Here is a 72,089-nt window from a genome sequence, read left to right on the forward strand (position 1 = left end):
TGGGTCACGTTCCGGATAAAGTCACAGAAGAATAGTTAAAAATAAAATAAAAATAAACAAGTTTAAAGATAGTTTCATAGCAACCAAACGTTCCTTTCTCGTAACCATGGTAACTGCATCGTCAATTTCAACACCTGACATTTTAAAGCTTAACTTGGAATTTATTATGGCAACGTTAAATATAAAATAGCGTTTTATTTGTAAATTAAATTTATTAATTTTTTAATTTATTAATTCGCAGACGACGTTGAATTAGATACTACGCAAGCGCAGTATTTTATTATTAAATTTTTTAAACATCTAACAGAAATGTAAAATAGTACTACACACGCGCAGTACGCATGCGCAGTATTTTAATAATTTTTTTTTAAACATCCAACGGAAATTGTCGAGTTGGGGAGCGGTTCGAGGATAAAAAATTTAAAATAAAACTCGACTCGTCGAACATTCGCAGACGATGTTGAATAAAATACTGCGCATGCGCGTTAATATCGTAAAGGCTGGAAGTATTTTAATATTTCGCTTTCATTCTTTTATGAATATGGAGATTTTCTGAATACGAAGCCATATTTCGAGGAGAAAGTTTTTTTTTTTTTTTTATTACTTTGTAAAACTCTGTTACGAGGGTATTTAATTTATAGAGTGACGGCATTAGAGCGAGCGCCGTGAGATAGATACGGACTCAATTTTAAACATTCCCTAAATCACGTCGCAAATTAAAAGCAGACGATCGATTTTCGCGAAGAAATCAAGAGAAGAGCAGGCGATAAGTGACGAAACTATTCAATGCGTTGCCGTAACGACCGGTTAAAAACGAAAGCGGAAGTTAAGATGTTCGTAGTTACGGCGAATTCGTTATGGGCGTCTGAGCAATAAATAATAATTAGAAAAAGAAAAGAAAAATACGAAATCGGTTTGCAGTCGACGCTAACGGGGGTTGCGTATTGCGATGGAGTTCACATGACCCGTAAATGTGCATAAGTACAGACGATGGCTTTCACCTGCGTTCTTATGCTAATACTCCGCAGATGACCGCACATTACGGAGTTCTGTAGAAGACAATTCCCCGGAGAACGTGTCTCAGTACGCTTTCTCACAAACGCCAATTTGCGCATCGTCTGCTTGAACGGGGCGATAATTCGCCAGCGTGCTTGGGGAACGAACGATATCCCCTCCGCTTCAACTCTCATTTCTTTTGCTTGGTTTTCATCTTTTTCCCCTCTTACCTTCTGTCTCTGATGTGTTGCTGGTGTCATTTGCCTCCCACGGTGTTCACGTGGAGAGTGGTGGGCAGATCGAGATTCTCGATCTGCCCACCACTCAGGGTTCTTTTTTTTTGTCTCGAACAGGACAATTTGGCCCGATTAATGATGATGCTTGTAAGGGGCGTAACTATACATCTGGGGATCCCTCGTTCCTTCCCCATGAGAGTGACCACAGTCCTTCAAATGATCTTCAATAACTGCATAATACCACCCGACGGGACATTCTGGAGTAGCAGACCTAGAGGAAAATAATCTCTCTCTCTCTCTCTCTCTCTCTCTCTCTCTCTCTCTCTCTCTCTCTGTCTTCTCTTTCTCTTTGCACCATAAAAACCAAAAATCAAATCAAATCTTCTTTTCCCGCACTTTTTTCTGTGTTCATTCTCTCTCTCTCTTTTCTATGTTCGTGCTCTCTTTCTGTGTTTCTCCTCTTTCTTTCTTTCATTCCTATATCTGCTTTTCCCCTCTCTTTTTTCCCCTCACTCTCCCTATCATTCTCTCGCTCTCTTTCATTCCTATTTCTCCCACTCTCTCTCTCCGCTATTTGTTTTTCCATTTTTCTTTCTTTCTCTCACTGTTTTTCTTTCTTTTCCTTTTCATTTTTTAACTTCTTTCCCTTGTTTCTTCTCTTTCTCTTCCTCTTTCTTCTTTCCCTCTTGTTTTCTTTCTTCCTTCTCTCCTTCCGTTCTTGTCTCTTTTTTTATCATCTTATCCCTCTTTCTTTTTATCTCTTTCTTTCTTTCTGTTGTCTTTTTCTTTTTTTTCTTTCCATTTCTCTTCTTCCCTCTCTTTCTTCGCTTTCTCTTGTCGTTTTCTTTTTTTCTCTTCTCTTTCTTTCTTTCTTTTGTCGCTTTCTTTTTTTCTCTTCGCTTTCTCTTTCTTTCTACTCTTTCTCTTTCTTCTCTTTCTATTTCCCTTGATCTCTCTCTTTATTCTCTTTCTATTTTTATTCACATTTCTTTAACTACTGTCTTTCTTTTTTCGTTTTCTGTTTCTCTTCATATCTCTTTATCTTCTGTGTCTCTTTCTTCTCTTCCTCTTGTCGCTTTCTTTCTACTCTTTTTCTTCTCACTTTCTTTCTTCTCTCTCTTTTCATCTCTCCTCACTCTTTCTCTCTCTGTCTTTCTTCCCTTTCTCTCTCTCTTCTCTTTCTATTTCTCTCTCTCTCTCTCTCTCTCTCTCTCTCTCTCTCTCTCTCTCTCTCTCTCTCCCTCTCTTCTCTTTCTATTTTTATTCATATCTCTTTAACTTCTGTCTTTCTTTTTTCGTTTTCTGTTTCTCTTCATGTCTCTTTTTCTTCCCTTTCTCTTCTCTCTCTCTCTCTCTCTCTCTCTCTCTCTCTTTCTTTCTTCTCTTTCTATTTTTATTCACATCTCTTTAACTACTGTCTTTCTTTTTTCGTTTTCTGTTTCTCTTCATGTCTCTTTTTTCTTCCCTTTCTCTTCTCTCTCTCTCTCTCCGACATGAAACATTTAGGCCAACCATCAACCTTAAACAACAGAGCGCATGCGTAATATTAAAATACTAAAATAACATTTCCACATAAACAATGATAAAATTCGAAATTTTAGACTGACCCCAGACTCTTTCTACTCCCCACTTACGAAAGATTTTTATTATCTCAATCACCGCTTCCGATAGTTATAATCAATTAATAGTTTAAAATCATTTAAAATAATTTAAAATTATCGTTTAAAAATAATATTTAATTTTAATTACATTTCCATCGCTACAGACGTACTACAAAGAACGATTGAAACGGCTTTTGGTCAGTTTGATCACTTTACATTTTAATTACGCATCTGATGAAGACCCTTACGTGAACAATCGAAACGTTGACATTAATACTGAACAGAGAAGGATGGAATTCGCTGCGGTCACGCGCCTTGTAGTTTTTAACGAGTCAGAAACAGCGACGTATTGCTTAGAGCGGTGAATTCGGTCACACAATCGACTTTGTATAGAAAAGACGGTCAATTTTCTTACATAAGCTAAGGAATCTCACGTTTGGTATTCATGCACCGCATCAGCGAGTACGCTCGATCGGAGGAAAGAGCGAGAGAGAGAGAGAGAGAGAGAGAGGGAGAGGGAGAGAGAGAGAGAGAGGGCGCTCGCGCAGGCCCCGAGAAAGCACCTAGAACATGAAATGAATGAGTAGAAAATCGATAGTACCTCGGTTGCCCTTAGCAACGCAGACGTCACCTGCGTCCAAGTCCACACTCGATTGTCGGCGATGCAGATGCGGTCGCTAGTGTACGCAGCAAAATTTCCAACGCCACCTTAGCGTTCCTGAGTTCGCCACTCGGTTCGTTTGGCTGTCGGGAGGTTGCTTACTATCCTGGAGGGTTTGGGTATGTTTGCCACGAGACCCGAGCCACATGCCGGCCTAGCCATCGTGGCCTTCCGCCTTCACTAGTCCAGCGAACGCCACAAGCATCCGCAGGAGATCTTTCCACATTGCAAACGAGGTATTTTCGTTTTTTCTTTTTCTATCGTGCATTCTCACTAGAGTAGGGTGGGACGAAACTGTGGGAATCTTTGTACTGTTTATGAAAGACTCGTGATGAAGAGAGAGATAAAAGAGGTACGCTCATCCACCGCGCTACCACGTCTCCTATAATCGGGCGCCGTATTACTGTCGCTTTCAGGTTTCCCCCATTGACAGTTACGCACCAAATTGAGTCCGTTATTGTCAAAAGGACAATGCCGATCAATATATTTGTTGTGCCAATTACGTCTGCCCCCCTTCGTGATGTACACTTCGGGTGGTGAAAAATCGTTACTCCGTAAATCCTGAGAGTTCTCAGACGCCATCGTAAAGGTAAAAGTGCGGGCAATTACCGCGGTTTGTTTTTCATCTGTTGAATTCGCGTCTTTGGCAACGGGCAGACGACCAGCGGCTTGACGTAACAATAAAGAAGCACGCTCTCGGCAAACGATGATTCTGCCAGCAGATAACAGAAACAAACCATAAAGATGATTTCACCATGACAACGGGCGATGAAACAGACATAAAAGTCCATTTGTTGCTCTCGGATCGAGCTTTATTTCGTATGCCAAAGAGGTGCGAGACTCGTTACATATTTAAGCGATTACCCGCGGCGACACACTCTTAACGGGAGCGGGGTGGCCGGGGATGAGGGTAGGGTGGTCTTAATGACAACGTCTCGTAAACTGAGGTTAATTCTCCGAGCGGGTGATGCGTTAGAATATGATGAAAAGAGAGACTGGAGGTCTCGTAATTGCTTAACCTCTTCTTTATGCGACCTCCTCGAATAATGCGAGGAATTTTGTCCATCCCTCCCGACCCCTTGTTAAAGAAAATAAGAATCTTAAGAAAAAATTCTTCAAAAAATAGAACTGTTTTAGTGAAAAAGAAAGTTTTAAGAAGAAATCTTAGGAGAAAAAGATTTATTCTTAAAATTTTATGAAAATAGATACAATTCTTCAAGAAATGTTTTTTCTTTATTTTTTTAAAGGCTTGGTTACTGTTTTACGAAGAATTTTCATTTTTTTACTGATTTTTCGAATTTTTGGGCGATTTTTTCTTTTTTTTTTTCTTATTTCAGATTTTTTTTTTCGATTTTCGAGATAAACAGTATTTTTTTAAGACTTTTCTACTTTCTAAAGACATTTTTCTATTTTTCTCGATTTTTTCTATTTCCTGAATATTTTTCTATTTTTTTAAAGTTCTTTTTCTATTATTGACGTTTTTTCTATTTTCTAGAGATTGCCAAAGAGGTGAGTTATTTTCCTATTTTTGGGGATTTTTTCTAGGTATTTAAATTTTTTTCGTTTTCATTTTTCTACTTTTAGAATATTTTTTCTACTTTCTGTTTTTCTTTTTCTTTTTTCTGTTATCCTTCATGAAAATATCTTATATATTTTCTGAAGATTTTTTTACTTTCTGAAGAAAATTTTCTGCTTTTCGGCACTTTTTTTCTATATTTTTGCTGATTTTTCTAATTTTTCAGATTTTTTTCTATTTCCTGATGATCTTTACTATTTTTGATTTTTTTTCTAATTTCAAGAAATTTTTTATTTTTTAATTTTCGAGATATATTTTCTACCCCATCGATATTTATTAAGATTTTTTTTCTATTTAAATTCCTTTCGTGTTTCTTTTCTACTTTCCGAAAATATTTTTCTCCTTTTTGCCAATTTTTTCTTTTTTCTGAATATTTTTCTATTTTTTTAAAGTTCCATTTTTCACGTTTTTCCTATTTCCTAGAGATTATTTTTATATTTTGGAGGATTTTTCTAGTTATTTAAATTTTTTCCGTTTTTATTTTTTCTGCTTTCCAAAGATTTTTTCTACTTTCTTAAGTTTTGCTTTATGAAAATGTTTTTTATATTTTCTGAAGATTTTTCTACTTCCTCAAAAAAAATTCTACTTTTCGGTGATTTTTTCTACTTTTTTGGCGATTTTTTCTATTTATTGTAGATTTTTCTATTTTTCACGTTTTTTCTAACCCACTTGCTCAGTGTGACAGCCAATCTCCAATACTCATGATGGCAAGTCCAGTTTGATGTGTCAAGCAGTGTCGTCTCGGAACTATGGAGGCAGTTTCAGGAGACAGGAACCATTACAAGAAGAGCGGTCCAAAGTCGCCCGAGGGCTACATCAACCAGAACAGATCTGGCTCTAATAGCAAGACAGAACCCTACAATGTCCTGCCCTGTCCTCAAGACGCCCTTGGGCCTCGAATTGCACGCGGACAACCAACTCCTGGGTCACTGGAGAGGTCTGTGCTGGTGGAAGGATGGGATTTGTTGCCACAGGATCTTAGAGACACCCTTATATCGAGGTTCACCGCTGTTAGGGCTGTTTAGCCCTTGGAGGGGAGCATAGGCCATACTGATGTCATGTGACAATGTTTTCGAGCATCTTGTATCGACTTCTGTAATGAGTCCTTTTTGGTAATTCTTATACAACCCCCATAAATGTCCCTTACACCTGTCCAAAGTGTCTCTGTCTCCTCATTTCATCGTTATTCTATGGCACCCTACATGTTCTCTTAATTTTGTTGAGCAGTGCAGACCAGAACTCCAAAAAAAAGGTCTGCACGTGCACAGTTCGGGGGTGCATCCCCCCCGTATTCGCGTCATCACCTCATACATGACTTAACCCCTTTCTACTACACTATCGATGAACAAATACCGAACTTCGCTCCCATTTTTGGAAAGTTGCCATCAGAGATGATGGCTATCTAAGAAGAAATGATCCATGGATTTAAGAAAACTCTCCCCGATTCTTAGAAGTGAAGAACACTTTGAGTCCAGAGATGCGCTTCTGGCATGTAAAGCACGAGTTCCGTGACATAGTGAGCCAGTAATTGAGCGACGTATCTCTCCATCTGCATATCACGAAAGCCCCTTGACATTTAAGTGGAGTGAGAGAAAGATGGTGGAGTGTCCATTAGGGAAAATTCAGGACACGTTCAAAAAGAGCAAAACAAAACAAGGGCGGCGTTTAAATTTTATCCATTTTTATTAAGAACGAGTTTTTATGCCTTTCTGAAGTCTTTGTGTGTTTATTAGAAATTCGTTTTTGAACATGAATCCAGCTATTAAACATCCCTTATGTTGGCATCTGTTTTTGGTAAATGAAATGAATGAACTGTCCTGTTTTAAAACGCTGGCTCTCGGCCATAATCACATTCATTTACGCCTTTTATGTCGTCGTAGCGTTGACTTAAACAATAGGATAGAAACTGGGTTAATGAGAAATATTTTTATTATTCGAAAGGAGCTCCAAGTTACGCGGAACGTTACAAAAAAAAAATCCCACTTTTCAAACTTTATAAACTCGTTCCAAAAGAATGCGATTTTACCCATGAATAAATCGACTGATTCCATGTCTGCATTGTTGCGCGTCTGTGTTGTTCTGATATCACGTTATCGATTGTTTTGTTGTTTAAAAACTTGACTCCGATTGTTTAAAAGGTCGTCTGTTGGATTATTTGAAAACTCGACTGTTTGAGTTTTCAAATTCAACAATCAGAGTCCACTTTCTAAACAAGATTCTTTGACTGTTTAAAAACTGGACTCTTTGATTGTTTAAACACTAGATTTGAGTGTTTAAAAACTTAACTGTCTCATTGCTTAAACATTCTTAAACTGTTTGATCGTTTGAAAACTCGACTATTTAATTGTTTGGTTAAAAACTAAACTGTTTAAAAAGTGGACTCTGATTATTTAAACTCTGGTTCTTTAAAAACTTAAACTCATTGATTGCTTAAAGACTCGATTCGATTGTTTGATTCTTTAAAAATTCGACTGTTTATTTAAAAACTCCACTGTTTTCATTGTTTTGTTAAAAACTTGACTTTTTTATTGTTTGTTTAAAATCTCGACTGTTTGATTGTTTAAACACTCGGTTTGTTAGAAAAGTAAACTTTTTAAAAAGTGGGCTCTTTGATTATTCAAAATCTTAACTCTGGTTTTTTAAAAACTTAATCTCATTGGTTTCTTAAAGACTCGACTCTTCGATTGTTTAAAAATTCCACTATTTGATTGTTTAAAAACTTAAACTGTTTGATTGATAAAACTTCACTGTTTAAATCTCGACTTTTTGATTGTTTAAACACTCAGCGGTTTGATTGTTTGAAAACTCGACTACTTGATTGTTTAAAAACTGGACTCTTTGATCGTTTAAACACGTACTTTAATTTTTTTTTTAATTTGAATTTGATTGTTTAAAAACTTATCTCTTTGATTGCTTAAACAATCGACTGATTGATTGTGTAGAAACTGGATTGTTTGTTTTAAAACTAAATTGTTTGATTGTTTGATTAAAAACTAAACTGTTTGTTTAAAAAGTGGAGTCTTTGATTATTTAAACTCTTAACTTGAGTTGTTAAGAAACTTAAATTCATTGATTGCTTCAAGACTCGTCTCTTTGGTAAAAAAAACTCGACTGTTTGATTGTTTAAATAATAGGCGGTTTGATTATTTGAAAACTCGACTACTTGAAACACTTACTTTAATTTTCTTCTAAATTTGAATTTGATTGTTCAAAAACTTATCTGTTTGATTGCTTAAACATTCGATTGTTTGATTGTCCAGAAACTCGATTGTTTGTTTCTAAATTCGACTGTTTGATTATTGGTTAAAAAACTAAACTGTTTGTTTAAAAAGTGGGCTCTTTGATTATTTAAAATCTTAACTCGAGTTAAGATTGATTGCTTAAAGATTCGACTCTTTGATTGTTCAAAAACTCGACTTTTTTGATTGTTCGGTTAAAAACTCGACTGTTTGATTGTTTTAAAACTTTACCTGTTTGATTGACTAAAACTCGACTGTTTGTTTAAAATCTCTACTGTTTATTTAAACACTCGACGGTTTGATTATTTGAAAACTCGACTAAAAAACTGAACTGTTTGATTGTCTAAAAACTCGACTGCTTGTTTAAAAACTCGGCTTTTCTGATTGTTTGGTTGAAAACTCGATTGTTTGATTGCTAAACCTTGATGATAGATTGCCGAAACTGGACAATTTGTTTAATATCTCGAACTGTTTGATTGTTTAAAAACTCGACTCTTTAGATAGTTTAAAAAATCTAGACTGTTTGGTTAAAAACTAAACTGATTTATTCTTTAAACACTCGACTCTGCTTAAAAATTTGAGCGTTGATTTTTTAGTTAAAAACTCGACTGCCTGAAAACTGGACTCTTTTGATTGTTCAAAAACTGGACTCTTTTTATTGTTCAAAAACTGGACTCTCTTGTTGTTCAAAAACTCTACTTTTTTAATTGCTCAAAAACTGGACTCTCTTGATTGCTCAAAAACTGGATTCTTTTGATTGTTCAAAAACTGGACTCTCTTCATTATTCAAAAACTGGACTCTCTTCATTGTTCAAAAACTGGACTCTCTTCATTGTTCAAAAACTACTTTTTTTTATTGTTCAAAAACTGGACGCTTTTGATTGTTCAAAAAATCTAATTTTTTGATTGTTCAAAAAATCTAATTTTTTGATTGTTCAAAAACTGGACTCTTTTGATTGTTCAAAAACTCAACTTTTCAACCAACGACTGTTTCATTGCGTAAAAAAAATCCAGTGATTATTTAAAACAACGAACCAGCAGAAATATATGAAGATAAAGAGAGAAAGGATAAATAGAAAGATAAATTTAATCGTACTACTGATGCAATTAAAGCGGATCTTCGATCGTCGTACGTGAAACAGATTTTGGGAGATAGCTACCATGGTTACAGAGCTACAACGACTCCAAACAAGTTCATTTTTCGTGTTCCATAAACAGACAAAAACATTGCAGGCGGAAGAGAAAGAAAAAGGGGTCGCTAACCTGTGCTAAGTAAAGAGAAAGAGAGCTCGCAAATGCTTCTGGCAATCTTCTGATTCTAGAAGCAACCCGGTTGTTTTTCAAGTGCTCTCTACAAAATGTACTTCCACGATGGTCGACTCACAGAACACACGGGAAAAACAATTTTTTACCAGAAGGAGAGGGCTTTGCTTCTCCTACATCATAAATCCAACATCTTAAGAAACTAGGTCGTGTGGAGTAGACAAAATATCCACGTTCGCGCAGAAATAAAAGAACGAAGGCGGATGACATCGAGAAAATTGTTGTGATCGAGTATTCTAAGATGGGGGTACTGCAATTCATTGAAGTGGTTCAGTCAAAGGTAGCGAAATGCAGAGAGAGAGATTGGAACACAAAGATGTACCTGAAGTGATAGAAAACTTACCATCCAGAAGGCATTTACGATATTGCGATCACTTCCTACTTCTCTCATAACTTCCGGTTTATTTCCATACTTCAGATTTAGTGAAAATAGGATACTTGAAAGCCTGTATACTAATTAATGATACAAATCCGGGCGTATTCTGGACCATTATTCATTTGCTTACCAATTCATCCCAAAAAAATATAGTTGGGTTGAAATTGGCACTGTGTGCTGGCCAGTGCAAAGTTCTGACATTATTCTCTTACAATCCTTGCTTTGTGACTTTGTTGTCGCATTGGAAGGTGCAAGGTCCGGCTCCATAAAATTGGCATAATGTTGCGGACATACAGGTACAATTTAGCATGCAACTTTGATGGTTTCATGTACTGCAATGGATCTAGTGAATACCACGATAACAACCCCTCTCAACTGGCACTTCACATAACGTACACAGGTTGTAAGCGCTGTTCAGGCGTTCTCCACACCTGAACATACTGGAAAAGATTCACTATCCTAGGATCCACTTTACTTCTTTTTAACATAAATCTTCCTCCACTGTCATATGGAGTTGTTTTGGTATCGCACTAATTGAAATATATAGATCTGTAATTTGATGTAACATGCAATAAGTCGCCTTGATATGGTGCCTTTCTTAAGTTCAGGTTCAACAATTTCTCCTCCACTTTCCGCTCAGTTATCACAAAATCATTTAGCTCCCTGTATAGTGTATATAGTGTATAGTGTGTTCGTGTCTAACGGCACCAGGGGTTCCCCCCATCTCCGCGTTGCTTTCATTGTGGGTGTAACAGTTCACTGTAAAGGCCAGAGATTTAAAAGTGTATGAATATTGTATGAGTGTAGTGTTGTGTATCGTTGTTCTTCTGGCCATTTAGCCGCAGGATCCTGCTGGAGCCCAATGTAGTAGTAGTAGCAGTGGCATGTGATGCAAGAAAGCAAGTGTATAAGCTTATACAGCATCAGCCAAAAAAAAAAAAAAAAAAAAATCACACCATACCCTCCAAATGCCTGTCCAGTTCCTCCTTAAATTTATTCAACCTATCAACTTCCACGACAGATGGAAATTTGTTCCAGCAATTAACCACCCGCTGGCTAAAGGCAAATTTCCGCACATCTATTCTCCATCTGTCTTTTCTTAATTTGAATTTATGCCCCGATTACCACCCTCTGTCTTAGGTTCGTAATCTGAACAAGTGGAAGGATCCCATCAGAATTCAGCGTGCTCAACCCATTCAAGGCCTTATACACCTCAATCAGATCACTGCAATTTGCAGAACTTAAGCCTTTCTTGGTAAGAGGAGGTGCCTAGTCTCCAGCCACTGCAATTTGCAGAACTTAAGCCTCTCTTGGTAAGAGGATCCCTTCATTGCCCTCACCAATCTTGTTGCCCTTCTCTGTACACGCTCAAGTAAATCTATATCTTCCTAAAGTGAGGCCTCCAGACCTGTACGCAGTACTCAAGGCGTGGCCTGACCATTGCCTTATACAGAGGGACAATAACCTCCTTCTCCCTGCTAGCAAAATTCCTGTATATCATTGACAAAACCCCATGACCTGCCCAGGTAGCCTGTCTGCATTGCTCAGTAAACGTCATATCTGACTGCACAATTGCTCCCAGGTCTTTTTCATTTTCTACCAACCTAAGTGTAGTACCACACAGTTGGTACGTTTCTCTGGGGTTACTTCTACCCATATGCAGTACTTTGCATTTGTCAATGTTAAACTTCAGTTGCCACTTCTTAGCCCATCTGCCCAAATTATCTAGATCCTGTTGCGGTAGCACACTGCCATTACTGTCATTAACAACCCTGCCAACCTTTGTATCATCTGCAAACTTCGACATTAAGCCTGATATACCTTCATCAATATCATTGATGAAGGTATATCAGGTATACAAAACAACAGTGGACCCAACACCGAACCCTGTGGGACTCCACTAATAACATTAGTCCAAGAAGAGCAGCACCCATCTCCTCCCATCAACCATCCTTTTATCCATTGTAGCAACTTACCCTTAATACCATTCTGCTCCAATTTGTACAATAGTCTTCCATGCGCAACAGTGTCAAAAGATTTCCTGAAATCCAAATATATGATATCAAAATTATTTTTTGCATCCAGTTCATTTGGAAGACTATCATAATATCATAATATCCACATCATAATATCCTATCAAATTTGTCAGACAAGACTTTCCTTAACAAACCCATGCTGTGTCTGAATTATTGCTGCAGTCTTGTCTAGATGATCCTGCAATGCATCTTTAACCAGCGACTCCATTATTTTACCCGGAACAGAAGTTCAAATAACTGGTCTGTTTGCAAATGAATCCCCCTTTGTGAATTGAGGATACATTTGCACATCTCCAGTCCGTGGGGACCTCCCCTGAGTCCAAGGATGTTCTCATAATTATGGCTAAGGGTTTGCTTAGTTGCTTTGCCGCCTCCTTTAATATAACTGGATAGATCCCATCCACCCCGGGTGCTTTTCTTATGTTTAACTTCAACAATTTCTCCTCCACTTTGCTTTCAGTTATTACAAAATCATTAAGTACCAATAATCACTCATGTGTGAATGTAGATGCAAAATACTCATTCAGTTTGTTTGCTATCTGAGCAGGATCATCAACAGTCGAACCATCGATGTCAAGTGGACCAATCAGATTCATCCCCTTCCTTTTAGAGTTTATATAAGTAAAGAAATCCTTGCTGTTTTTCTTAGCATCTTTTGCCAAGGATTTCTCGTAATCTGCCTTCGCCTGCCTAACCTCTTTTGTGACCTGATTACAGACAAGCTTTTATCTGCCATAGTCTTCTGATTCGCTTGATAATTTATATGCATCCCATGCATTTTTCTTCTCTGTCACGAGTCTCATTAGTTCATTTGATAACCATTTAGGCCTAAACCTTGAACAATATTTCTTAATAGATTTGAAACTTTTAGTAGCATCCACGATTAATTCCTTGAATGCTTCCCACTTAGAATTTACTGTTGGTAGCAGCGTCAGTTGATCCCACTGTACAGAACTGTCGGAGACCACTGTAGTCACCTTTACGGAAGCAAAAACCCTTTCCTTTACCCCTGATGGTAATTAAATCTTTAAGTAAATCCCACATCAGTACACTGTGATCACTGCCACCTAGTGGTTCCTTTATCTGCAAATTCTTAATACACGAATGATCACTGCTGATAACCAGATCAAGAGTATTACTCTCTCTGGTTGCCTCTATGTTGTCACACTATGCCTCGTGGAGAAAGACCAAGTACACTAGTATTGAAATATTTACTCTGGCTGGTCCTGCCACCTAATTCCCTGAAATTTCAGTGGTTAGGACCTAAAAAAAAAATATATATATATATATATAATAAAATAAAATTTTCCCTCAGTGGGGGTTAAGAAAATTGAGCAGAAACGCCAAATGAGTTTAGTGTGAACTCATTTGGATCCTATTCGATTTTGAATAGGATCTTTGTTATTAGGATGTTTCGGAGGTCGTCATAAAGCTGGCAATCATACATTGGGTGTTGCCAGCTCTCCAGACCACCGCAAACACAGATATGGTCCTCTTCAATTCCCAAAAGGAAAAGATTGGCATTGATGGAATCATGTCCGGTGAGAAGGTATGCCGCATGGAGTCCAGGTGAGAACCATATTGGGAAACCTTAGGGTAGACCCTGCCGACGTCAGGTATAATCTTTCTGGTTATCTCTCCTGTATGGGAGTTTGTTCATCTCTCTTGCCACACCTGCAGCAGGTGAGCGTAGAGCCTCTTCTTTTCAGCGGTGCGGTTATTTGCTGGGTCAGTTGTTTGTCCGAGACAAGTCCTTGAGGTGCCCTTTGCCAGATGGTAAAGTAATCCGTTGCCCACAATCTCCAGGTCAAGGGGGAGAACTCCAGTCAGGACCTGTAAAGTGTGGGTGCTCACCGTGCTGCAGGCACGAGAAATAAACAGTAGAATCGATTTTGGGTTGAGTCGATGATACGTCGGTTGACTGCGGTAGTAGCCTTGTGATGATAGGTATGAATATGGCTTTGTAGAAGATATGTAGCGTACGCCGACCAAGGCCCCAGTCCCTTCGAGCCACCCTAGCAACGAGGGCAGTATATTTCCTAATCTTGGTTCGGATGTTTTGTAGGTGGTCTTTGAAAGATAGGTTGTGGTCTAGGATGACCCCTAGATACTTGAGTCGTTTAGAGAATTTTATTGTCGTCTGGTTTATCTTAATTTGAGGAGGCCGTCGTAGGTCCAAGTTCCCTTTCAGAAAGGCTGAGTTTGTTTTTTCTGGTGATATTCTCAGGTGATTCTGTTTTGCCCAGTTCTGCAGTAGCTCCAAGGCCAGGTTCGCAGATTCTTCCAGTTTTGCCCTTGACTTCGCCGAGACGAAGAGAATGAGGTCATCGGCAAATGCTTGAGCATCCACTTCTCCGAGGTCTGAGACGATGTTCCATAGGAATGGTTCCAGGACCGAACCCTGAGGGCAGCCCCAGTGGATGCTTCTAGAGAGGGTCTGATAGGGCGCATTCACTACTATGAATCTCTTGGATAGGTAGTTCTGTAAGGTCTGATAGAGTTTCTGGGAAGATTTGCCGCTCCAAGTCTGGCCAGGACGCTCGGCCACCAAAGTGTGTCGAACTCCCCAACGAAGTCCACAGAGATCACCAAGAAGTATTTTCTGTTGCAGTTCTCCACTTTCCCCAGGAGGTGCTGGTGAGCATCTATGGCAGAATGACCCTGTCGAAAGCCGAACTGGTTGGGCGTTGTTAGTCCTGCAGTATTGTAGTGATGTGGAGACAAGCAATGTAATAGGCGCTCGAAGAGCTTGCTGACCACGGAGAGCAAGGCTATAGGCCTGTAATAGTCTGGTAGGATAGGCGACTTGGAAGGATTTTTTAGGAAAGTTTGACATTGGCAACTTTCCAAGATGTTGGGAAGGCTCCTGCCTGGAGGCATTTGTTGTAAAGATTTAGCATCAGGTCAGGGGCATGTTCCACTGTCTTTTTAAGAATTTCTGGTTCTAGCAGGTCTGGTCTGGCCCTGGGCATTGGTTTCCTATGATAGTTGATGCTGCTGCAGTTAGCTCCTCCCTAGTGAAAGGCATTTCCATTGCTTGGTTATTGTAGGTCGCATTATCTTGGCACATTTTCTTCTGATTGTCAGTCTGCAGTTCAGCTGGTGGTCGAAAGACCACATCAAGAATATTGTTTATGGTGCTTTCCCAGTTTGTAGTCATGGCACCTTGTGTAGTTCTAGTAGTAGTGACAACCTCCCCCGAGGGAGCTTGTTTGTGGTGATCTTGTAGACCACCACCCAGGGATCGTTATTGCCAGTTGTTGTGACCAATCGCTGCCAAGTCTCCTGTTTGCAATGACGTATCTGCGCAATGTAGTCATTTCTCGCTTCTCTCTACTGCTGCCGTAAGGCCTCCACTTCTGCAGCTGGCCAAGATCTTCTGGCCCTTTGAAAAGCCTTGCGTCGGATCTGTGTTTCCTTTCTAAGGTGCTGCAGGTCCCGGTTCCACCATGGCACTGCACCTGGGGCTGGGTGTTTCCTAGGTATTGCAGCTTCACAGGCCTGAGTGATGAGGGCTGTTGTCTTCCACTGAAGGAGTTCCGGATTGCTAGTGCTCTGTAGTTCGGCATTATGTTCCTGTAAGGCAACTGAGATTTCAGTCTGGAAGGTGTCCCAATTTGCTTTCTGAATAGCGTACCTGTGCTGTATTTGTCTTGGTACTGGGTTCCTAGTTAGTGAGCAGGTAAACTGGAAGGTTATGGCACTGTGGTCGGAGGTGGTCCAGGCATCTTGGACCGACCGCCCAGTAATATTGCTGGCTATGTTTCTGGAGGCCATGGTGACATCTATAGTTGACTCCCACAACATATTGCAGAAGGTCGGCAGGTTGTGTGGGAGGTTTAATACAGTTAGTGGTGCGTTTGCCAGGAACTCCTCTAGTTTTTGACCGTTTAGCTCCCTGTTAGAATTTGACAATTTTGCACAATATATTTGCCATTTCCCTGACAATAGAGTTACCAACAGTAACTGACAATAGAGTTACCAACAGTAACTGACAATAGAGTTACCAACAGTTCAACCAGCGCCGAGAGCTAATGGGGCCCCCATTTTAATTCCTTCAAGGGCATCTACCCTACTCTTCAAACTCTCATAAATGCCCACCAGAACGCTGAGTTTGCGCTTAATATTTTCTTCGACTATTACGCGGATACGAGTCGCATTGGCAGTGTATTAACTGGAATCTATAGATGTAATTTGGGGTAACCTTACAAGTTGCGTTGACTCTTTCTAACGAGTTACCTTAGTATTGTACTAATTGAAGTCTATATATCTGTAATCTGGGGTATCCTTTACAGTGAGGTGTCATTATGTTGCACTATTTGAAATGTATCGATCTGTAATTTTGAGTTTTTAAAATTACAAATTGATTATTGCAAAAAGATAATAAAATAAAAATTAAATTAAAATTAATCTTCGAAGCGTAGGATCAATCTTTTTTCTTTCTTTTAATCCACTTGCGTTAAACGTATCGAAAAATAACAAAGAAGAAATGTGACTTTGTTAAGTGAATGTGGATGGAACAGCAGAGAGGCAACTTTGTTCAAACGACAGACCGCTGTGCTGTTGACCCCTTCTTGATAACACGGCGAAGTAATTTGGAGCTAATTAAGAAAGACGAATTCACTAATGGCCTGTTAGAGAACAGATTACTGTCTGCTTCTTTCTTTTTTTCCTAAGGAGAGGATGTCTCGGAAGCGCTATCGTTGGAGTGAGAGCCACTGTCGGTTGACATTAGTCCAGGGATTCGGGCTTTGATGTCTGTCACCACGAACAAAGCAACTGGGAATTGCTGTTGGTAGATAACAATCCCCGCCGACCTAACGTTTTATGTGACTTTCTAAGGCAGTAATGACTTCTGGGCGCTTTTCGGGGCCATAGTACCAGTTATTCTATTTTCCGAATATAAGAAGACAAAGTTCTTTTTATTTTTGTATATAAATATATGTAGATAAAAAAAAAAAAGATGTTGAAAACTAGGCAAGCAACCAGTTTTCTCCCTTTAAAATAACCCTCAAGTCACACTTCTATTCAATTTCAGCAAAATTCGTCATAGCACTTGGCATCATAAATACCAAACGATAAAAATATGCTTTTAAAATTTCGCATCACAAATAGCCAAACGATTACACAATGCTAAACATCGCATCACAAATACCAAACGATAAAAATATGCTTTTAAAATTTCGCATCACAAATAGCCAAACGATTACACAATGCTAAACATCGCATCACAAATACCAAACGATAAAAATATGCTTTTAAAATTTCGCATCACAAATAGCCAAACGATTACACAATGCTAAACATCGCATCACAAATACCAAACGATAAAAATATGCTTTTAAAATTTCGCATCACAAATAGCCAAACGATTACACAATGCTAAACATCGCATCACAAATAGCCAAACGATAACACAATGCTAAAATCCAAGAAATCAACCAATTTTTTCCTTGTAAAATAATAAAAATGAACTCATCCTTGAGCTGAACTCCTCATAGCTCGCGCTGGTGACATCACAAATAGCCAAACGAAAAAGATGGTTCAGATAAAGCAACCAACCAACCAATTCCTCCTTTCAAAATAACCCAAAAAATTAACTCTCGCGCTAAATGGCCGTTTCAACTAATTTCGTCACAGCTCATGCTGGTGACATCTCAAATAGCCAATCGATAAAAAGATGCAAAAAAAAAAAAAAAAAAAAAAAAACAAGAAACCAATCAGTTTTCTCTCTAATATAACGCAACAATTAACTCTCACACTTCCGGTAACTTTCCGCATATTTCATGTTGGCTCGCGCAGGTGACATCACAAATAGCCAAAAGATAAAACAATGCTAAAAACCAACCAATGTTCTCCTTTTAAAATAACAAAAATGAACTCACTCTTCTGGACAGTTTCAGCTGATTTCGTTATAGTTTGCCCTGGTGACATCACGAATAGCCAAACGATAAAAAGACGCTAAAAAAGTAAACAATTTTCTTCCTTTAAAATTAAAGCAACAATCAACTCACACTTCCGGTCAGTTTCTGATTGCGTTGCAGCTCGTGCTGGTGCCATCACAAGTAGCCAAACGATAAAAAGATGCTAAAAAAGTAAACAACCAACCAATTTTCTTCTTTTAAAAATAAAGCAACAATTAATTCACACTTCTGGTCAGTTTCTGATTGCGTCACAGCTCGTGCTGGTGACATCACAAGTAGCCAAACGATAAAAAGACGCTAAAAAAGTAAACAATTTTCTTCCTTTAAAATTAAAGCAACAGTTAACTCACACTTTTGGTCAATTTCTGATTGCGTCACAGCTCGTGCTGGTGACATCACAAGTAGCCAAAAGATAAAAAGATGCTAAGAAAGTAAACAACCAACCAATTTTCTTCTTTTAAAAAATAAAGCAACAATTAATTCACACTTCTGGTCAGTTTCTGATTCCGTCACAGCTCGTGCTGGTGACGTCACAAATAGCTGAACTTTTTATGTCCATTTCGAGCGTTTCTTTCTTTCAATCATTTCTGTGTTGCTCTCTTCCGGTTGTAATAACTGCGAGGAATTATTTTCTTGCTACGATCTGTTGGATTTATTGGTGGGCGGTTCGATCATTAAATAACCCCTAATAGCGTACCTCGCAGAGTCAATAATGACCTTGAAGACTGGAAAGAGTAATAGAAAAATGACAGAAATTATATCAAATAAGAAATAAATCACTGGAAAAGAGACAAAGAAAATGGCACCTATTAAGACGGGAAGTTACTGATGACGTTTTTAAATCGTAAACTTCGGCGGAACGAAGTTTTCTGACAGCGTTCGGTTAACTTGAATTACGTCGTTTTTTTTTTTTTTTTAATCCTGGACTGTTTTAATGACACTTCGCTGTTCATCAACTAAAAAAAACCCAACATATTTCAGTAATTGGACAGAACAATTATTAATAAATGATAAAAAAAAATTGAATTTTCTGTCATATACACTTCGTGTAAAATTTATCAGATACCGATCGCTCAGTCAGAAACGGTGCCAGGTTTATGTACAAATCTATATGAAGCAGGAAGTCAAATTCCAAGGGCTGGGATGTGCAATTCAGGAGACCTAGCGGTATGGTAGTTTCCAGACCTAGCGGTATGGTAGTTTCTCCACTAGTGACCACAACCAGTTATCTTCGTATTGCACTAATCGAAATTTATAGATCTCTAAGGTGGATAACTCTCACAAAAGCTGTCTTGGTACAGCACTAATCAAAATCTGCAGATCTTTAATGTGGGTTACCTTCACAAAGAGGTTCCTTAGTATTGCACTAATTGAAATGTATAGATTTATATGTTGATAACTTCAGAAGGAATTTTCCTGGTGCGGCACTAATCGAAATCTGTAGATCTGTAATGTTGGTTACCTTCACAACGAGTTGCCTTGGTATTGCACTAATCGAAGTCTATAGATCCGTAATGAGGCTAACTTCGGAAGCAGTTGTCTTCGTACTAGCACACTAATCGAAGTCTATAGATCTCTAATGTGGATAATTTTCAAGAGTTGTCTTGGTATTGAACTATTTAACGTAATACGTATATAACAACAGTTATCCTTAATAATATTGAAATTAGCAATACAGTGTAAGATTTAATATAGAAAACAATACACTACAAAGTAAGATTTTTTATAAAGCATTGAAAAATTTACAAAATTTTCCGGATCCGATGATTATGTGAAGAATTTTTATGGACCTTTTTCACAACGTGGCTGAGTTAGTCGGTCTCAGGCGAGGGCTGCATGGTTTTTTATCCTGGAAACTTTGCTTTTTTTAAAAAAAACAGAAAATCGACCACAGAACACACGCAATAGTTGCTAATGCTCATAAAACACTACTACTACTACTACTACTACTGCCCACTCCAGAAAAATAGATGCAACCCCAAGATCATGATGGAAGCACCATCGTGTTTGACTGTAGACACTAAACAATGTGGCACCATTTTTTCTTCAGTTGGTCGTCTAATATGAACTCTAAGTGGATCCAAAAATTTCAAATTTGGATTCATCCATCCACAGTACATTTACTATTCTTCAATTGTTTAATGTTGATGGCTCTTATTCCAATCCATCCGTTTCTTTTGATTTTCCGGTTTTAATAATGACATGACCATCAAATCCAGCTTATTTAACACGAAGTTTTAGAGTGGATGGAGACACGGGAGTTTTTCTGTTCCACTCTAAAAGAAGCTGGTCCTATTAATAAAAACTTAAGAAAATAAAACATGATCCCACATTTTTACACGAGAGTACATTTTCAGCCATTGGAAAACGTTGAACAGAACTAGAATCACAAATCCAAATTCAGACTCGACTGTGCAAAAATATATTCATTTAACGTGGATATCACGTGAAACATACAGCCTAATGTTACCATGCGATTACCACATCTTCTTCTCCCTGCAAGACGCACTCAAAGGCTGTCGCTTTCAATCAGACGATGGACTGAAGCAGACTGATTTTACCAACAATCAGCCGAACTTTTTCTACCTTTTGCTTCGTAATAACATAAAGCGATCGATTTTTCTACTACGTAGTGTCTGTTTACTTTTAATTTCAGAAGATCTGCTTCATCTGCCATCCGTTATATTTTAATGGAAAATAACTCAATGGAATAATTACCCAATAATACGAAATATTCCAGACATCTCACTCTAAATTCTTAATGTCTTCTGCTGCGACTCTTGTTTGTTTACATTGAGGACAGAAATAAATATAGGGTGGCTACATATTCATACAAACAGTCAAGAGTAATTATCGTACAGCCGATTAGTAATTATATCACTGTTTACTTCTGTAACAGTGGGCATACAGAAACCAACTCACACAGGTGTCTGGAGGGATGTATACATTCGCCTGTACTCATGCTACTTAAACGCGAGGAGAAACTGATTATGGCGTTTAATATTCGAGTCCGAAATTAATTAAGCCGCTCGGGTAACTACAGTTTGCTAATGTGGGCTGCTCTGTGTCTATTAATGATCTTCTAACTGCTCTCCATCTTCCTCTTTGATGATCAGATTAAAGTGGAGCAGATGAGAAAGATGGAGATTGGCAATTACCTCGAAAAAAAAAACGTATTTAGAAAGTAACGGCTTTACCATAAGGTTTTGATTGGTTAATTACACATGGGGGATAGTCGATGCAAACTAGTAGAGATTTTTTGAAGCTGATATCAACGTTTAACGATCGATGTACACTACAATTCAGTATTAACGATTTGGTGAGAGTTTCTCCAATTTTTCTACAGTCTTTCACGTTTTTTTTTCTCATTCCAAAAGATAGGGTAGAGCAGTTTGAGCAGGTCTCCCCGCAGCCCTGATCTGGATTATTTATTTTATTAAATATTCTTTTAGCGACCGAGTACGCAGGTATATCAAGGACTGGAGATAGCTATTAACCAATATTCCAGAAAGGTGCAGAAGACTCCTGAATGTGGTAAAACATTGTAGAAGATTCCTGAACGTTGTAGATGAGTCTAGAAAGTGGAAGTATTGTTTTAATATAGAAGATTGTAGATGATTCTAGAGTGTTTTGCAATAATATAGATTGAGGAGTAAGGGCTGTAGCTTTATAAAATCGAACAGCCATCAATCAGAAAGAGTGTTTGGTGTACGTTTTGTGTGTTTCGTGACAAAAATGCAAGAAAATATTGGCCAAAAACTAGATGTTTCATTTAAAGGAGTACAAACCACCATTCGAAGATTCAAGGACTTGGCCAGTTTTAAGAACAAACCACGATCAGAATGATCGCGCATAACAACAGAAGCACAAGAAAAAGACCACAACGTTTCTAGAGAACCTGAAATCCGTGCTGAGTTCCACTGGAACAGAGAAACTCCAAGTCTACATCCACTCTAAGACTTCGTCTTAAACAAGCAGGACTTCGTGGTCGTATAGCGATCTGAAAACCCTTAATAAAACTGGAAAATCGAAAGAAACAATTAGCTTGGGCTAAGACCCATCAACATTGGACAGTTGAAGAGTTGAAAAACGTACTGTGGACGGATGAATCCAAATTTTTAATTTTTGGATTCGAGCGTCAATTTCTTCAATCAACTGAAGGTGCCACAATGTTTGGTGTCTATAGCCAAGCACTTTGGTGATTCCATCATGACTGGGGTTGCTTCTGTTTTTGTGGTTGTGGGTGACATTGCCAGAATTGAAGGAATTTTAGGAAAATGAGGCAACATCTAGACTTGGACTTTGTGGATTAAATTTTATATTACAACAAGCTCTTTCTGCGCACTATTTAGATATTAATATTCGTTTAATAGAGACGCAATTTATGTTTCTTTCTTTGTTTTATCCTTTCCAGACTGGGAGTATAAATTTTCATTCAAATTCCCTCATCATTTATCGGTCCATGGTCTGATTACCAAACACCCTAATAATATAGTAATTTGCATATTTGTCCGTGCACAGAGGTAGTAATAAATATTTAATCTTTCTCCCCGAAACCATTGAAATTCTCCAAGGAACAGAAAATAATTAACATTTCAATTTACCACAAGAAAACACTGCTGTTTCCGATATATTGAGACAGGTGGTCCATTAGACATGATGGATGAGGGTATTTCAATTCGATTTAAGCCCTCGGGACGCATTAGAACCGTACAAGGACAAAATAGAACAATCATTTGCATATATTTATTGGAACACTGGTCCTTCCATGAATACCAAACAAAAACTGCCTCTTTATTCTCTCTCTCTTTCATCGAAAAACCCGTTAACAACACGCTAATTACATCCAATCTCTTTTGAGGGCAAAACTACAAAAGTCTTAGTCAAAATTCGAGTTTGAGGTAACTGCAGATAGAGGGCGCTGCTGTGATTGCTCATCAATTCATTCATGAACGAATATGAAATATTAAAGCGAGCATTAGTTCTCTTTAAAACGAATACGGTTATCTTTGGTGGTTTGCCGATCGACCGGCCACTAGAGGTCGCTGTTTCACGGGTGCTGTAATTATGTTGTCGATGGAGTTTAATCCTGGGTGGAGAATAGAACTGTCAATTTATTTTCGAAGTCACATATTCAGCGGATACGTTTTTTTTCCCCTCCCCTCTTTTCCAGGAATACCCGGTTGCTATGGTAACCAGTTATGGCTCTTCTGTTGAAAAGGGGAACCATCTTCCCAGTTACAGCGAAAGATTCGTTGTCACAGACATCCCACATGTACGGATGTGTTACTATGGTAACGGGTTTTGACTTTTTGAAGTTGTAAGTGGAAAAGAGAGAAAGAAAAAAAAAATGGTGCAAAACCAAAGGGACCAATAAATTCTTTGCATGAAACTTTGCACTAAAGAAAGATTATTTTTGTACTGTGGCTGTTTTTTTTTTTGGTTTTTTTTTTTTGCAATTTTTAAATGAAATTAGTTAATTTGTACGTTTTTTAGGGTGGTTTCAAGTATGATGCAGCTGGAGAAAGCAGCTGACTAGTGTGACTTCTCAGTCTGTATTAGCAAAGAATAATATTGGATGTGATCAGAGCTGGCATAAACCAGCTAATGGTCTTTTGGTAACCAGAGAAATGGATATCTTAAGGGCAGGAGTCTTGAATGTGCATAAACCAGCTCTGAACACATCGAAAATCATTAGTTGCAACAATACAGAATGATTGCAACAATACAAATACTTGTATTGTTACAACCATCTTCTTCTTCCAATCACATAGTTCCCTGAGGAGCTGTAGTGGCAACAAATTCCTCCAACTGCATCGATCATGTGCTATACGACCAGCATTGCAAAATGTCACGCCCAACTGATCCCATCCTTCCACCTAGTTGCAGATCTTCCTTTAACAGCAGTTTTTTGCAACCATACTATTCAACAAATGGCTACAATCAAATGAGTAATTAGGATATTGGCCTGAACTCCTCCATCGGTACAGTAAGCAGTGGGGGTGTGTATTCTATTTATCACTAACATTTATTTGGTAGAGTAAGTAGCGGGCGTGAGCATAAATTACATCGTTCATGATTTCGGTTCTAGCTGTTCGAAATTTAGTAGGTTTACACATAAAACATCTTTCGTGCGTACGCAATTTTATTTTATTCCTTTTTCAGTTTTATATTTAATAAAGGGGATCGCGAGCGAAATAAGTTTGCGCGCCACTTGATTCTCCAGGGCCCTGGCCTTTGTTCAAAATTTCGGTGCGGATATTTAAAATGACTAATTTTCAGTAGCCCCGTGGCGTGACCTCACTGCATGATGCGATATCGTCACGCTAACAGTAAGCCTTCCAGTTTCACACTTTAAAAAAAAAAATGAAAAAGTGAAACAGAACTTTTTTTTTCTAATTAGTCTATATATATATATGTCCAAACGTTGCATAAAACTTCCGGCAATCTACATTTTATGGGCCACGTGGGACTATCTCGTGAGGAAATGGACTATGTACATTTCTTTTATAGTCGTAAAAAGCTTAGCACGTGCATATTCTCTTGGAGCAGACGATGTTATAAGTCATTTCTTTTCTCTTTTTTTCGTCTGCTGCGAAATAACAATGGACGTCACGCGAAGTGAAGATTTCGACAATTGTTGGATTAACAATGCAGCCAGTGAAATGTTTAAAAAAAAAAAAAAAAAGAAGCAGACGAGATTTAAAGCAACAGACGAAAAAAAAAAGATAATTTCAACGTTTCAATAGTTTCTTTAGGGTTAGAAGCCTAATCAAAAGATATAAATTGACTCCTTTTAATTTTCGTTTTTAGATTTTTTTTTGGGGGGGAGGGAGGGAGAAGGGGTTGGTGAAAGTAATAAAATATGCATGTAATTACGACGCTTATTTTGCGGACAATAGATTATTTCGTCATAAAAGCGTCCTTTTTTATATTAAATGCACAAGAACGCCACCCTGTCTTTTGGTCATTTATCCAGCACGCCGCGTATAATTGGCTAAAGCGAATTCAATACATTCTTGTGCGTGCAGGTTTGTTATGAAAACCGCGGATAATACCATGTAGGCAATATCCATGTAGTGATTGACGTTGCCCATGGCAACCAACAAAACATAAATGATAAATATCGGATCCCGTTGGGCGGGAAGAACACTCGCTTGGTGCGATGAACCTCTTATTATAGATTCTTTCGCCACTTCCTGCGTGGCCCTTTTTTTTTTTTTTTTCTTTTTTTACGCGTAATAAGCGAAGAAAAATCGATCGTTTGGTTTGCTTTGAAATTATGTTAATTTCCTTGACCCCCTTTTCTTACGTCGTTTGGTAAAAGAAAATTACGTGGCTTCAGATAAATCACATATTTGAAGGGCACTTTCCCGCTGAGATGTGGCCCGCGCCGGTGCCCCTGACATTCATACAATATAATCCCACTTGGAAAGATATATGAGTTTAAAAGTATTCATGCGCAGTTGTCGGTTAATAAGTACAAGTGACAGCTGATTTCGAGGTTAATTCCTGTAAACAATGGATGTGAGACAAAAGAGCAACGCTTTGAGGTTTGCCTGGTAGATTTCTCTTTTGGCACCCTGCCAAGTATTGAGCTGGTCTTTTGGTAATAACCAACATGGGATGCAGCTGCATACAAGCGAAAATTGAACAGTCACTTTTTATGACATTATATTGCCAGCATTAATATGTCTGACCTTGTCTAATGTCTGCTGGGTCGTCCAGACATCTGTGAAGAGTTATCGAAGTTCCTATTGGTTTACTGAGGATTTGTTTTCCTACCATCCATCCAACCAAATACCATCGTATGTGTGATACTGTCTATAAGATTGTTAATACACTGCTCTACAAAATTAACAGACCTCGTAGAAAACGTGGTGGTAACTCATGCATATTGGGATGAAGCTGGACATAATTCAAGATGGTCGAATTCAAGATGCTCGAAAATATGGTCACATGACATCAATACGGATCCCCTCCAACGGCTAAACAGGCTTGACAGCACTGAACCATGCTCGATAGATGTCTATAAGGTTGTGTGGCAACAAATCCCATTCTTCCACCAGCGCAGATCTTGGCTCACCAAGTGACCGAGTATTGGATGTCGGTGTGCAATGCCACGCCCAAGGACGTCCCACATTTGTGATCGTGTATTTAAGTCTAACTGTAAACTATCGTCTAACTGTCGTGCTGGCCACGGCAGTCGTTGGATATCTTCAGTTTCAAGATATTCCTCCACTATTTGAGCCCTATGTGCAGTGGCATTGTTGTGCATGGAAAGAAAATCTGGGCCAACTGCATCCACAAAAAGTCGCACATAGAGTTCGAGGATCTGTTCTCTGTACCTCTGTTAGGATGTGTTCTTGGTACCTTTGGTAACACCCATTCTTCAAAAACATGAAGAGGGCTGTGGCAGTTGATCATTATTCCGATTCATATGAGAACACCACCTCCACCATAAATGTCTCTTTCTCTGATGTTGGGGGATGGTACCGCATTCCTCTCGGTACTATTTTGCAGGCTAAAATGGGACTCATCAGAGAACAGAACTGTATTCCATTTAGTAGGGCTTCAAGTCTCAGTGAGCTCTGCAGTGGTTTAGGGTTAATGGGCTTCCTTGCGTAGAGTCCACTTGAATCGAGCCTTCTTAATACAATCCAGTTGGAAATGTTTTCACCTGTGGGCACAGTAACCTCAAGGAACAATTGATGAGAGGACATCGTAAGGTTCTGGCTTGCTGTTAGAATCAGATAATGGTCTATTCTGGTTGACTTAGTCATCGGGTGACCTTGGTCAGCTCTTCTTGTAATGGTTCCTGACTTCTGAAACCACATCCATAGTGCCAGGAGGACACTGCGTGGCACATTAAGCCAAACTGCCTGCGACTAACTGGCTTCAAGTTGTCCAAAGATCCGCTATCTGAAAGAATCATCTAAACGACAATGACTTGCCATCCTGAGTACTGGAGATGTGGTTGTCCCACTGAGGAAACCAAAAAGCGAGAAAGAAGGGATGTGGTCGCAACCCGTGTTTTTATAGGCATCAATAATTTGCATAATGGGCGCCTCTGTAAGGTGGTAGATCGATTTCAGTTGGATACTCGGAATTTGTATGCCAGACTGCATATTACATCAAATATCCGCCTTCGATGTCAACTGTGGTTCAGTGCTGGCCCCACTGGGCAATGACAAGACCCCAAAGGGCAATTGCCTTATACCTTTTGTATAAGGCAATGGTCATGCCACATCTTGAGTACTGTGTATACAGGCAATTTAAGAAGGATGTAGATCTGCTGGAACGAGTACACAGAAGGGCGACGAGATTGGTGAGGGGAACAAAAGGGTGGTCTTACCAAGGAAGGCTTCAGTTCTGTGAATTGCAGCGTCTGGAGGCTAGGCACCTGTGAGGTGATCTGATTGAGGTGTTTAAATCTTTGAATGGATTGAGTAAGATGAGATTCTTCCTCTTGTTCATACGTGCACATGATGGGGGATTAAATTCAAACTGTGGAAGGATGGTTGCAGGATTGATGTATGGAAGTTTTCCTAGAGCGAGTTGGACATTGATGGTTGGAACAAACTTCCATCTGTCGTTGTGGAGGTGGGTAGTTTGTATAAATGACAGGAAAGTGATCGTCCTGATTATTTCTAACCATTTCTGTGTCTCTACTGAGGAATCTTAACGAGAAAGAAGATTCGGAAACCAATTCGGCATCATTTAACCTTTGAAACGCGACCGTTTTACGAAGAGTTTACGATGCGTCTTGGCGGTATCGATTATCTGCCGGAGTAGCGGCGAAACGAGCGACGTTAGCAGACGAGATAAACATTGAACGTGTCAGATTATGTGCACACATCGGCTACAGATATTCCTCCCCAGCAAGAACAACATCCCCACCACATTTTCCAGGACAGCGGTTTATTTTTACTTGGCAGAAGTCCGTTGATGAGAACAGCAAGGAAAACGCATCCACCTAAGACCTGCTCGATCGTTTTTCCCTCATCCGGGAGATTTAGAAGAGAACCTCACCCAACACAATGGTCAATTAGTTATGAAACAACAGTAATCACTCCTTGTGTCCTTTGAATAGGGATTCGTGTCTTCAATTTGCCATTCGGGTTTTTTTTTTTTCCATCTAGTCCTTAATCTGACGCAGTCAAATGGTTCTTTTAAGTATCCTCTTCTTGTCTTCAACTGGGGCAATTAAGATGTCCATTATCCTCTCGCTTAAATCGATGGAGTCGTAAACATCCCAAAAAACTGATTGAAGGAAATTAAGGAATTCAAGAAGTTCCTTCACCTTTTTGGCGTTTATGTCCAATGAAATCGCAGAGGAATTCACAACAATTGAGAAAAGTTTAGCGTTTTTAAAAGTATTCGATTTTAATCAAATTTTAAACTCAAAACTTCGGGGTTAAGTTGAACATTTCTTTTTGATGGAGGAGTGTTTGTGGTTTATCGACTGCAAATGTCCTTAGAAATATTTGAGTTCTTTGGAATCTTTCTTTTTAGAAAAATAAAAAGAATATTCGATAAAATGGGAGAAAAATTGTCACAATTGAGTACAGTGGAGTTCTGAAAGTTGTCCAATTCGTGTGGAAGTATTAACAATAACTTAGCGGGCAGACGATATTCGCAGACGCGTATTTGTATTGTCTTTTGGCATCTAAATCGCGTGATTTCCCGATAGACTCGTTTTTATTGATTTGGGATTAGAATATGGAAATGCTGTCATTTCAATAAGTTTGTGGATGCATTTATTATGGAACGCGTGTTCAAGGAGAACAAGATTTGGATGAATGGACCAGAAAGGATTTTAGAAGATGTTTTTAGTTGGAGTGCGCGCAATTGGTTCGGGGATGAAGTTATTGCTGGCAAGTGTTGTTTGGGTTACCCAGCTGGTATTAGCATCTTTCTTGTTGTATGGGTAGAAATAAAAAAAAGAAGGATGACAGACAGATGGTAGAAGTAGACTAGAAGCTGAGAAAGAGTGGGCAGGGCAGTAAAACGGGAGACAAAAGAGGCGAATATATTGAAAACGGGGGGGGGGGACAGGAGAAATGACAGAGAGAAGGAATGAAAATAGAATGAAAGGAAGAAAATGAAAGGGACAAAAGAAAAGAAAAGAAAATGAAAGACAGCCAGAGTAAAAACAAAGCATGAACGACAGAGAGAGAGAGAGAGAGAGAGAGAGAGAGAGAGAGAGAGAGAGAGAAGAAAAAAAGAACGAAAGAAAGTGAAAGAAAGAATGAAAGAGAAAACAAAGAAAAAAGGCTGGAAATAGCCAGAAGAAAAGGAAGAATGGAAGAGAGAGAGAGGGAAAGAAAAAATGAAAGAGCGACAGATGGAAAGGAAGAATGAAAGCAAGAGACACATAGAAAAAGAAAGAAGGAATGAAAGACAGAGAGAGAAAAGGAAAAAAGAAAGAGACGGGTAGAGAAGGAAAGAAACACTTAAAGAAGAAAAGAAAGATTGAAAGAGAAAGAAAGGAAGAATGAAACCGAGAGATAAGGAAAGAAAGAAGTAATGAAAGATAGTCAGAGAGAGAGAAGAAGAAAGAAAGAGACCAAGAGAAAGTAAAGGAAAGAAAAAAAATACAGAGAGAGAAAAAAAGAAATAATTGGAGACAGAAACAGAAGAAAAGAGAAGGAAAGGAAGAATAAAAGAGAGAGAGAGAGAGAGAGAGAGAGAGAGAGAGAGAGAGAGAGAGAGAGAGAGAGAGAGAAAATGAGAGAGAAAAAATGAAAGAGCGACAGATGGAAAGGAAGAATGAAAGCAAGAGACACATAGAAAAAGAAAGAAGGAATGAAAGACAGAGAGAGAGAGAGAAAAGGAAAAAAGAAAGAGACGGGTAGAGAAGGAAAGAAAGACTTAAAGACAGAGACAGAAGAAAAGAAAGATTGAAAGAGAAAGAAAGGAAGAATGAAACCGAGATAGAAGGAAAGAAAGAACGACAGATAAAGAAAGAAGTAATGAAAGACAGTAAGAGAGAGAGACAAGAAGAAAGTAAAGGAAAGAAAAAAAAAGACAGGGAGAGAAGAAAAGAAAAAATGGGAGACAGAAACAGAAGAAAAGAAAAGGAAAGGAAGAATAAAAGAGAGAGAGAGAGAGAGAGAGAGAGAGAGAGAGAGAAAAAATGAAACAGCGAGATATGGAAAGGAAGCGAGGGAGAGAAAGGAACAATGAAAGAGAGAGAGAAGGAGAGAAAGAAAGAATGAATGACTGAAAGAGGGAAGAAGGAAAGAAAGAATGAAAGAGGAGAAAAAAAGGAATAATGGAAGGGAGAGAGAAAGATAAGGAAAAAAAAGAACGAATGAATGAAGGAGAGACAAACAAGGCAGAACGAATGAAAGAGAGAGAGAGAGAGAGAAGAAAAAGAAGATTGAAGCAGATGGAGAGAGAGAAGGCGAAGAAGAATGAAAGAGAGTAAAAGATGGAAAATGAAAGATAGGAAAGAATAGATAAAGGATGAGAGAGAGAGAGAGAGAGAGAGAGATTGAATGGTTGAGTGCTTAATCCGGGCTGTGATTGTGTCGGTGCTGCGACACGGACGGAGCCTTTCATTTACGCCTTCCGTCCAACTGCCGCAGACAGACAGACGGACGGACATGTCCACACCAGTTGTCAGAGAACTCAATTAGAAATGTCTTCTCCTGTTGGGGGACGGGGGACGGGAGGGGAAGAACAGCTCCTTGAGGCCATTACGAAGCCGCACTTCCACAAATGGGCTTCGCTTCAAATTGGCATTTGTTCATTGACGGACAGCAACGATTTAAGATGCAACGGGCACCGTCTGGTAACGTCTGCTTTCTTTTTTCTTTTGTTTTTTTCAATGTGGAGCAGCTTGCTTGGGGGCCCGCTCACTGCACCACCTCGAAAACATCTGCACGGCTAATCCACTTCGGAAGCCAAAATTCACGTGCACACGGCAAAGGATGTTAAACTTCGAAGACAGTCACAGCCACCTCGCTGGCCCCGAGAGGCGAAGGGCAAAAAATCCAGGAACAGAGAGAGAGAGAAAGAAAAGAGGGTAATATACAGAGAGAGCGAAAGTTTAACGAAAGAAATGTGAGGAGAGAAAGAAACAGAGAAAACAGATAAGAGAGAAAGAAACAGAGAAAACAGATAAGAGAGAAAGAAAGAAGGAAGGAAAGAAACGTGAGAAGAGAAAGAAAGAAAAGGGAGAGAAGAGAGAGAAAGATAGAAGAAGATAAAAAGAAACATGCAAAAAAGAAGAAAAGAGTGAGAAACACAGAAGGAATGCAAAGAGAAAAAAGAAAGAAAGAAAGCCAGGAAGACAGGGAGAAAGAGAAAAACAGAGAATGTAAGAAAGAAAGAAAGAATACAGGCAGAGAGAACGAAAAGGAGAAAATTAAAAGAAAAGAGAGCGAAACAGAAGCAAAGAAAGCAGAAAGAGACAGAGAGAGAAAGAAACACAGCGGAAGAAGTAAGTATGAAAGAAAGAACAAAACAGAGAGAGAAAATAAGACAGAAAGAAAGAGAAAGATAACGGAGGGAGAAATATATAAGAAAGAATGAATGAAGAAAAAAGTGAAAGAGAAAAAGAGAGAGAGAGAGAAAGGCAGAATGAAAGATGAGAAAAGAGATAAAGAAAAAATCGAAACAGAAGGAGTGAAGAGAGAGAGAAGGATCGAAAGAAAGCTCGAAAGATAGGGCGAGCGAGAGAGAGAGAGAGAGTCCATAAGAAAGAAAGAAAGGAAGAAGACAGACAGAAAGAACGATCGTCCTCCTTCGGTCTGAAGAAATATTTTCTCCGGGTGTTCCGCCCCCTTGTTGGCGAGGTGCTGCCCGATCCCCGGTGTTTTTCCCGGCCCTAAAACAGCTGACCTCGCCGAAAAACCCGCTGAAATATTTAAAAGGTCGTCGCAACACCTCGGGATGCTCGCCACTCGCCTGAATATTTGACGAGACGAGTTCAGGGTTCCGTTGATGGAGCGGCGTTGTCGGGTTTGCACGGCGAGCATTTCAGACGCGCCGTGAACGAGGCCAGCTGCGTTGGGTCGAACAAAATGATCGTTTCTTTGGCGTTCTCATTTATTCAGCGGCCGAAAACATTGCGCCGCTCATATTCCGCGATTGCTGTTTCACGGGAGACGACACCCCAACTGGGGCAAGAGATGGACAGAAAGAAAGAAAGAAAGAAGGGAACAGATTTGCCTGTGATTCAATGCGCAGCCCAATTCCCCCTCGGAGACAAACAACGTGTTCTCATTAAGCCAACCCCACCCGAATCTCCCGAGGAAAACGCTTCTCTTTTCTGTCTATCATAATAGATGTGAGTGAAAGCGTTGGGGCTGACAGACATCTCACTTTCAAATCATCACAAATAGACAGAAGAGAGAAGGACAGAGAGTGCGATAAAAAGGAATAGAGAAGCCAAGGTAGAAAGACAGAGAGGGGAAGCCAAACAGACATTGACAGACAGAGAGAATTAAAAAAGAATGACAGAAAGAAAGAAGGATAATCGGAGACACAGAAAGAAAGATTCATATACAAAAGAAAGAGAAGGAAAGAGAGAGAAACAGAGAAAAGAAGAAATGAGAAAGACAGTAAGAGACGGACAGAGAGAGAAAGAAAAGAAAAATGAGACAACCAGAGACAAACCACAAAGAAGGAACGACAGGGGAAAAATTTAAAAAGAGAGATAGAAAGACTGAAGCAGAATGACTGTGGAAAAGAGAGAAACAAAAAAGAGAAAGACAGAAAGTTAGATTAAGACACAGAAACAGAGGTGGGAGAAAGAAAGATGGATAAACAGAGAGATGGAAAGAAAGGGGGAGAGTCAGTGATAGACAGAGAAAGAGGACTAAATCGACAATCAAGAGAGAGAGAGAGAATTAAAAAATGCGTGACCGGAAGACAAGAAGAAGAAAGAAAGAAAGAGTCAGACAAAAGAAAAAGAAGGAACGGCACGGAAGGATATCTAAAGAGAGAAAGAGAAAAACTAAGAGAAAAAGACTGGGTGGAGGGGAGAAAAGAAAAACGAGAAAGACAGTAAAAGATGGACAGAGAAACAAAAAGAAATATGACACAGACAGAAGAGTTGATTACAGGGAAAGACCAACAAAGAGAGAAAGAGAGAGAGAGTAGGGACAAAGAAAGACAGAGAAAAGAGATGCAGAATAGACATAGAAAGAAAAGAAAGACACAAAAGAGACAAGGAATATACTGACACAGAATGAAAAAGAAAAATAGGAGCGAAAGAGAGACATAAATGAAAGGAATACTGAAACCAAGACAGAAAGAGAAAGGATGATAATTAGAGACACAGAGAGAGAGAGAGAGAGGATAAAGAAAGACAGCCAAAAAGAGACAGAAAGAGAGAGGGAGATAAAGAGAAAGGAAAATAGAAAGCAAGATGGAGAGGGGGAACACGCAGGCAGAGGTAAAGCGAGTAAGAAAGAGATAGAGAAAGTGAAAAAGTTCAGTTGGGCTTTTTCGATTAAACGCCAAGGTAGCTAAGGCAATGAGGTAGAGTCGGTTCAATTCAGGGGCTCCCGTCCAAGAATTAACGTTGGGACTGCCCAGCACTGCTCTTTGGAATAAGGAACCTCATTTTTCATTTAGAGTCCATTTGTTTTCGAGATCCGAGTGCATTGTACCTGTAGCATCCCCTCATCCTCACCCTCACGGACCGGCCCTTCTGTCTGTGTTCATTTTGTCTGTTTTGTCGGCTGGAAAAATGACATTTGAATTGCAACTTTCGTCTGTTTTAGAAAATCCGATGGCTCACTGAGATTCGTCCAATTCCTCGTTTATCCCTACACGTTCGACGACAGGTGTCGCTGCATCGGCCGCGTGTTTGATGAGGGAAATAATGGAATCGTAAATGAGGTCGTCGCCAAACGACTTGGTCCGATTGGTCGCTTTTTAGACAGACGAGCTTTAAAATTGCATCAAGCGGACATGTTAAGTTGATTTACAGTTCGCATTTCTTCGCGATGAGTCACGCAGACGATGATGGATGGATGGCGCTGAAATTTGCTCTAATTGAATTTTAACACGCTGTCCGCTTGGTGGCGCTTCGTGCTCTATGGACGCTGCAATGAACGCGGCTTAAACGAAACGGGATATTTTTCTCAAAGACACGCATCTCGTGGAAGGAAGAGCAGTCGTAGCCACTTAGCCGGCCACGAGGGAAAATGAGAGAAAAGAGTTCCAGAAGAAGTTAACAGAAATTGAAGTGTAATGTCAATAAGTACCTTCTTTCTTCTCAACCTCCAACCCATGCGTGATACTAACTATTATAGGTTTTAATACCTTTCGTGTTCGGGGCTTTCATAAGTAAAAACAAAACTGATTCAGCGCGCTGTTGAGGATGCAGCGCTATATTTAATGAGGACTGCGCATGAATATGTGTAAGACTCAGTCTTGTCAATCGTCCTGCGTATGAATACTGATTACACCGTGTGTGACGCGGCTCTTACTATACTGTATATGTGTATATACAGAGAACGGAATGGATAGAGACAGAAAGACAGAAAGAGGAAGATAGGAAGGGAAAGAGAAACAGAAAAAAAGAAAGAATAGTGAGAAGATAGAAAAGGAAATAGAGACAGAAAGAGTGAAAGAGGAGAATGAAAAAAGAAAGAGACCGAATGGTGAGAAGAGAGAGAAAGAGAGAGAGAAAAGGACATAGAGCCAGAAAGAGAGGAAGATAAGAAAGGGACGATAGATAGAAAAAAAGAAAAAGAAGGAAAGAAAAAAAGGCAACAGAGACAAAAAGAGGAAGATGGGAAAGGGAGGAGAGACAGAAAGAGGAAGATGGGAAGGGGAAGAGAGACAGAAAAAGGAAAGGGAAAACTAAAGAAAGAAAAAAGACAAAGAATAGTGAAAAGATAGAAAAGGAGTTAGAGACAGAGAACGAAAGAAAGAAAGAAAGAATGGTGAGAAGAGAGAGAGAGAGGGCAAAGGATATAGAACCAGAAGGAGGAGGATAGACAGAAAAAAGAAAAAGGGGAAGAAAGAATAATGAGAAGAGAGAAAGAAAAGAGACAGACATAAAGAGAGAAAGAGGAAGATAGGAAGGGGAGGAGAGAGAATAAAAAAAGAAGAACAAAAGAAAGAAAGAGAAAGAACGTGAGAAGAGAGAGACAGAGAGAGAGAGAAAAGGAGAAAGAGCCCGAAAGAGAGAGAGAGAGAGAGAGAGAGAGAGAAACAAGAAGTAAGAAAGGAAGGAGAGACAAAAAAAAGAAGGAAAGAATGAGAAATGGTGAGAAGAAAGAAAGAGAAAGCAAGAAATAGAAAGCAGAGTGAGAAGAGAGAGAAAGAACGGTTAGAAGAGAGTAAGACAGAAAAATATAAAACAAAAAAGGGAAAGAAAAAGTAAGAAAGAAAGATAAAAAAAATAAAAAGATTTGATATAAATGGGAGGTAGAGAGAGAAAATAAGAAAGGAAAAAAGAGAGAGATGGTAAAAGAAAGGAAGGAAAAAGAGGAGAATTAAAGAAAGAAGAGTAAGAAGAGAGAAAGAAGGCTAAAAAATAAACCGGAAGGTGAAAAGAAAGAAAGCAAGAAAGATGAGAAGAGAGAAAGAGTGAGGGTGGGTGGGTGGAGAGATAGAGGGAAAAGACAGAGCGAAAGAAGAGAATGAAAGAAAGAGAAAGGTGATAGGGAAGAAAGAAAAGGAAAGTGAAAGGAAGAGCGAGAGAGAGAGAGAGAGAGAGAGAACAAAAGGCGAGAAAAGAAAGATGACGGGAGAGAAAGCGTGATGGGGGAAGTTGAGAGAAAGATTAACTAAGGAAGGAGATATTCTTTTCAACTGAGTGAATTTTTCTCGGTAGATTCCTTTGTTTTTGTCTCCCAGTGTAAAGCGGTTATCCCATCCAGTGAGTAGTTTGAAGAGAACGCTAAGCCACTGTTGTCTTCTGTCTATTTGTACTTGCGAACTGCGCTACATGTAACCACCTGGATTAAAATTAGGACAAATTCCGCTCGAGGGAGGTCCCCTTAATCCCATGATTAAGGGAATCTCTCCAGCGTCATTTAGTCCAGTCGTTTTTCAAAAAGAGACAGAAAAATATAAAAGAAAAAAGAGCTCAGAATCCCTACCTCTCTTTTCTTTGCCAAGTACAGAAAGAAGAAGAAGAAAAAAACACGTGCTAGTATCTGTACCAACTTTGTCTATCGATCCAAGTTTATAGACCTTATCTTTCCCCCTTTGTTTCAGGCACATCTATTGTTTTCACTGTGTCTGTCCGTCTGTTCGCATGTGATAACTCGACTCCGAGTGGATGAATTTTCATCAAATTTTATATTTAGCTCTTTGAAAAATTTGTCAAGCCATCTAAATTTCAATATAATCGGACCAATAGAAATTCGCCAATTATTATTATTATTTTTTTATACATATCACGTAGGCTATCCATATATAGTATATTATAGCTGAAACAGTGGATATTATGTTCGTTGAATTGATTGGAGGAATGATAGAGCAGTATGGCGGATACACAGAAAACAAATGTTCTCGGTTTAAGCAGTGCGCATATGAAAAAGCTTGTTTTTTGTTGTCAGTTTTCTAAATATATAAATCATTAATTATTACTATTAGCTTATTGTATTCCTCACAGCAGAAAGTGTTATCTTGGCGCCAAAGAAAGTGCTTCATCCTGACCATCTTGTGTCAACCATCAAACATGGAGGAGGATCACCAATGCTTTCAAGGATCACCAACCTCATTGAAGACGAACTACAATGCTGGATTACACCACAGCCAAGACATCTCTTCTTCCAAACAAGGTCCAAGAAGCCTGGAAGTTGATGAAAAGCATGCCCAAGAAGAAGACTGAGGTTGCCACACAGGTGAAACGTAGACCTGCCATGTATTATCTTTTTGAAACAAAAAGACCTTCGACCTGCATGCATGTCGAATACTTTTGGTCATGTAGTGTAAATTCGGCCTCTTGGATGAAATGAGAACTTTGATCGGTGGTCGAAGTGCCAAACCGATTGCAAGAGGGGTTCTAATTAGAATAAACATAGATGTCACTTGACAGAAACACGCCAGCCATCTCGAAACAAGGACTGATATTGCCCGCAGTCCCTTCCAGCTATTTTGGGAAACAGAAAATCAATGGAAACCCAAGAGAATGGGAGCGAGGCAGAAGACACATGAAATGTGTCACGAGGAAGATGAAACCTCCCCTAGTATTGCAGGTGTCTTTAACGACAATCACCCAGGTAATTACTAATCGGATAAACTCGGATTAGTTCGGCTTCTATTCGTAGATTTCCTTCTTGTCCGATGCCAATTGATGAAACTAGTTCACCATCTTAATGGTATCATGGCAGCGTTGGATGGGTAGGGTGGAGGATTGAAAGATTTAATGAGAAAGTTGCTGATTAGTGACTGCTCTAACAACTTAAGTTTGCCCTACCAAAAGAGACCATAAAATTTCCCGGATATCTGCCTCTAATTGCAACTATCGTTTGGTATCTGTGCTAATTTTAGTTATTCGAATTTTTCAGTTGACCATCTGCCCTTGGCTTGTTTGCTTTCAGTTTCTTCTGCAAAAACAAACAAAATTTCATAAACGATCGTTCAAACGTAAAAATTACACCTGGCGCCATCTTGTGTTCGGTATATTCATTAAATATTGATTGGCATTTTGTTGTCGGTATTGTCGTCGACTGTTTGTTACATTCCCCCCATCACCTCAAATGACCTTGACATTGAAACGGGAAGCGATATGCTTACTCCCGCGTGTTGATATAAAGGTTAAAATATCACGTTTTGCTGTTTAAATATAGATATCACTGCGCATGTGCACTGGACATTCATTCTCCCTAAGTCTTTTTGCTCTTTCCATACTTGGAAATGATTTAAATTTAAACCATTTGTTCCTATATTTGGCAGAATCTTAAAAATGATAAAATTCGTCTGCCGAAAGAGACCATTAGAAAATAAAACTGAACTATTTCACCCTACAACTTTCAATTGAAAACTACTGTTAAAAATGTATTGTTGATTGAGGACGATTGTTAAATATTTATTGCTAATTGAGAATTGTTAAATATTCTTTGTTGATTGAGAACGATTGTTAAAAATGTATTCTTGATTGAGGACGATTGTTAAAAATGTATTCTTGATTGAGGACGATTGTTAAATATTTACTGTTGACTGAGAACAATTGTTAAAAATGTATTGTTGAATGAGAACGATTGCTTAAAATGTATTATTGATTGAGAACGATTGTTAAAAATGTATTGTTGATTGAGAACGATTGTTAAATATTTATTGCTAATTGAGAATTGTTAAATATTCCTTGTTGATTGAGAACGATTGTTAAAAATGTATTCTTGATTGAGGACGATTGTTAAATATTTACTGTTGACTGAGAACAATTGTTAAAAATGTATTGTTGAATGAGAACGATTGCTTAAAATGTATTGTTGATTGAGAACGATTGTTAAAAATGTATTGCTAATTGAGAACTGTAAAATATTCTTTGTTGATTGAGAACGATTGTTTAAAAAGGTATTGTTGGTTGAACATTGTTAAAAATGTATTATTGATTGAGAACAATTGCTAAATGTATATAATTGATTGAGAACAATTGCTAAATGTATATAATTGATTGAGAACGATTGTTAAAAATGTATTGTTGGTTGAATGATTGTTAAAATGTATTGCTGATTGAGAATAATTGCTAAATGTTTATTATTGATTGAGAACGATTGTTTAAAATGTATTGTTGATTGAATGATTGTTAAAATGTATTGCTGTTTGAGAACGATTGTTAAATATTTACTGTTGACTAAGAACAATTGTTAAAAATGTATTGTTGAATGAGAACGATTGCTTAAAATGTATTATTGATTGAGAACGATTGTTAAAAATGTATTGTTGATTGAGAACGATTGTTAAATATTTATTGCTAATTGAGAATTGTTAAATATTCCTTGTTGATTGAGAACGATTGTTAAAAATGTATTCTTGATTGAGGACGATTGTTAAATATTTACTGTTGACTGAGAACAATTGTTAAAAATGTATTGTTGAATGAGAACGATTGCTTAAAATGTATTGTTGATTGAGAACGATTGTTAAAAATGTATTGCTAATTGAGAACTGTAAAATATTCTTTGTTGATTGAGAACGATTGTTTAAAAGGTATTGTTGGTTGAACATTGTTAAAAATGTATTATTGATTGAGAACAATTGCTAAATGTATATAATTGATTGAGAACAATTGCTAAATGTATATAATTGATTGAGAACGATTGTTAAAAATGTATTGTTGGTTGAATGATTGTTAAAATGTATTGCTGATTGAGAATAATTGCTAAATGTTTATTATTGATTGAGAACGATTGTTTAAAATGTATTGTTGATTGAATGATTGTTAAAATGTATTGCTGTTTGAGAACGATTGTTAAATATTTACTGTTGACTAAGAACAATTGTTAAAAATGTATTGTTGATTGAGAACAATTGTTAAATGTATTGTTGATTGAGAATGATTGTTAAATATTTATTGTGGACAATTATTGTTTAAAATTCATTTTCCAAAAGTGATCCGCTTCATCAGACGACTTTCGTTTTCGAACGATTGCTAAAAATTCATTTTTGAGAATCAAGGCTGTGCAAAGGTACTTGGGTTAAGGGGCCTCGTTTATTTATGTTGAGACTTTGATGGATCCTCTCGATTGGGCCTCTAGATCGGGAGCACTGGTGCGGCACATCCAACACACCCCCTTCTTCCAGTTTAAATATCATTTTCGGGAATGATTCTAGGAAAAACCGTAAAATATTCATCATTAAGAAATAAGGTTTTCCTAAATTGATAAACAACATTGCCACATATCTTACTGCTATATTTTATTTATTTATTTATTATTATTTTTAACGTTCTGTCATACAAAGTTCTGTTAATACCGGGTGTTGCCATGCTGCAATTGCAATTTTATTTATCATTATTTTCCTTTTCCCACAATGTGCTTTTGTAAGACAGTTTGGACAAAACAGATGACACAGCTTTATCGTCTGCCATAGTCACCATACGTCTCGCCTGCAATTTTTTTCTTTCTGTAAGTGAAATTAGCGCAAAGAAATAGAAAAGATTCTACACGCTTATTAAAGATTTTTCCCATTACTTTACAACTGCATATCATAGTGTAAGGGGGGTGGGGTAGAATTGCTGGGAGTATAGATTCAAAGTTATGCCCCAAAATCTTCCCAAGAACCAACGAAATACGAACAAAATATGTTTCTGGTCTGACTTTTCCTACTTCAGTACCTCAACGTCCGAAATATAATTATATGAAAAAAATAAATAATAAATATAAATAAATTGATGGATTTCTATTTTTACGATTTTAGTGAAATTTGGGTAGCCTGACAAATATTTCAAAACGATGCAAATATAAAATTTTATGAAAACCCGTCCACTGGAAATACAGTTGTTACACGCGGACGGACAGACAGACACTATTAAAAAATTAATCTTATAAAGAATCAGGGAGATGTAGAAAGAGGTGAACTCGGGAGAGAAATTCATTAGTTTTTTAAATACTTTTATCGCCACCAAATCAAATATTAGGACCGGTCCTTATGGGTTTGCAGCGGGGGCAAGGCACTCCGGCCTTGAACCCGCTGCAAAGCCATTCTGGGGCGCCAAAAACAGAAAAACATTGAAACAAAAAAAAAAAAAAAAAATTATATATATGGGCACTGAAAAATCTCTCTGCCCGGGCCCTAAAATATCTTGGGCCGGCGCTGCTAAGCACAGCACATCTTAGAAATCAGTTTTGAAATTCTGTATATCTCAGATAATTACAGAGCTTTTGCATGGAATAACCAATGATTAATAGCATGCTTCCAGGAATCATGTACAATACGCGATATATAAATTAACTTCAAAAAGAAAACGCGAATATTCTCAGTACTGTTTTTTATTCGTTTGGTTTTTTATTTTAATTTTCGTATGCTGATTCAGTTGTTTTTCTTCTGTTTCCAATTAATATTTTGGCAGTTTGCCAGTTCATGCGCACGTGACGAAATCTAATTGTTCAGTTAAAACAACGAAACGCGAAGCGCGCCAGTTACCATGGTAACAAAACTAAGGTAGAAAATAAGTCGTTTGCATTTTTATATAACAAAAGAACAAAGTGAAAATCCAAAAGACAGAAAACTTGGAAATTTCGAAATCGAACAATTAAATGTTGGTATTTCTCAATTCTTCACACCAGGGTGTGTGGTTGATAACCAGTGTGGCCACCTGCTTCCGGCGGAAATAAAGCTAAGATTACTGCCACTTTCTTAGATATCTGGACTCTTCCCCTCCCCCACCACCCCCATCTCTTTTATTGAGATGTTTGTTATTTCATCGATAGCCAGTCGCAGTTTTCAACAAAAAATTCCATGTGCGCAATTCTCTGTTTATGAAGTTTAATCATTTCATTATTACGTCATAATGAAGCCTGCTTGTTGAGTCTTTCGTTGCTTTTATTGTTGTGTGTGTGAAGGTAAGAATTTGTTTTTTTTCTTTCATTAAATAAATCGTTTGGTGTTGAAAAAATACTGAAAATTCATTCTTGGAGTATTTGTCAACACTCATCTTCTGGCAAACTTTTTTTTTTTTTTTAAACCACGCACGCGCAAAACAGAAAAATGTTTATTTCTAAAACCATCGCGTGCATTCCAGGGGGAGGGGGGGTGAAATTCATTGTTAAAACCATTCGCGCGTGATATAATCACGTGCGCGGTTAGCCCGCAATCGTCGTGTTGTTGTTTTTTTTTTTAAATAGCAGACGTGTGTATAACAATGGGCGCTTGTAGTCGCGTGCATGATTTGGGGAGAAAGTATTGTTGAAATATACAAGAAAGAATGAACTGGCAACAAGGAATGCATAATCGGAAATAAACAACTTTTATGTTCTTAGGCATGCGTGTTCGTCTGCATAAATCTATAATTCCCGCCTACGCGAAAATGCGATACTATAGATTTAAAAGAAATTTTTTTATCTTCTGCTGCATGAGTCAATATGCTTAAGGATTAAATGCCCAACTTGCCACCTACGTGCTGATGGATTTGAAAGCTTTTACGTCAGAGTAAACTCAAAAATATACATAAAGAAGTTGTTTCCGCTTAGGTTTCCTGATTGTAAGCGGATTTTAATTGGATTTTCCAACGAGCAGACGTCAAACTCGTAGGAATTATGTACTCGAGCCTCATCTAAGACATGCGTCTTAGATGAGTACCCGCATAATCGATTTGAATGAGGTCTTGAAGTATTCAAACTCAGTATTGTCTGTTCTCGTCAAAAAGGTGTTCCACAACAATTTGACTGTGAGTATATACAATAGACTTATTTGAAACCTATACAACTCTTGACTTCTTTCAAATCTGTCCCCCCCCAATACTCTTTCTTTCTATACTTGGCTCTTTGTTGGTTTTTTTTCCAAATGCGTAATTGCCTATTGTCTTCATCATGTCCGTCCGCATGTAATAACTCGCCTACCAGTACATTTTTAGATATATATTGTAGCTGAAGCATTGGATATTCGTTTTTTGTTATCAGTTTACTAAATATATGTCGTAAATTATTATTTTTACTTATTATATTAATTAGAGCAGATACGTTAAATAAAGCGCATTACGAAAGTGTAGGCTGAATACTAATTTGAGGTATGTGTTGCTGTTTATTTTATTGAGTCACAGAAGATTCGTTGTATAAAGATAAGGCGATCTTTTCCTTTCAAACTGAAGTTTTTTTTTTTTTTTTTTTTGATCGGTTGCAGAAGTTTGAAAGGACTTCTGCAATCTACCGACCCCGATGCCCATCGTTGTAATACAATTGTGACGTCATTTCTTTGTATTTGCAGTTGTTCGGATCCAGTGGACAAAGAGGGAAGTCGAAATGCCAGAACAGAGTAACGACTATCGCGTGGTTGTATTTGGGGCCGGAGGCGTTGGCAAGAGTTCGCTAGTACTTCGCTTTGTCCGAGGCACCTTCAGAGAGAGCTACATCCCCACCATTGAGGACACTTATCGGCAGGTAAGAAAATCCGTATCGCGCTTCTGTTATTTCTACTTGCATCGAATAAGCGAACAGGCACTTCAGGTCATGAGGCATCCGTTTATCGCCTATTTTATTTACGCGTCCTCAGATGCCATTTTTTTAGGCTCCGGCCAATGTTAGCAACAGAACATCTTTTGTACAAATTAATCGTGGCGTCCAAGGTGTGCAACGATATTTCTTTTGACTGTCGTTCGAGTGGTGGAGCGCGAGCGTACAGTGGTACACGTATTTGAGTGAACCGTGGTTCGAGCCTACGTGACAGCTAAACACGGCATCCTTCTTGTATTCATTGTCGGTTTTGTAAACTCTTCTGACCTGTGTGCCATCCCGATGTATGAATTTTGTTTATTTTACATAATTTTGAATCATCCAGTCGAGAGAGAGAGAGAGAGAGAGAGAGAGAGAGCTGTTGTTAAATTTTATCTTAACATGAACGCCGAGACTTCTCCTTTCCGCATCTTTCTTTCTTTCTTCCCTCTCCATCTTAGTTTCTCTGCTTTCCTGTGTCTGTCTATTACGTCTTCTTTCTTTCTTTCTCCATACTGTTCGGTCCCTCTTTCTGTCTTTCTGTATACGGCTAATTCTCTCTCTTTCCCCCTCTGTCTGTCTGTCACTCCCTCTAACTTTTCTCTCTCACACTCTCTGATTCATTCTCTGTCTGTCTATCTGTAACTTCTCGCTAACTCCTCTCTACCTTTATCTCTGTCTGTCTAGGTCTTTATTTTTCTTTGTCTGTCTGTCTCTCTCTCTCTCAATAATTGATTCTCTGTCTGTCTATCTTTTAACTCTCTCTCTCTCTCTCTCTGACTTCTCTCTGTCTTTATCGCTGTCTGTCTGGTGTTTCTTTTTCTCTACCTGTCTCTCTCTCTCTCTCTCTCTCTCTCTCTCATTCTTTCTCTCCACCTCTTTGTCTCTGTCTTTCTCTACTCTTCCCTCTCTCATTGTCTCTACTTCTCACTCTGTCTGTCTCTCTCTGACTTTTTTGTCTCTATCTCTCTGTAATCCAATCTCTATCTGTCTCTTTCGGGGCGCCTCCGTAGCCAGGTGGGCAGGAGCAGCAGTTCGTAGCACGCGCTTCTTGATTAGACCGGGGTTCGAGCCCGTCACCACGAAATACGGAGGATGCGGAAAGGTCAGGGAATGACCACCGCATATCCCCGGAGCAATATGGCATTAGTTGCTAATGCTCCTAAAAACCAAATAACAACAACAAAAACTGTCTCTTTCTCTGATCCATTCTCTCTCTCTCTCTCTCTGATTCATTCTCTGTCTGTTAATCTTTAACTGTTTCTCTCCCTAACTCTTCTTCTCTACCTTTATATCTGTCTGTCTTTCTCTCTCTTCTCTGATTCATTCTCTGGCTGGCTATCTTTACTCTCTCTCTCTCTCTCTCTCTAACTCCCCTTTTCTCCGTCTATCTGTGTCTTTCTCTTCCTCTATCTGTCTATTTCTCTCTCTCTCTCTCTGATTCATTCTCTATCTTTAACTGTCCCTCTCCTATATTTATCTCTGTCTGCCTGTCTCTCTCCATTTTTGTTTCTACCTCTCTCTCTACCTCTGTTTGTCTCTCTATCTTTCTCTACTCTTCTCTCTCTTTGTCTTTACCCTCACTCTGCCTGTCTTTCTCTCTCCCTGACTTTTCTGTCTCTGTCTGTCTCTCTAATATCCATTTTCTGTCTGTTTCTTTCTCTGATTCATTCTCTATTTCTTTCTCTCTTTCTATCTCTCTGATTCATTCTCTATCAGTCTCTCTGATTCATTCTCTATTTGTTTCTCTCTTTCTATCTGTCTGATTCATTCTCTGTCTCTCTGATTCATTCTCTGTATGTTTCTCTCTCTTTCTCATTTATTCTCTAATTCATTCTCTATTTGTTTCTCTCTTTCTATCTGTCTGATTCATTCTCTATCTGTCTCTCTGATTCATTCTCTATCTGTCTCTCTGATTCATTCTCTGTATGTTTCTCTATCTGTCTCTCTGATTCATTCTCTGTATGTTTCTCTCTCTTTCTCATTTATTCTCTGATTCATTCTCTATTTGTTTCTCTCTTTCTATCTCTCTGATTCATTCTCTCTTTGTTTCTCTCTTTCTGCCTCTCTGATTCATTCTCTGTCTGTCTCTCTGATTCATTCTCTATCAGTCTCTCTGATTCATTCTCTATTTGTTTCTCTCTTTCTATCTGTCTGATTCATTCTCTGTCTCTCTGATTCATTCTCTGTATGTTTCTCTCTCTTTCTCATTTATTCTCTAATTCATTCTCTATTTGTTTCTCTCTTTCTATCTGTCTGATTCATTCTCTATCTGTCTCTCTGATTCATTCTCTATCTGTCTCTCTGATTCATTCTCTGTATGTTTCTCTATCTGTCTCTCTGATTCATTCTCTGTATGTTTCTCTCTCTTTCTCATTTATTCTCTGATTCATTCTCTATTTGTTTCTCTCTTTCTATCTCTCTGATTCATTCTCTCTTTGTTTCTCTCTTTCTGCCTCTCTGATTCATTCTCTGTCTGTCTCTCTGATTCATTCTCTATCAGTCTCTCTGATTCATTCTCTATTTGTTTCTCTCTTTCTATCTGTCTGATTCATTCTCTGTCTCTCTGATTCATTCTCTGTATGTTTCTCTCTCTTTCTCATTTATTCTCTAATTCATTCTCTATTTGTTTCTCTCTTTCTATCTGTCTGATTCATTCTCTATCTGTCTCTCTGATTCATTCTCTATCTGTCTCTCTGATTCATTCTCTATCTGTCTCTCTGATTCATTCTCTGTATGTTTCTCTCTCTTTCTCATTTATTCTCTGATTCATTCTCTATTTGTTTCTCTCTTTCTATCTCTCTGATTCATTCTCTCTTTGTTTCTCTCTTTCTGCCTCTCTGATTCATTCTCTGTCTGTCTCTCTGATTCATTCTCTATCAGTCTCTCTGATTCATTCTCTATTTGTTTCTCTCTTTCTATCTGTCTGATTCATTCTCTGTCTCTCTGATTCATTCTCTGTATGTTTCTCTCTCTTTCTCATTTATTCTCTAATTCATTCTCTATTTGTTTCTCTCTTTCTATCTGTCTGATTCATTCTCTATCTGTCTCTCTGATTCATTCTCTATCTGTCTCTCTGATTCATTCTCTGTATGTTTCTCTATCTGTCTCTCTGATTCATTCTCTGTATGTTTCTCTCTCTTTCTCATTTATTCTCTGATTCATTCTCTATTTGTTTCTCTCTTTCTATCTCTCTGATTCATTCTCTCTTTGTTTCTCTCTTTCTGCCTCTCTGATTCATTCTCTGTCTGTCTCTCTGATTCATTCTCTATCAGTCTCTCTGATTCATTCTCTATTTGTTTCTCTCTTTCTATCTGTCTGATTCATTCTCTGTCTCTCTGATTCATTCTCTGTATGTTTCTCTCTCTTTCTCATTTATTCTCTAATTCATTCTCTATTTGTTTCTCTCTTTCTATCTGTCTGATTCATTCTCTATCTGTCTCTCTGATTCATTCTCTATCTGTCTCTCTGATTCATTCTCTATCTGTCTCTCTGATTCATTCTCTGTATGTTTCTCTCTCTTTCTCATTTATTCTCTGATTCATTCTCTATTTGTTTCTCTCTTTCTATCTCTCTGATTCATTCTCTCTTTGTTTCTCTCTTTCTGCCTCTCTGATTCATTCTCTGTCTGTCTCTCTGATTCATTCTCTATCTGTCTCTCTGATTCATTCTCTGTATGTTTCTCTCTCTTTCTCATTTATTCTCTGATTCATTCTCTATTTGTTTCTCTCTTTCTGTCTCTTTGATTCATTCTCTATTTGTCTCTCTGGTTCATTCTCTATCTGTCTTTCTCTCTCTGATTCATTCTCTGTCCGTTTCCACCCTCATTCATTATCTGTATGTTTCTCGCTTTCTCTCATTTATTATCTGTCTATCTCTCTTTGATTCATTCTCTATCTGTGCCTCTCTCCCTTCATGTTTACTTTCTCTGTCTGTCTCTCTCCTCTCTACCTCTCACACTCTCTGTCTACTCCTCTCTCTTTCTTTTTCTCTACCTCTCTCTGTCTCCCCTTCTCTCTCTCTCTGTTTCTCTCTACATCTCTTTTTCTCTAACCCTTTGTTGTCTCTCTCTTTCTCTGATTCTGCGTCTATCTGTCTCTCTCACTTTGGATGTTCCTGTATTTCCCCACCTCTTTCTGTCTTTTCCCCTCTTCGTTCACTAAAAACAGGAAGTCTAACTGAAATTCGCAATACGGTTTAAAGAACTGGAGCAAAAATGAACTGTTTTATCCTGCCAGTATTAACTTCCAACCCCGGATCAAGGATTTCTGACATAATCCAAATCTAAGATAATTCCTCTTCTAAATCCATGATAATTTTTTAATAAAAACACAACGAAAAAAAAAAAAAAATCCCAGAAAATGAATACACGCAACATTCTAAACTTCATTATTAATCTGACACATCAGAAAAAATTCGACACATTTTGTATCGATAATGTTTTAGCAAATTAAAATCATTTAAGCTTGTCATTAATCCGAGGTCAACTTCAAAACATCCCACAATTTAATTATCCCCTCTTCTAGCATAAGTCCCTGTCAATGACACGTGACTGCCATCTTTTACAGATCCTTACAAAAATAAATTTGACAGATATTAAACTTTAACATAAAATCCTTTTTTAATACATTCCTGAAATGCTTTAAGAAAACTTAAGAAATAACTAAAGAAAGAAAAAATCCTTTCTGAAAAACTAATGGAGCTTCGAGAAATCGACAATCAGTGGTCGACTTCCTGTACTGACGCATCAAAGATTGCTACGTCACACAGAACAAAGATTGTTACGTCACACAGGAAGTAGCAAACTTGCAGTAGTTTCAGTGATTTGCGAGAAATATTTTTTCCTTCTCTATAATAGATGAAAAAAAAAAATTATTTTTTATGATTTAAAAACAATAGATTTAAAAACAATAGGAATTTCTTGGTGATTTCCCCTTTAGTGGATTCTGTCCACCGATCCTGCCATTCCTATTGAAGGTGGTCGAGCAATCTGGTTTCTTCAAGCTTCCTGTTGTTGACGAGATCCAACGAGTAGTTGAGGACAGTACACGGTATTTCTTTTGCCATATTATAAGTCAGGGCGCATCTAATGATTTCCAAGTCCAGCGGGAGGACTCCCACCAGAACCTGGACTGTGGAGTCAGCTCGTGTGATTGTCATTATTATTGACCACTGGATACTGTCCAAGGTTCTTCTATTTACCACTGTGGTTACCTTTTTTGTACCAAACTGGTGAAGCATATGTGATGACCGGGACGAAGGTAGATTTGTAGTAGAGGGACAGGATCCACTTGTTTAACCCCCAGTCCCTCCTGGTCACTCTTGCGACCAATGTAGAATATTTCCGTATCTTTTGTTTAATGTACTTTAGATGGGGCTGGAAAGAGATTTTTGTCAATGATGATTTCGAGATATTTGATTTCTGTAGCAAGTTTTATTGTGGTGCCTTGGATTTTCACTTGCGGTGGTCTGGCAAGGTGGAGTTTGCTCTTCAGGAGTACCGAGCAGGTCTTACTTGGCGAAATCTGCAGGCAATGGATTGTAGCCCAGTTTTGCAAAGTTCCTATCGCGTGGTTGGCTTTTTCTTCGATTTGCGCTCGTGAGTCAGCAGAAACAGTTGGTATCAAATCATCGAAGGCCTGGGCGCCGACTTCGCCAATATCAAGAGCCAGGAATTCATCTAAAATCATATTCCATAACAGGGGTCCTAGGACAGAACCTTGCGGGCATCCCCCTGTGGATTTGTCTGTTTAGCTTCCTATACAGTGCATATATTTCGATCGTTCTCTGTGTTAGGTAACTCCTGATTGTGTTATACAGGTTTAGAAGCACTCCAGCCCGCCTAAGTCTCGCGAGGACGCTCGGCCACCAGATGGCGTCAAACGCCCCCGCGAAGTCGATACTGATAACAAGAAATATTTGGTGGTACAGGCTTCTTCTTTATCCAGCAGTGTCTTGAGAGCTTCGATCGTGGATAGGCCTGGTTTGAATCCAAATTGCATTGCGTTTGTTAGGTTTTCCCCTTCGTAATAGTGGAGCCTCTTGTGCAGCATTCTCTCGAATAGTTTGCTTACAACTGGGAGTTGTAAGACTGGTTTTTCTGGCTTCTTTGATGGATTTTTCAATTTAAGTTTGATGTTGGCAATTTTTTAGTCATTAGGAAAGGTCCCTTCTTGGAGGCAGGTGTTATGTGAGTAACAGATCCGCGGTGTGTTCCACCGTTTTCTTCACAATTTTCGGTTCAATTAGGTCTGGGCCAGGGAAGTTTTTTGTTCTGATTTGCACGGTGGCCGCATACAGCTCATCCACTTGTTGGTCAGTGAAGTATGAGTCATTTTCTTGACAGATCCGCACTTGTTCTGGGAGGGTAGGAGTTACCTGTTCCAGGAAGATGGTGTTTAGGATATTGGTCACCGAGTCGTTCCACGTAGTGGGCAGAGAACCCAGCGGGGTCATTGTTGCTTCTGCGACTTCTCCTCTGGGGTGTCTGTTAGTGGCTACTTTATAAACCACTCCCCAGGGATCAGCGTTCCCTGCTGTGGAAACAAGATTTTCTCAAGTTTTGCGCTTGGTGTCCTTTATTAATTTGGTGTATCGATTCCTTGCGTCTTTATACCTGTCCATAGTATGTATCTATCAGCGGTACCAGTGGTCCACCACAAAACCAAGTAAAAGTGTCACTGTGAAGAATTAAAAACTGCCAAGGCCAGATAAGGATGTGAGTAGTGTAGGTATCGTGAGAACAGTGTTGTTGTGTTGTTCATCTGGCCTCTTAGTTACTCGAAGGCCCCATCAGGAAGGGGAGTTCCAGGATCCGTGCTCGACATGCATGAAAAGGAGTGAATCCATCTTGCCTAGGAAGGAGGGAGAGGACCCAGGAAAAGAAGTTGGGGAAGTGGAAGAAAGCAAAAGCGGGGACCAAAAGGAGGAGATCCCTCATGCGAGTAGAGGCCACTAGTGAGAGAACACCCAAAGACAGGTGAGTGAGGACAGCAAGATAGAGGTGATGGAAGACGACACAAAGGATGGCACCCCCACCCCAAAGAGGAGCGCAAGCACAAGGAGGATCCTGAGTGGAGAAATCCTACGCCAGCACAATGGCGTCAGCAACAGATCCAGCCCCGAAGAGTTAGCATGAGGTTGAGGTTCAACGCCCGAGAACGCAGAACAGGGTTCAGGCAAAGGTGGTCTACTCTGGAGCGGGTGAGATCGCAGGAGTGGAAGCAGCGGCCAGAAGATTTCTTCTACGCTTGAGAAGAGCGGAGAAAAATTATATGAAGGCATTAGATGCTCCTTGTTGCCAGTTAGGGAATGATGTGTATCAAGGTCTAGAAGGTGGTCCGGTGGAGGAGCTGCTGTCTGAGGTCAACGTAAATTGTGCATTCTTTTATGAGGGTCCAATCTTCCATCTCACCACACAGATAGATATCGTCTTCAGCATTGTCAAGCCGTTTGAGACGGACTTTAATGGAGCCGTGAGCGGTCAACATAAGAGTGGTTTCCAGGTTTGGAGTAAACCTGGAAACCACTTTGAGTAAACCAGGCCATGGTATGTTTGTTTAAGTGGCTAATGTCAGGATTAGATGGAGATATAGATCTTCTAGAGATTAATATTAAAATTTTGACCATATAAACACGCAAACCAGCCTTACAACGCAATAAATTCACAGACACTTTACGCCGCTGCCATCCCCAGCCTCAATTTCATATTCTGTTTCACTTTAATCTCACACTCTCTCTCGTTCTGCACAATACTGTGAACCTTTCGGTTGCTCAATAACCACATTTCTGTTGTTTCATTAATTTCTGGTTGAACGAACTTTCTCTCTGTCTTTTCCAATTAAAATTCTATTAATCAAGAAACTTCATCAACTCAAATTACAGTTCATAATGAATATAAATGGTAGGTTCCATGCGCAAGAGAATACATTTCCCAGATTATTTCCAAATTAGATTTTTAATTAGAGAAAATTCCTGGAAAGATCGATAATCTGTATGTTATTTGATAAGGCTGGAAAGACTCAAATTGATTGGATCAAATAAGATTGCACCCTTGGATTCCTCCACCTGATTCTTTTAATTAATGCTACGAATCGCCTGCCATCTCTTTTAGTTTTGCAATACCATAAAAAAGATTTAATGGCAAATATTAATAAGAAAATAGCTGTTGATAGTTAATGGTAGGAACGATAGTGTTGTCATCTTATGTTTATTGATAAACACCGAAAATATTTTGATAGTTTCACTAAATAATTTTTTTATTTTTAGGTTATAAGCTGCAATAAGAATATCTGTACACTCCAGATTACTGACACAACAGGAAGCCATCAGTTTCCAGCAATGCAGAGGTTAAACATCTCCAAAGGTCACGCCTTCATCCTTGTGTATTCCATAACCAGTAAACAAAGCTTAGAAGAACTTAAGCCAATATTCGATGTTATCAAAGAGGTCAAGGGAGACATAGAAGGTATTCCCATAATGCTCGTTGGTAATAAATGCGACGAATCGGAAAGCAGAGAGGTGGAGAATTCGAATGGCCAAGACCAGTCCAAAAAATGGGGTTGTGGTTTTATGGAAACATCGGCCAAGACTAACCACAACGTCAAAGAGCTGTTCCAGGAGCTACTGAACATGGAAAAGAGAAGAAACATGAGTCTCAACATGGAATCTTACAAGAAAAGATCACAACTGCGTAAAGAAAAGCTCAAAGGCAAATGTCTGCTCATGTGACTCATCCTTTGGTACTTCAACAAATAAAGGCCAAAAAAAAGCGACATATCGGGACTTGGAGAAGATTTCTAGATGGATAGTTTGGAAAAGTTATTTAATAACAGATATTTTTTGGTCCTCATCTTCTTTCGGGGATCTCAGCAACCAATAATGCTCTCTGTACACATACGACTGAAGATCTTCAGTTTTTATTAGCTAAAAGGGGTTTTTTATAGCATGCCCCTGCTTTTAACAGTGGTGCTGTTTTTTTGTTTTTTTTTATGTTCCTGAATACAAAACGTGCCATCCTTTTTAGGCCTTCTGTTTAATCAATGTTAATGTGGTTGCCTTAGTTACGAAACAAGATACATAGACACGATTTGTTTGCACACTAAATTTGGAACGATGCCAACCTTTATGGGAGACAACCCCCCTATTGTATTGTGCAACGAAAAACCACGGACTGATTTTTCCTTCTGAACAAAATGAACATTCTGCGATCATATTTGTAGATCTCTTTAAGAATCTATAGCTACAGCACTTCCTTTGCAATACATTTGTATCTATTGTTATATATTAGCTCGAAAAAAAGTATCTACTGCTTTGTAGAATGGACCAAAAGCCGTTTTTTTCGAATAGGAGCTTTTCTTTTTCTAATTCTTAGTCTTATTCAACCATTTTTGCATCATCATATATTAATATTAGATGCATATTTGTTATCAATATAGGTTTAATGAATATTATCAATTTACAAGTTTACATTGTAATGTATACATACATACATACCTATCCACATACACACATATCTATATATATACATATTATATCTGAGTGCGAAGCTAATGGGTAAAATAACTACTAGCGAAGAGATAGATGGGTGTAGGTCATCCGAATGAATTGCTCATAATGATTTTTTGTTTTCTTCTTCTTCTTGGAAGGAAATATAAACTGTTATTAAGAGATTTCGTGATAGTATTTAATGCTCAAAAAGTTTCGCTCTGGGTAATATTGTTTTTTTAACACTCATATGCGAATATAGATTTAAAATTATTATAAATGGTGCCGTTATTAACCAACTGACAGAACCTGGAAGTTCTGGCCTTTCTGCTAAAACTCAAACCAATGGGGTTCAGTCTATGGCTCACAGTTAGGTGCTATTTTTCCGGGAACAAATGAAATCCGATATTTTAATAGCGAAAGGTGCTTGGTGACCTCCTTCTTAAAAAAATTTAAATAGAAATGTTAAAGATTTAGATGAAATCAAGGAATTATGCTTGAATAATATCAAAAAGAATTAATTTTTATCAGGTTGGATTTTCTAAAACTTATAGATTATATGCTCACTGCCTAAAAAATTAGAAATACCTTTATTAAGTATCTAGTAGGACCACCTTTTACCCGAATTACACGCCGTGCCACGGATTCCAATAGATATCTGAGGGAATTCAACTCCAGATTTGACCATTCTTCCTCCAGGATGCTTGTCAGCTGCTGTATTGGTGTTGATAGTGAAATGCGAAGCCGGACTAACTTTTCCAACATATCCCAGAATCGCCTAATCTTAATCCATTCTCAACTGGATTCAGATTAGGTGGCCAGGGTAGATGGAAATGTTCCTCGAAGCATTCTATCTTTTCCATCGTTCCACAGTCCAGTCTTGGAGTTGATGCCACTCCAGTGATTTCTTAAGTGATTCCTGCTAAACACCTTTCTGAAAATCAGAAAGATCACCTGCATACGGTACATTTAATAATCTGTTAACGCCAATTGCAAAAAGTATCTAATTTTTTGGCCAGTGAGTGTGTAATCAACTACAAAATTGAATTTCAACAGAATTTATCCTCATAAATTCTCTTAGATAATCAAATCCTTATAAAAGGATTCTGTATTCAAAAAGAATCCTGTATTCACTACTCGTAATTTAAAATCCAAGTATAAGGACTATGTCTGTATACTAAGTAGATTATGAAGCTAATGTGTAATCCTTATACGTGGATCGTTATTTTAATGATAGAAATATTTTTTGACAAATAGCTAACGTTAAAGGGTTATATCAAAAAAATGGGAAAACTGTGTGGAACCATCAGTTCTCCATTTGACCAGAAGAAGATTAATTAGAGGACTACTCGAAACGTAGCTTAAAATGTTTTAATAAATCGATAGCAAAATCTTAAGTAAATTAAATGCAATTTTCAAATTATAAACCGGATATGACGAAAAAAATACTGATTGAGATAAATGTACAATTTGATATATGCAGTAATAATATAATTTACTGATTCTAACAAGTATAATTCTTAATGGGGATTATATTTAATTCCTATTATAATATAATTAACATTTTCTAAAAGAATGTTTCTCTGTAATTAGCTATTAATGTTGAATAAGTAATCAATATATAGAAAAAACAAAACATTTTTATCGATGTTTTCACAGTTATAACATTGTGTGAAATAGGAATAATAATAGGAACTGTTTTAGAGTGTGACGTAATCGATCTGAAGGACACATTGATATCAATAGATACGCCATATCTTTGTACATTCTTTATTGCCTGTAAAACAATCTTTAGACGATTTTTGTAAATATATGAAAGCATTACTTATATAGTTTTATTCAGTAAACACCAGAGGCGTTCTATAGATGCTTTTAAATCTGTTTTCTGGGATTTTTTCTGAGTAACTTTACACGTTGCTGTGCAAATAGCAAAAAGAAAAAAAAAAACACAACAAAATAAAACCAAATACTTGTCCCATTCTCTTGGTGGACGTGTAAAGCAACTCAGACTTGTAATTTCTTCTTTACAGAATAAAGTTTTGTTACATCATGATGGTATAGCGTCATTTGTTCTAATAATTACATAAATATTAATTTAATAACAAAATTCCACTCAAAAATGAAAATAAGAAATTTATTATACACGTATGTGTTTAACTATATCTTATTTATACATTAGTTATGCAATTACTTGCAAGGTGTCGCCACTTTACATGCATTATTATATAATTGTAGTATTGAAAGTACTGTACAGATTGGTTGGTTACAGAATTCGTCACTAGGTGTCGCCGTTCGGTATTTATTTATGTATATTATTATTTATTTATGTTATATTATTTATGTATTATACATATATTATGTATTTTCCAGTGCATAAAAAGATGAATATAAAATTTTAATACATTCCATCTACATTAAAAAATGCAGTTTACTCGAAATTTACTGAAAATTTCAAACTTATCCGTATATAAAGTTTTATTAATGGAGGCGCCATTTTTTTACATCAGTAATCTAATTTTAGGTATCTAAGATGCGATGTAGCACGGAAAGGACTGAAAACTGTGCATTAAGGAAATACAACATTTAAAACCTCGTCTTCTTGAATTTAAACTTGCACTTGAGACTTAACAGATCAATATTAATATCAAAAGAAATGCATAGATTCCAACTTTATCCTTAAATCTGTTCCATTGACACCTGAAAATGTATTTTTCCCTTGCTTCAGGGATACGTTATTATTAATAGATATAATGGCGACACCTAGTGAGCAAAGTAAAACCTTACTGCTGTACCAGCTGGGTCTCAGATTTTTAAAAGTATAGCGGATTTGTCTTTTTCAGAAAATGCGATATAATTTTTGAAAATATTAACAGATTAGGCAGAACCGTGGATAATCTGATATCAATGGCAAATGATGTTGAAGAGAACTTAAGAATCCATTACCATTAAATAATACTTAATATTAATGAACTGTAGTTCTTTTCAAACCTTAGAGAAACAAACTAGTAGTGGCATGGACTTCATGATCTTATCATTATACCGTCGGTCCTGGACAAGGGTTGATTCTGGGGCAACATATGGAGCAGGGAAGTAAAACATAACAGCTGAGCCCCCTGAATAGAAATAGATCGGAAGAAAACAAAGAACGTACAAGAGATGAGACAGTGAGAGATTCGTGAGGATTGGCTTTTTCATCCAGAAAGCAGGTTAACAAATCGCAAGTTCCAAATAAAAGAATTTATTCTTTTAAATCAATATTGACTCTAGAGGACAAACAAAAATTAAACACAAAAACTTTTTTTTGTTCCTTTATTAGACTCAGAGCCCCCTACTGCTGCGACTGCAGCGACATAGACCTGCATCTAAATATAGGGAGTATCAATGCTTCTGCTAATTAAAAGAAAGAAAATGTTCCCATTATTGTGTAGCCAACAGATATCACACATTGACATCTTTGAAATACTTATTCAGTAAATTTGTGTAGTTTGGAGTAGGTGTGTGGGAGTGTGGGCACCAGAGAAGGTATGTGGGTGTTAGTCCTTTTGGTACTGTAATTTTAACAATGAATAATTTCGATATCAATGAGAAGATAATATAAGAAGATAATACCCTGGCAGGTGGCACAGCAGATATAATCACCGTCCTCTCTGCACCGAGTGGAAAAAATATAAGTTCAATTACTGTCAATGAATTTTATTGGGCTTTTTCATAATGTAGCTGGGTTATTCGGTCTCAAAAGGGGTTGGTTGGTTTTTTCTCAGGGAAACTCTGTTTTTCGTACAGAAAAACAGGGAAGTCGATTACAGAATACACGCAATTTATAGAACAGAATACATAATTGTCGCCTCATAGCCTTAGTTGCTTTGGCGGTTAACACAGCACACCGAAAACTCGGAGTTTTCGTCCAGAAAACAGAAAATCCACTACAGAATACATGCAATTTACAGACAGTATACAACGAGCAATATAGCCTTAGTTGCTGATGCTCCTAAAACCCAGTAACGACAACAACAACAACAACAACAGCTTTACACACACAACTGTGAGAGAGAATTCTTAGTTAGCCGATCTTAGGCCTAGAGAGCACCACGTGTAAGGAGGATTACCATTCTCTCTACACGTGGTGGAAAAGGCCCACGTCCGTATCACGTCATTGACGAGATATAGATGTACACTTTTTATACTTTGTGGATGAGTTTGTCGGTCTCAAGCGTGGACGGTAATGTTCCCCCCCACCCCGGAAACTAGTTTTTCGTCCAGCAAAACAGACAAATTGACCAGACAACATATGCAATTTACGAATGTAAAACATATTGGTAGATGGATCATTCTACTGTGGTCCTAATGCGACAATTTGTACTGAATTCGAAAAGTTTTTGGCGCTCGCCATTAACTTTTTTTCATTATAGCCGTACCGAATTTTACAATGGTCTATTTAATGATATTAATTAAAAGTATTAATATGGTTAGTTCAGACTGCATGGCCATCCTCTCCAACATGAGAGGTCAGTCAAGTTACTTGGCCTGACTCTGGACAGTAAGCGGACTTTCTTACTGCATCTCAATTTCCTCAAAGAAAAACGAAAATGTATGCACCCAAGTTGGTAACTGTAACCAGGACCGACTGGGGATAAAAGGAAGAACCTGCACCTACTTTCCAACGCTATCTTCAGAACTCATCATAATTATGGAGCTTTTATCTGGTTTCGTCATGTGGACAAGAGGACCGTCAGACTGGGACAGATCCAATGTCTTTTCCTCCTACGCATGTATAGAGCTTGCCACACCTTATCAACACCCACTCTCTAAGTGATTACAGAGTAACTTCCTTTACAGCTGTGCATTGCTTTCTGCAGTCCAATGCAATGAACCAGGAAGAAGAAAACAAAAGAATTCCTAGATAATTCAAAAGAACACCAGACTTGACAAAGACCTGAAAGCAGAAAAGGGAACATCCTTTCAAGGATGTTCCCTTTTCTACTTTCAGGACTTGGTCAGTCTGGGAAGAAGTGAATATCCTGTGACAGTGCCGATTGTTAATACTGATAAAAGGGTATTAACAAAGATATTTTTCTTAACCATCGACCGCTGCGTCTGCTGCGCAGAGGCTCTGGTTCACCGTAACCTTGAGATGAAAGCCAAACTACATGAACTGGGTCTCTCCAAACTTTGCATTTGCGGTGATGTGGAAGTATGAAGTCACATCATGTTCAGCTGTGTTGCATACTTAGACGTCGGACAGCAATTTCTGGAAAGTAAACTACAAGCCCTGCAGCGTGTCCACTCCGTAATTGCAACGAAGAAGGCATTCCTTGCCTTTTCCTAATTACTCTACCATAATGTTCAGACAGAGAAGGAAACTCTTCGTGGCGCTCCAGTCACCATCATTTTTTTTTTTTTTTTTTTTTTTATGAGAACCCCAAACACGAGAGGTATTATAACCTATAGTACTTAGTACCGTGCTTGGGTTGGAGGTTGAGAACACGAAAGAAGATATTTGTTGATATTGGACTTGAACTTCTGTAGATTGTAATTTTCAGGAAATACGTATGAAGGAAGGTTGTTCCAGAAAACGGCAGTTGAATGAATAAATGAGGAAGATGAAAAGTTGGTTCTGTGGGTTTGAAGTTGGACAGTAAATGGATGTTGGCTGGTGGCGGCACGTGTTCGGACTGTTTTGAAAGAGAGAGCGGGAATTATAGAAGCCAATTCAGAAGAACAGTGCCCATGGAAGTATCTGTAGAAGAGGCATGCAGCAGAAACAGTGCGTCTATGAGAAAGCGAGTGGAGAGACTCTGTTAGAGATGAATCATTAATTAACCTAATTGCCCTCTTCTGAATGGAATCAAGAAGCCTGAGAGAGGTTTTGGGCGCACCACCCCAGATGTGGGAACAATATTCCATGGCAGGGCGGATTTGCGATTTATACAGAGTGAGCAGCTGTTTGGGAGAAAAGTAACGCTGAGAGCGAAAGAGAAAACCAAGTTTTTTAGATGCAGAGGAAGCAATATTTGTAATGTGCTTGTGCCAAGAGAGATTAGAAGTCAGGGTAATCCCCAAAAGAGATATATCATTTTGCCTAGAAATCGGAGTGTCACTAAAGATAAGCATAGGAGCAGAAGAATCCTTTTTGCGAGATATAAGACAAGATTGAGTTTTAGAAGGGTTGAAATCAACTAAGTTGTCTTTGCCCCACTGGAGAATTACCTGAAGATCGGCATTTAAGGAATTGGCAGCAGATTTTCGAGAACTTGAAGCTGATTGAGCTGGACAAGGTTTCTCAAAATGGAAAGTTGAATGCAATGTGCTATCATCGGCAAAACTATGGATAGGATTTCCAGTCAAAGGAAGAAGGTCATTGATATACAAGAGGAAAAGAGTGGGGGAAAGAACTGAACCTTGGGGGACACCGGCATTAGTGGAGAAGTTAGAAGACAGAGAGCCATCTCCCATCACCCTCAGTGAGCGATCAGAGAGAAAACTGGATAACCAATTACTAAAAACAGTTGGCAAACCATAAGATGGAAGCTTGTTTAGAAGACCTTTATGCCAAACACGATCAAAATCCTTTGAGATGTCAAGAGCAACTACTTGTGTTTCACCGAACATTTCCATTGAATTAGTCCATAAATGGGTAACATAAGCCAGAATATCACCAGTGGATCGACACTGACGGAATCCATACTGGCGATCGTTGATCAGACGGAAGGTTTCTAAGTAGTTTAAGAGTTGGCGGTTAATTGATTTCTCCATTACTTTAGAAAGAGTAGAAGTAATTGCAATGGGACGATAACTGGATGGGAGGGATTTGTCACCCTTTTTAGGAACCGGCTGGATATGAGCAAATTTCCAAGCAGAAGGAAAAACACCTTTGGAATAAGAAAGTGAAAAAAGGCGGCAAAGAATAGGAGTAAGTTCAGGAGCACAGGTTTTGAGAACAAGTGGAGAAATACCATCAGGACCTGGAGCTTTCTTAGCATCAAGATTCATTAAAATCCTTCTGATATCCTTTTGACGGAAGACCACAGGAGGCATTGAATGGAGCGTGTTAGGAATGGTGGGAGGTGTTTTACCAAGATCATTAATACATGAGCTCAAAGAAAAATGGGATGCTAGCAGGTCAGCTTTATCCTTGGCTGAAGTGACAACAGAACCATCTGGTTTGGACAGAGGTGGGAGCAGAGATGGGCAAAAGTTGCGGCCAATAGCTTTGGCAAGAGACCAGAATGCTCGGCTACCATTAGGGCAAGAAGCAAGTTTTCTACTCTTAGCCTGTTCAAACTCTAGTTTGGACTGATTAATAACTGCTTTACAATTGTTGCGAGCTTTGGTGTAGGCAGAAAATGAAACTGAAGAATTAGAAACAAGCCAATTACGATATGCAACGTTCTTCTCTTGGACAGCCTTAGCACATTTATTGGAAAACCAAGGTTTAGATAAAGGACGAGATTTTAAAGTGGAGTGTGGGATAAAGGATTCCATTCCTGCAAGAATAATTTCACTGACACGATCTGAACAAACGTTGGCATCAGAAGTTTTGAAACAGTAATCAGACCAAGGAAAAGAAGAAAAGAAGTCTCGCAGGTCATCCCATTTTGCATTCTTGTAATGCCAAACAATACGAGGTTGGGAATAGCCATGAGATAAAGGTTCCATTGGAGAAGAGGCAATCACCAAGTTGTGATCTGAAGTGCCTAAAGGACCTCTCACTTCAACCTTGTACTTAGAATGGTTGTTTGTGAGAAAAGGATCAAGTGTATTGGCTGTATGATTAGGATTGTCCGGTATTCTTGTAGGTAAATGAACAATCTGTACTAGGTCATTAGTAATTGCAAAAGCCTCAGCATCTCGACCTGCTGGGTCGGTGTGACTAGAAAATGGAAGCCAGCTGGAGTTGTGAACGTTAAAATCACCAAGGAAAATTACCTCACTGTTAGGAAAGTTGGACTGGAGAAAGTCAAGTTGCAAAGAGAGGAAGTCAAAGAGCTCCAAGTGATTAGTGGAGTTGGGAGAACGGTAGAGACAACAGATGAATTTTACACAATGAGGTAGAGAGATTTTAAGCCAGAGAAGATCAAAGAGAGGAGATTCCAAATTGCCAAGTCTCTGACAGGGAATATCAGAACAGACATATGCACAAGTACCACCTTTGAGGCGAAAGGAATCATACAGCAAATAATTTGGACATCTGAGATGAGCAGTAGTTGAATCAACTGATAACTGAGATTCAGTCAGAAAAAGTACATGGGGTTTGGAAGACTGCAAGTGGAAATGGACATCGTTGAGATTAGAATTGAGACCACGTATATTTGTGAAATGAATTAGGAAGTCCTTGGAAGGTTTAGATCATTTCGCAGATCACACATCATAGCACAACATCGAGATTCTTCAACCAGACATATAACAATGAACTGTAAAGAAGGAAGTCTCCGTTTTGACGACCTTCAGCAACACACACTTAAGTAATCTGTGCTTCAATGTGACATTAACCTTTACTGGCACAATCACTTCAGGTGGATACTTTGCTGACAATGACTCAGGGAATTGGATCCCCATCCGGGGGAGCCCAATTCCACATCCGTACTCTTTCTTATATCCCGACCTTGTTGGATATAACAAATGTTAAAACACCGGAGTGGGATGAATAGGCGAGCTACCTGTGAAGTGGGTGACTTTCTTCCTATAGGTGTTTGATATCTTGCTGGAATGGCATGCCAGGCGGGATGAAATACCGATGCTAGATCTTGTGTGAGATCTCTTTTAACAGGAAGATTCTATCCATGCCTCTGGCGTTGATGTAGAAGAATGGAGTCACATCATGTTCAGTTATGTTGCTTACTTAGACCTCAAACAGTAATTTCTAAAATACAAAATTGCTGGCCCTGTAACCAGTCTGTGCGTGTAGCACTGTGGTATCGTCACTGCCCTCCGTACACCGGATGGAAAAGGCCTGGGTTCGAATTCCGTCGATGACCGAGGAACTTTAGTGGGCTTTTTTCACTCCGTGGCTGAGTTAGTCGGTGTCAGGCGTAGATAGCAAGGGTTTTCCCCCAGAAACTGGGGGTTTTTCGTCCAGCAAAACAGGCAAATCGACCAGAGGACACATGCAATTTACAGTCATAATACGTTTTGGCCTTGTAACCAGTCCAGCAAATTTTTCATTTTTTCTCTCTCTCTCTGGAATGAGCTCCCTCAGAGAATATTTCTTCATCCACTGGTATGTCACTACTTCCTGTTGGTGGAGATATCAAAAACGAGACCTTGAAAGTTTTCTGATGGACTTTCTCACCTTCCTAAGCTGTGGACGAGTACTGAGAGGCAGCTTTCCAGGTGATTGTTACTTCCTTATAGCCAAGTAGCCAGAACAGCACAACAACATAACATGTGCTATATACATCACACTAAATCAGATGGCCCATTGACGGTAGTACTGTACTTCACAGTGAAACGAGACAGAGTTGAACTGACATTATAGGAGCCACCCTTCAAAAACACACGTCCATGTGGCCTTGTGACCCTCAAGCAGTTTACTCATTCCCAAAGACCACCTTCGATGGATGACCTTCTGAGACGCCCCCATGGAAGAAACATCCCCGATCTCGCTCTTTCAGCAGTGGAGACAACTTGTCAATGACAAAGCTTGTACTCTCCAGTGTGTTGCAGCATCAGAAGACCTTCCTGGAAGTCTATCTAGTTTACACGCTCAGGCACTTTTATTTTCTCACTCCTCTCCACCGTTTTAGAGGGTACTCCACCTGTTGTCACCACCAAATACGGAGGATGTGGCAAGGTCAGGGAATGACCACCGCATATCCCCGAGCAATATGGCCTTAGTTGCTAATGCTCCTAAAAATCAAATAACTAATTAACTAACTAACTCCACCTGTTATAGGGGGCATCTCTCTTTGCGCTTCCTTTTGTCTTCACCTTTGATTCTTCTTGTTTCACTCTCTCCATTCTCCTTATTTGGGTTTTCCTCCTGGCTCTCCCAGGGGCCAGCCCAGCCAGACGTCCCTATCTGCTCCTGACCCAGCTCCTCATACTGTGGATGTATGCCAGGAGGTGCCTTCTTTGGCGCCCCAGTAATTAAATGTCAACTGGCCAGATAAAGAACACAATTCACAGTACTCAACACAACTCACACTCCTCCTGCTTTGAAGAGTCTTGCATCTGTACAGTGCCGATAACAAACGCTATGTCCACTATATTAGTATGGTATTTATATTCATATACAATTATCATTAAAAGTTCTTGTATATGTTTATAGATTAATATTTTTATCAAATTTATAGAAAAGCTATTGCAGATGGTGATCGTCCATGAAGCACTTCGAAAGTATAAAGAAGATTCATGCTGTTGATGCCTAGCAAACTTGAAACCCTATTTAGTGAAATAGTGAAAAGTGAAGAAAAGATGGCTTTCCAATTGTGATTATTCCAACACGTTTGCTTTATGAGTATAAACCGAGCTACATAAACAACCAATCAGATAATTTTGTTATTTGCTCCTGAGACTGACTAACTCGGCCACGGAGTAAAAAAAACGGAAGCCTATAAATGTTCCTCTCGTCATTAACGGGAATCGAACCCTGGCTTTTCACCCAAGTGTAGGAGGATGATGATTATAACCACTGTGTGTGCTACTGCGCGGACAGCAGCACGATTCGGAGAAAATACAGTGAGTGTTTGCATTTATATAATTGTGTACTCTGTCTAGTTGGTTTCTAAGATGTTTCTGTGGTGAATAGCAACTCTGTTTAGCCAGATATACACTGCTTTGTTACCGTATCTTCTGTTGTGCTGTGTCCTTGTATTTATCCACTTTGCATCCATCCAGGATTCTGCTATTACCAGATGGCAGCTTTTTGGCCCTCATCCCCACATGGAAAAGCAGGCCTTGTTTGCACCTTTATCTAGGATGAGTCTACCCACTGGAATGGAAGAAAGGACAGCCCATTAAAAAAAAATTAGCTTTTATAAATTGAAATTGGGGACAGCAGAGATCTTGGGGTTTACAGCTCAAGGAAGGTGAGAGTGAAGTTTTTGAACGTTAGGAAAGAGGATGAAGTCAAAGTAGGAGAAAACCCGGGGGAGAGCATTTGAGGCATCCTCCGAAGATATCGCACGCGTCTAGAACCACTGTGGGCCGTTTGAACGCGCAGGTGAGAGACAAATGCCGCCTCACCTTGAATAGGCCCACACACCTATTCAATTCGATGGGAGCAGTACTAGTGTGTATTGCGTGTGTTTGAGGTACTAACAGACAACGTTATCTGTCTATCAAGTAAATGGAGAACGGTATATTGTATCCACAGAGCCCGAAAATCTAAAAATGATTTTAAAAAAAAAACCTAAATCAGGTCGTGGGCCACAGTTATTGAGTAGGGCAAATTCAGTGTGAGCTTTGAAACCGTTTGTTTACACTGGTATTGACTAGGGAAGTTGTACAAACTGAGGAATGAGTTCCAGTAAATTCACAGCCTACAAGAAAGCCCAGAGACTATTAATTTACTTATGACGAAAATACCAAATATCAGCAGACTAAATAATTGCATAAATGGTCATCCTGAATCTGCCCTCCTGGGTAGCACAGTTGGTAGAATCGCTGGCCTCCCTACACCGGGTGGAAAAGACCTGAATTCTAGTCCCGTCGATGATGTGAGAAATGTTATGGGTCTTTTCTACAACGTGGCAGAGTCAGTCGGTCACAGGCGAGGGTTGCATGATTCCCGGAATCTAGGGGTTTTTGTCCAGCAAACAGAAAATCGATAAAAGAACACATGCAATTTACAGAAAGTATAAACGGAGCAATATGGCCTGAATCGCTAATGCTCCTCAGGATGTTGTTGCTGTTGTAAAACAGCAACAACATCCTGAGCCTGTGCTACACACATCGAAGACACATTTTACAAAACGAAAATCTTTCTGTGTCTACTATCCACAATCATCTAACCAAACGGTAACATGGAGCCTGAAGTGTTTTTGGTCATTTTTTTACGAATTCCAAGTTCTTGCGAATTTCAAGGGATTCAATGTTAATTCAATTCATCATGAGATTCAGCAGGAAGTGCATACCTTGACTCAACATTAAGATGTAGGTTCTTTCTGAACCTCAATATATTATGCTAACAGAAGCAGAGATGCTATTTTAGATATTTTACGAAAACATTTCAGTGAGTGGACATGATTACCACACAACTGAGATGCGATTAGGGAAACAATCCTTTCTTGGTCACTTCCCACTTCAACCCTTGCTGGTTGTGCAATCAGATGTGAAGTTCTCTAAGTAGTACAGACAGGCTGCCAGGACAGCTTATGGGATTTTGTCAATGATATACAGGAATTTTACCAGCAGGTACCAGGTGGTGATCAGACCAATGAACAAGGCAATGCTAAGGCCACATGTTGAGAACTGCATGTTGGAGGACTCAGTTTAGCAAGGATGTAGATTTGTTGGAAGGAATGCAGAGAAGAGCAATGAGATTAATGAGGTGGAACAAAACGGTGTTCTTACCAGGAAAGGTATCAGTTCTACAGGTTGCAGCGTCTGGAGACTAGGCACCTAAAAAGAAATCTGATTGAGGTGTTAAAGGATTTGAATGGGTTCAGTAAGCTCAATGCTCATGGCTTTCCTCGTTTTGCTTAGAGTACACCCATGAGAGGGCATAAATTCAAATTGAAGAATATAGCTGCAGGAAAGATACGTGGAAATTTGCTTTTAGCCGGCAGACAGTTGATTGTTGGAACATTCTTGCATCTGTTTTTAGAGAAGTGGGTAGTTTAGAGAAATTGAAGAAAAACTACATAAACTATTGGACGAAATGGACAGATAATGTGGTATGGGCAAATGGTTTTGTTTTGACTGATTCTGTTGTTGTAGTGTTTTTAAGTGCATCAGGAGCTTAAGCCATATTGTGCAGTATATTGAGTGTGTTTTGTGGTTGATTTGCTGTTTGTTGGACGAAAAACACAAGTTTCCGGGATTAAACACCATGCTGTCCTCGCCTGAGACCGACTAACTCAACCACGTTATGAAAAATGGCCATACGACTTCCACATGTCACTGATGTTATTCAATTCAGGTCTTTTCCACCAGGCATGGGAAGAACTTGATTATACCAACTGTGCTACCCAGAGGGCTTCGCTGATGTAGCCTCATCATTGTTAAGAAATATTTTTTTGTAAATGTCTCCTAAGGTGTAAAAAGGGAGAAATCGGAAGAACTTTCCATTTGCATTGCTTGCTCATTTTTAAGCATTTCTAGAGACTTCCTGTTTGATATTTCATGGAAATTCACTTGTTGCTTATTTTTGCTACAAGAGAGCTTATGCAATGGGAGTCAGCTTATTGTGTGCACACAGATTGCGTGTTTTCTGCTCTGGTCGGTTTGTCAGTTTTGCTGGAAGGAAAACATGACTTTCAGGAACAAAAACAGTGCAACCCCCACTCAGTCAGACTCGATCATGATATGAAAAACTCATAAAAATTTGTCATAACTGCATGGGATCCGAAATCAGGCTGTTTTCTTGACAGACGGTGTGAATGGAAAGCGATCACAGAGTAGTTACTCTGTTACAGAGATGGAAATTAGATTCAAAATAAATTATATCCCAAGTTATCAAAAAAAAAAAAAAAAAATGACGATTTTGGCTATTGTCTGTTACAGTTACACAACAATAGTAGTAGTAGTAGTAGTAGAAAGAAATGGCAAATGATGCAAAATCAAGCCTATACAGCACCAATCACATAAAAAAAACCATATTTCACCCATCCATGCCTTCCAAGAAATTATCTAGTTCACCCTTAAATTTATTCAATCCATTCACTTCCACAACAACAGATGGAAGTCTGTTCCAACAATGAACTAACCGCTGGCTGAAGACAAATTTTCGCATATCTATCCTGCAACCAACCTTCCTCAACTTGAATTTAGGTCCTCGCATGTGTGCATTTCAGCAAGTGGAAGAACACCATTAACATTCAGCCTACTCCATCCATTCAAGGCTTTAAACATCTCAATCACATCTCTCGCAGGTGCCTAGTCTCGAGACACCACGATTTTCAGAACTGAAGTCTTTCTAGGTAAGAGCACGGTTTTGTACCCTTCACCAATCTGGTTGCCCTCCTCTGCACCCACTCCAGCAGATATACATCCCTCCCTAAAGTGAGGCCTCCAGACATGTATACAGTACGCAAAATGAGGCTTAACCATGACCATATTCAAAGGGATAATCCCCTCCTCGTCCCTGATTGCAACATTTCTGTATATCATTGAAAAAAACACCATGAACTGTCCTGGCAGCATTTCTGCACTGCTTAGTGAATTTCATGTGTGACTGCACAATTACCCCAGGTATTTTTCATTCTCAACTCCCCTGTCCCCCCTGAATGTAGTACCATACCATTGATAAGTTAGTCTGAGGTTACTGCTACCGATGTGCAGCACCTTGCATTTGTCAAAGTTAAACTTCAACTGCCATTTCTCAGTCCATCGACCCAATTTTCCTAGATCTTGAAGCAGTAGCTCATCCTGATGACTGTTATTAACCACTCTGCCAACCTTTGAGTAACTAGTAACTTAGACATTAAGTATGATATACCTTCATCAATATCATTGTCGAATATTGAAAACAACAATGATCCAGCACCGAATCCTGGGGAACTCCACTAATAACATTAGTCCACTCATAGCAGCTCCCATTGAAAACTACTCTCTGTCTTCTTCTTCCACTTAACCATCCCTTTATCCATAGTGTTAAATTGCCTTAATTTCATATTGCTCCAGTTTATACAACAATCTTTTGTGTACAACATTATCAAAAGTATATGAAATCTAAGTATGTGACGTTAAAATTATTTTTTGAATCCAGTTTCTTGATCACTATATCATAGTGACTTATCAGATTGGTTAGACAAGACTGCCCCTTGACAAATCTATGCAGTAAAATTGCATGCTTGTCCAAATGGCCCTGCATTTCTTCTTTAACGAGTGACGGCATTATTTTCCCTGGAACAGACGTTAAGCTAATTTCTCATGTCACCTTTTGAACCCCTTTATGAATATTAGCACTTCTCCAGTCCTATGGACTGGAGAAGTGCTAAAACTTCTGGAAACCTTCCCTAAAGAATTCTACATGTGTGAATGTAGATGCAAGATACCTATTCAATTTGTCTGTAACCTGAGCAGGATCATCAAGAGTTAACCCATAGACATCAAGTAGCCCAATGTGATTCAACCGCTTTCTTCTACTCTTAATATAAGCATAGAAGCCTTTGAGGTTTTTCTTTGCATTCATTGCCAGAGACTTTTCATAATCTGCCTTAGCTTGCCTGACCTCCATTGTGACTTGATCATAGACTAATTTATATATACCATAGGCTTTTGTATCATCTAATAACTCAAATGCATCCCATGCACTTTTCTTCTCTACCACGTGTTTCAATAGTTCATCTGACATCCATTTAGGTCTAAGCCTCGAACAGTATTTCTTTGATGGTATGAAAAGCCTAGTAGCCTTTTGATTACTTCCCTGAATACTTCCCATTTAGAATTTGCTGATAAGATCATCATCAGTTAGCCCCACTGCACATTTAAAATGTCTTTTAAAATGTTTTTAAATTGTCTGAGCCCTCTTTAGTCACCCTTAGGAAAGGTGGACCCTTACCCTTGACACTAGTTATATCTTCATTAAATTCCACATTAATACTCTGTGATCGCTGCCACCCAGTGGGTCTTTTACCTGCAGATACTCAAAGCATGAAGAATCACTGCTGATAATGAGATCAAGGGTGTTGCCTCCTCTTGTTGCCTCTCTAACATTCTTCTGTAGAAAACAATCATCCAAGTGATCCACAAAAATTTTGCTAGTGTGCGAGTGACCAACCTACAAATTCCAGTCAACATGTGGAAAGTTAAAATCCCGATTATGAGATATTCTGATTTGCTGCCCTACTCTGTTCCTCTGTATATCTGTTTGGTATACTCATAACACTCATTAGACCTATAAAACACTCCTACTCTCAATTTTGTTTTCCCATTGTTTGTATCACACCAAATTGCCTCAACATTGTACTCATCACCCAAGTCAACTGGGTGCACTGCCTTAGATTTAATATTCTTCTTAACTAAGAGCATAATCCCTGCACCTCTCTTCTCCTCTCCAATCTATCCTTCTTGTATACAAAAATTTAAAAATTATGATATTAGGGTCCCTGTAAATGATTACATCTACCCATATTGATTTTGTCTATAAATTGCGTATGTTCTCTGGTCGATTTGCCTGTTTGCTGGACGGAAAAACCCCAATTTCTGGGGGAAAACCTTGCTATCTACGCCTGAGACCGACTAACTCAGCCTTGGAGTGAAAAAATCCCACTAAAGTTCCTCGCGTCATCGACGGGATTCGAACCCGAGCCTTTTCCACCCGGTGAGGGGAGGACGGTAACGACCTTCTTGTATATATTGTACGCCCCATATTCAAATTCAGCATCACTTATGGGTAGTAGAGTTGGCCCTCATGGGTAGCAGAGTTCGTAGGATCGTCGTCCTGGCCACACCGGGTGTAAGAGACCTGAGTTCGAGTCCCGTCGATGATGGGAGATATTATAATGGGTCTTATTAACAACGTGGCTGAGTTAGTCTGTCTCAGGCAATGGTACAATGGATTTTTATCCAGGAAACTTGGGTTTTTCGTTCAGCAAACAGAAAATCGACCTCAGAACACACGCAATTTACAGACAATATACACAGAGCAATATGGCTTTAGTTGCCGATGCTCCTAAAACCCTACTACACAAACAAAATCAACTTATGTCTGAGTTGCACCACGTCTCCGCTGTTCCTACAATGTCTGCATTCGACGACTTAATCACAGCTTCAAATTCAACAAATTTATTTACAATGCACCTAGCATTACTGTACATATACATGCACGTGTTCTTACTCTTAGTTACTCTAATTCAGCCCATTTATTCATTTGTTCCATGATGACCCACAGCAGGGCTTGAAATCCCAGATATCTTGCTTTCCATAGTGCTGCGTGCACTAATAGTAGCAATGCAAGAATCACTTTCGCCTCTGCATGCGGCTGTAATTAAACTATTAGTCTCTGTGTATCTCACCAAGCTATCAGTTTTTCAACCCACCTATCACTGACTCGATAGCTTCAGTAAATATTCTTGCACCCCTTTTATTCAAGTGTATCCCATTTCTGGAAAAACAGTCTCTCCTGTTAACAAGCACAGCCACGCTAAAAAAAATTCTTATCCAGTAGACAATGCTCATTGATGATACGTTCAGCTTCACATCGTTAACAGCGTTAACAGCCACAATGATGTTCGTTTTGCCCGAGCTATTCTTCATATGTAGGTTGGGATGAAACGAGCTATATCAAGCAGATGTCCACCACAGTACAATCTGAGGCAACTGCGTAATGCAATTTAATCTGATGAGTCAGCATTCCTACGAAATGCTCTCAGTACCGCGTAGAGCTCGTACCTCAGCGACCTGAGGTTGTTCTCCTTGGAAGTAAAGTAATTATAATCTCATTCTCCTCCCACACCATATGGAAAAGTCTTAGTTCGAATCTCATCCATGATGCAAGAAACTTTTGTGGGCTTTTTTCACACAGTGGACAAATTGGTTTCTTTCAGGCGTGGGAGTAGCACGATTTTTCTCTCGAAAATGCCAGTTTTTTCCACTGTGAACAGGCAAACCGACCAGAAAACATACTCCATTTACAAACCCAGTACACTTTTAGTGTGAGCTTTGGCTAGAAGAACTTCTGACATCAAATATTTGCTTAAATTGGTAGATAATATAAACAGCTTTTGTGTAATTTATAGTTGGCCTGAAGGAGAATAGATCAAAAGCTCCAAATAGGTTGGTGATCAGATTGCTAGAGTGACTAGTCCCTCGTGGTGTGCCTATTTAGCTGAAAGCGGAGGTCACGTTTTGTGGTGCAGAATCCAGTTTGATACTAGCCGAATTCCTTAGCTGCATGTTAACAAGAGGAGTGGAGTGGGAGAGGGGCTACAATAGGTATACGGCAATGCTCCCAGAATGAAATTGGCTCCTAATTCCAAAAAAAGTGAGCTTTCCTTTAATCCATCGCATGTATTCTTTGCCTGAGTCCACCTACTCAACTATGAAAGCCACCGTCCAAAAAATTGTCCTCTTAATAGGGAAAATTTCTGAAACGGGGCCATTCTGTAAATAGATTCTCCCAGATCCTTCCAACAGCGACGAAAGACTGTAGTAGCTGTTAAAACAACGGATATTATCTTAAAATACATTTTCTTAAAAGTTAAACTGCCATATATTTTTCATCTGTAATAAACTTCTCCATGTGTCGCTGTATAACTAATAAATGATTTTTTTTTTTTTTTTTTTTTTTGTGGGGGGGTTTACGTTGCGAAAACGTGTATTCCGCTGGATCAAAGAAACGGAGCGTTTAGTGGTATTTCCGTAATTTCATTATTTTGTAAATGTGATAAAAAAGTATTTAATCTTCTGAATTTTCGAGAAAGTTATTTTTATATGAAGTTTTAGTATTAAGGACATCTTTTCGGGCGTGCTTACCACGTATCCCATTTTCAATAGGTTTTAATTTTTTTTATTTTTTTTTTATTTGGATTTAGGACTGAAGTTGTAATATAAAGGACATTGCAACATATAACCAGGTTATAGTTACCTAATCATATATTAATGGTTCCACATGCAGTATGACAAAGAAAAGCGTTGTATATTTTTGGGATCCAGATGTAGGAAATTTTCATTATGGTAAGTTTAAATTTTCTGTTAAAATATGACTTTATTCATCAATGCGTTAGTTGTAATGCGCTGGTTTGTAGTATAGGCGATGCTCTTTTCGTCATACTCTGTCAATGTGACACTTGATTATCAAGCAGTCATGTTTTTTTTTTTTTTAACCTCAGTGTCAATACCCCCTGAAATACAAAAGTTCACTCACATCAGTACTTCTGGAAGCATAATATATATGAAAATAAACATATAAAAACATAGTTGTATATCAGCCCTCATCATGATGTGGACAGATATAAATCCTCCCCAATGATATATTCACTTTGCCAATATTTCTTCTTCCTTTCCATTTTAGTTTTTTGTCCACGCTGCTTTAATTTTACAATTTGAAAAAATATAAATATATATTAAGATGAAGCACCCAAATAGTCCTAGGTCTATTATTATATAAAAATAAAAAAAAAGATCAGGTAAGCCTAAAATCATGATATTGCATAAAAAGAGCAATCATCTGAACACATCAGGTATATACCCCCCTATTTGAAAGGACATGGCCCTCAAACTTCTATCTAAATGATAATTTAGTATTGCAAATAAATAGCATTATATTCGATGGTGCTTTTATTTCGGAGATACTGGGGTTCACCCCCATAAGAATATTGTAAACCGTAATAAAATTATTCTCCAAGGCTAATTTCAATGAAAATTTCCTTATAACAAAAATATTTCCAGATTCTGGATGGCCCCTTTGTTATTCATGCTTTTAAGTCTTGTTTGAATAAACAATTTCGATAAAAAAT

The 72,089-nt window shown here is 38.6% G+C and overlaps 2 protein-coding genes across 4 annotated transcripts in view; both read left to right on the forward strand.

Moving 5' to 3' along the window:
- The first annotated feature begins 3,518 nt into the window (after positions 1–3,518).
- On the forward strand, positions 3,519–53,020 carry LOC150075469 (GTP-binding protein Di-Ras2-like). 3 transcript variants are annotated; one of them, XM_090389094.1, is made up of 3 exons: positions 3,519–3,730; positions 42,818–42,990; positions 51,310–53,020. In XM_090389094.1, exons 2-3 carry the CDS (start codon positions 42,853–42,855, stop codon positions 51,769–51,771), a joined length of 600 nt encoding a protein of 199 aa, XP_090245220.1. In that variant the 5' UTR covers positions 3,519–3,730; positions 42,818–42,852; the 3' UTR covers positions 51,772–53,020. The 3 variants fall into 3 exon arrangements, with proteins under 3 accessions (XP_090245220.1, XP_090245221.1, XP_090245222.1); XM_090389095.1 differs by lacking the exon at positions 3,519–3,730 and adding an exon at positions 41,344–41,457; XM_090389096.1 differs by lacking the exon at positions 3,519–3,730 and adding an exon at positions 42,164–42,281.
- Positions 53,021–71,173: 18,153 nt separating this feature from the next.
- HDAC3 (histone deacetylase 3) overlaps positions 71,174–72,089 on the forward strand; it is an 84,947-nt gene continuing 84,031 nt past the window's right edge. The window contains exon 1 of the mRNA XM_090388837.1: positions 71,174–71,307. Coding sequence (XP_090244963.1) covers positions 71,250–71,307 — 58 coding nt within the window. The 5' untranslated portion in view covers positions 71,174–71,249. The remainder of the gene's footprint in view (positions 71,308–72,089) is intronic.

Source organism: Mastigoproctus giganteus, chromosome 14 (assembly GCF_048544385.1).
Source record: "Mastigoproctus giganteus isolate SK-2022 chromosome 14, ASM4854438v1, whole genome shotgun sequence".
NCBI lineage: Eukaryota > Metazoa > Arthropoda > Arachnida > Uropygi > Thelyphonidae > Mastigoproctus > Mastigoproctus giganteus.

What these genes read in the sequence shown, in the direction of transcription:
- LOC150075469 (XM_090389094.1), top strand. Translation starts at nt 42,853, where the DNA reads ATGCCAGAACAGAGTAACGACTATCGCGTGGTTGTATTTGGGGCCGGA. An exon ending in TTGAGGACACTTATCGGCAG is followed by an intron (nt 42,991 to 51,309) that starts GTAAGAAAATCC and finishes TTTTATTTTTAG; the next exon opens with GTTATAAGCTGCAATAAGAA.